Source organism: Cetorhinus maximus, chromosome 21 (genome assembly GCF_964194155.1).
Source record: "Cetorhinus maximus chromosome 21, sCetMax3.hap1.1, whole genome shotgun sequence".
NCBI classification, from domain to species: domain Eukaryota; kingdom Metazoa; phylum Chordata; class Chondrichthyes; order Lamniformes; family Cetorhinidae; genus Cetorhinus; species Cetorhinus maximus.
Window position 1 is genome coordinate 17,277,689 of NC_135899.1, and position 72,089 is coordinate 17,349,777.

The 72,089-nt window shown below is 44.5% G+C and overlaps 1 protein-coding gene across 1 annotated transcript; it reads right to left on the reverse strand.

The window, feature by feature from the left end:
• Positions 1–16,041: 16,041 nt before the first annotated feature.
• LOC144695341 (zinc-binding protein A33-like) lies at positions 16,042–42,329 on the reverse strand. The gene is made up of 6 exons (XM_078566240.1): positions 41,897–42,329; positions 41,710–41,805; positions 41,383–41,616; positions 38,678–38,700; positions 34,680–34,798; positions 16,042–16,951 (listed from the first exon to the last, which is right to left on the reverse strand). The coding sequence occupies exons 1-6, from the start codon at positions 42,305–42,307 to the stop codon at positions 16,401–16,403; spliced, it is 1,434 nt and encodes a 477-aa protein (XP_078422366.1). The 5' UTR covers positions 42,308–42,329; the 3' UTR covers positions 16,042–16,400.
• Between the last annotated feature and the right edge of the window lie 29,760 nt (positions 42,330–72,089).

Consider the following 72,089-nt stretch of genomic DNA (forward strand, 5'->3'; position numbering starts at 1 on the left):
GCCTAACCTCTCCGGCCTTTCCTCATAAGACAGCCCTCCCATTCCTGACATTAGTCTAGTAAATCTTCTCTGAAATGCTTTTACAACATTCGTTAAATAAGGAGACCAGCACCGTGCACAATACTCCAGATATGGTCTAACCAATGCTCTGTAAAACTGAAGCATAACCTCCCTACTTTTGTAATCATTTACCCTCACAATAAATGATAACATTCTATTAGCTTTCCTAATTAACTGCTGTAACTGCATACTAACCTTTTGTGATCCATGCACTAGGACGCCCAGATCCCTCTGAAGCTCAGAGCTCTGCAATCTCTCACCATTTTGATAATAAGCTTTTTTTATTCTTCCTGCCAAAATGAATAATTTCACATTTGCCCACACCATACTCCATTTGCCAGATCTTTGCCCACTTAACCTATCTATGTTACTTTGTAGCCTCATTACATCCTCTTCACAATTTACTTTCCTGCCTATCTTTGTGTCATTAGCAAATTTACCATCCATTCCTTTGGTCCCTTCATCCAAGTCATTTATATAAATTGAGGCCCCAGTACTGATCTCTGTGGCACACCACTCATCACATCCTGCCAAGCAAAAAAAGGCCCATTTATGAAAACTCTCTGATTCCTGTTAGCTGGCCAATCTTCTATTCTTGCCAGTATGTTACACCCTACACCATGAGCTTTTATTTTCTTGCATAACCTTCGATGTGGCACTTTATCAAATGCCTTCTAGAATCTAAGTACAGTACATCCACCGGTTCCCCTTTATCCACGGCACATGTGACTCCTTCAAAAAACTCCAATAAATTGGATAAACATGATTTCCCTTTTGCAAAACCATGTTGACTCTGTCTGATTGCCTTGAATTTTTCAAAGTGCCCTGCTATAACATCTTTAGTGATAGCTTGTAACATTTCCCCCATGACAGATGCTAGGCTAACTGGCCTATGGTTCCCTGCTTTATCCTGAATACAGGAGTTATATTTACTATTTCCCAATCTACTGGAACCTTCCACGAATCTAGAGAATTTTGGAAAATTAAAACCAGTGCATCAACTATCTCACTAGCCACTTCCTTCAAGGTCAGACTGAAGTTCATCTGGACCTGGGGATTTGTCAGCCCGCAGCCCCAACAATTTGCTCAATACCACTTCCCTGGCGATTGTAATTTTCCCAAGTCCCTCCCTCCCTTCCATTTCCTGATTTACAGCTATTTCCAGGATTTTACTTGTCTCCTGTATAGTGAATACTGAAGCAAAATACCTGTTTAATTCAGTGCCATCTCCCTACTTTCCATTATCAATTCCCCAGACTCATTCTCTACAGGACCAGCACTCACTCTGTTAACACTTTTATTTAAATATATATAGAAATTCAAACTATCTGTCTTTATATTACTAGCTAGCTTTCCCACATACTCTAATTTTCCCTCCTTATTAATCTTTTTGTCATTCTTTGCTGTTCTTTATATTCTTTCCTATCTCCCGACCTGCCACACGTCTTTGCGTAAGTATATGTTTCTAAGTGAAGATGTTTCTTTATGTCATAAGTTACAAAACCTGTTTTCACGCAAGTGAAATGCTTTTGAGGATACGGCACTTTTGGATTTTGTACAAGTTTTGACACTGATTCAATGGGAGATAATGAACGAAGAGGTAAGACAACATTATTAATTTGCACGATGTTAGCCTAGTTAATAAGAGCGCATATCCATAAGACCATAAGACCATAAGACATAGGAGCAGAAATTAGGCCATTCGGCCCATCGAGTTGCTCCATCATTCAATCATGGCTGATAAGTTTCCCAACACCATTCTCCCGCCTTCTCCCCGTAACCTTTGATCCCCTTACCAATCAAGAACCTATCTATCTCAGTCTTAAATACACTCAACGACCTGCCTCCACAGCCATCTGTGGCAATGAATTGCATAGATTCACCACTCTCTGGCTAAATAAGTTTCTCCTCATCTCTGTTCTAAAAGGTCTTCCCTTTACTATGAGGCTGTGTCCTCGGATTCTAGTCTCTCCTACTAATGGAAACATCTTCCCCACGTACACTCTATCCACACCTTTCAGTATTCTGTAAGCTTCAATCAGATCCCCCCTCATCCTTCTAAACTCCATCAAATACAGACCCAGACTCCTCAAACGTTCCTCATTTGTTAAGTCTTTCATTCCTGGGATCGTTCTCGTGAACCTCCTCTGGACCCTCTCCAGTGCCAGAACATCCTTCCTGAGATACGGGGCCCAAAATTGCTCACAATATTCTAAATGTGGTCTGACCACATTTAAAGCCTCAGCAGCACATCCCAGCTTTTATATTTTAGTCATCTCGAAACAAATGCCAACATTGCATTTGCCTTCCTAACTACCAACTTAACATGCAAGTTAACCTTAAGAGAATCCTGGGCTAGGACTCCCAAGTCCCTTTGCATTCCAGATTTCTGAATTCTCTCCCCATTTAGAAAATAGTCTATGCCTCTATTCTTCCTACCAAAGTGCATGTCCTCACATTTCCCCACGTTATATTCCATCTGCCACTTCTTAGCCCATTCTCCTAACCTGTCCAAATCCTTCTGCAGCCTCCTCGCCTCCTCAATACTACCTGTACCTCCACCTACCTTTGTATCATATGCAAACGTAGCCAGGATGCCCTCAGTTCCTTCATCTAGATCATTAATGTATTAAGTAAAAGCTGTGGTCCCAACACTGACCACTGCTGAACTCCACTAGTTACCAGCCGCCATCCTGAGAAGGACCCGCTTCTCTCCCCCCTCTGCCTCCTGGCAGGAAGCCAATCTTCTATCCATGCTAGTACCTTTCCTCTAACACCATGGGCTCTTATCTTACTGAGCAGCCTCCTGTGCAGCACCTTGTCAAAGGCCTTCTGGAAGTCCAAGTAGATAACATCCATTGGCTCTCCTTTGTCTAACCTACTCGTTCCCTCCTCAAAGAATTCTAACAGATTTGTCAGGCATGACCTCCCCTTGATGAAACCATGCTGACTTTGCCCTATTTTACCATGCACTTCCAAGTATTCTGAAATCTCATCCTTAATAATGGACTCTAAAATCTTACCAATGACCGAGGTCAGGCTAATCGGCCTGTAATTTTGCCTCACTCCCTTCTTAAACAACCCGGAAATGAACTGCTGAACCCATGATCACAAAAACTCCATTCCTGTAACATTGTCCAGCTTTGCCCAGGCTTCAGCCCGACTGACAAACTCAGCCATCACTCTGACTCCAGTCCTGACTATTCCAATGTTCTCATCGCCAGTAACCCGCCCACCGCCCAACATAAACTTCAGTTCATCTGTAACTCTACCGCTTATATCCCATCTCTTGCCAAGTCCCTGTTACACATCATCCCCGTCCTCACTAGTCTACAGGGGAACAAAGCGAGTGGCCTGTCAGATCCTCATTCAAACGGAATCTCTGTCTCTGCTTCCCGCCACACTTACAGACACTAGTCCTTGTATATGGGAGCTAATGGCAGCGGCCTTCCTTTGCCTATCTTATCTAAACCTGTCATAATCTTGTCCACCTCTATTAGACCCAACTTCGCTCCAGGGAGAACAAGCCTAGCTTCTCCAACCTAACCTCAAAACCAGTGGGGGTTAACCCCAGGGGCCACCCAGCAATTCAAAGAGAAATTTGGGCGGCACAGAGGGGTGGGACCAGAAAGGAAGGGAGAAAAAAACTTTCTCTTTTTGAAAAAAAATATTGAAGGAAACAAACTGAGTGAAGCGTTGACAATGCCTTGGGAACAGGCCGGGACTGTTTTGCCGTGAGGGTGCCTGAATTTTGGAGAGAGCAGATGAGGAGTCAGCCTGAGAGGTGAGGGAGTGGCGCCACCAAATGGAGAATATCCATACTGCAGGCAGTATTCCCTCAGTGAGTTTGAGCGAGTCTGCCTCACACCCCATCACCCCCACAACCACACCGTGACTGCCAATAAACTCCCTGCCGTGTCCCCATTAACATTATCCTGAACCCCAATTATCCCCGGTGCCCTAAATAACATTATCCTGAACCCCAATAACCCCTGCCCCCAATAACATTAATCTCAACCTCAATAACCCCCGTTCCCACTATCGTTACCCTGAACCCCTATAACCCCCCGTCCCAACTAACATTATCCTGAAACCCAATAACACCCCCCACCACGCCGTCCCCACTAACATTATCCTGAACCCCAATAACACCCCCACGCCGTCCGCACTAACATTATTCTGAACCCCAATAACCCCCGTCCCCAATAACATTACCCTGAACCCCAAAAACACCCCTGTCCCCACTAACATATTCCAGAACCCCAACAATCATCCCTGTGTCACCACGAACATTATCCTGAACGCCAATAACCCCCACATAAACCCTAATATTGGACCTTCCTAATAATCTCCTCAGATCCTCCCCATGGCTTTAATAGCCTCTACTGGAGACAACAAACTACATCAAGAACAACAGAAAATGCTGGAAAATCTCAGCAAGCCTGGAAGAATCTGTGGAGAGACAGACAGAGTTAATGTTTCGAGTCCCTGTGATACCTCTTCAGAGCTTTATTTGGCTTTTAAAATAAACAAAATTTTTGCGACTCCAAAAACCTCCTCATCAACCTTACCCCAACCACCAATTTCTGAATGGTGCTCCAAGTGGGAGAGTCTGGAGAAACCGCTAATGCCTGATGAACTGACTAAGGCCCTTGAGTCCTTCGAGAAGAGTAAGACTCCCGGAAGTGACGGATTATCGGCTGAGTTGTATTTGGCTTTATGGGACTGGATCGGCCCAGACCTACTAAAAGTATATGAGAGTATGCTCCTGGCCGGAAGCATGTGAGGATCCACGAGGAAAGGCATCATCACCCTCATCTACAAGCACAAGGGGGAAAGGGAGGACATTATAAGTTGGCGACTCATCTCACTGTTGAATGTGGACTATAAGATTCTATCCAAGGTCATCGCCAATTGGGTCAAGTCTGCTCTGGAGTTGGTGATTCACCCTGACCAGTCCTGTGCTGTGCACGGCAGGAAGACCTCTGACAGCCTTGCGCTGCTCAGTGATACGATTACCTATGTGCAGGACAGGGGTGTGGATACCTGCCTCATCAGCCTGGATCAGGAGACGGCCTTTGACAGAATATCGCACACCTACATGGTGGATATGCTCTCCAAAATGAGGTTTGGGGAGGGAATTTACAACTAGATCCAACTGCTCTACACTAACATCAGTAGCGCAGTCTCAAATCAATGGGTGGGAATCAGAAAGCTTTCCAATTAAATCTGGAGTCAGGCAGGGCTGCCTTCTCTCCCCTGTCCTGTTTGTGTGTTGCATAGCACCCTTTGCTGAGTCCACCTGGAACGGTCTGGGCATAAGAGGAGTGACGATCCCAGGCAGTGGAGGCACTCAGTTCAAAGCTTCCCTGTACATGGACGATGTCACCGTCTTCTGCTCGGGTCCGCTCTACCTGCGCAGACCGATAAACATCTGCGACCAGTTTGAACTGGCCTCGGGAGCCAAGGTAAATCATGGGAAGAGCGAGGCCATTGTCTTTGGGAATTGGGCTGACTGATCCTTTGTCCCCTTCACTATCAGGTCAGATGGCCTGAAGGTGCTGGGGATATGGTTCGGAGGGACCGGGGCATCTGTTAGAAACTGGAAGGAGCGAGTGTCGATGGTGGAAAGAAAACTGGGCATGTGGGAGCGACGCCCCCTCTCCATTGCGGGTAAGAACTTGGTCATCAGGTGTGAGACACACTCGCTGTTGCTGCACGTGGCGCAGGTCTGGCCCATTCCGGACTCCTGCGCGATGGCGATCACCCTAACCATCTTTCGCTTTATCTGCAGGTCGAAAATGGATCGTGTCTGCAGGGATGCGATGTACAAGCCTCTAGATAAGGGGGATAAAACGTGCCCAACCTTGCCCTCATCCTGATCCTGGTGTGCGGCTGCATCAAGCTGTGCGTAGACCCTTGGTACGCAAACACCAAGTATCACTACGTGCTGAGGTTCTACCGGTCCCCAGTGTTGCAAAGGATGGGTCTGGCCACGCTGCCGCGGAATGCTCCAAGTAGTTGGACCGTGCCATACCACCTGTCCCTCGTGGAATTATTTACGCAGCGAAACACCTTTGACCACAAGTCCATCAGGCAGTGGTCGGCACATAATGTTTTAGAGGCCCTGCGGGAAAAGGAGATGGTGGATCCTGTCGGATTGTTCCCTGAGCAAACTGTCAAAGTCATTTGGCAGAATGCCTCATTGCCAGACCTTTCCAACAAGCCCCAAGATGCCTCCCTGTGAGATCCTTCCTACACGCCAGGAGTCTCACCCGCTCTGCACCTTGCCCTCGAGGTGGCTGTTGGGGGGGAAGAGACCGTTGTTCACCTCCTTGTGGATTGTGCCTTTGCAAAGAAGGTCTGGAGAGAGGTGCAGTGGTTGAGGTTCATCCCGAGCAGTGCTGTGACACAGGACTCTGTGCTCTATGGGCTATTCCCAGGGACACAGACCGAGACAAACACCAACTGCAGCTGGAGAATCATCAACTCGGTGAAAGACGCTCTTTGGTCTGCACGAAGCCTGTTGGTCTTCCAGTGCAAAGAGTTGTCCCCGACTGAGTGTTGCAGACTGGCACATTCCAAGGTCCAGGACTATGAGCTGAGAGACACACTAAAGCTTGGAGCAGCCGCCGCAAAGGCCCAATGGGGAAAGGTCACTGTCGAAGACCTTTCTGTCAGAGTGAACCGAGAGACTGGGAATTTTATAGACCCCTCGTGCTGTACGGCTCACATTGAACGTATGCAGTGAATACTAAAGTTATCATAATTGTATTGAAGCAGCTCAGAGTACAACAGGATGTATGTTGATAACTCCAATACCATTGCACTGTCTGACTGTCGGTAATGACCATATTGAAATGACTGTAATCTTAATTGATTGTACTGAAGCAGCTCGTGATCCATGTCTAAAAGTTGAATTTGATTGCACTTTTTGTGATGGCGATTTAGAAATGCTTTGTAACGTTCTTCCAGATATTTTACGATTAAAGTATATTTGTCCAAAAAAGAGGTGGTTCTCCCAGGACGAGGTCAGCCCATTGCACTTGGAGTGTGCTGACACCTTCGATGTCCCCAAATGCAGGATTCTCCACTGTAAAATTTGTGGTAGCGGGGAGACTGCGTTCGCGCTCTCCCCTGATTAACTAATTAGTGTCAGAATTTTCTGTAACATATTTGTTAACCAACAGAGACCGCTATTGAATATACTACAAAGTACTCGAAAAATTAACACACACAGTGGGTAGTAGGCATGTATGTGGAGAAGCAAACAGTGTTAAAGTTTCCTGATCCAAGATCGTCAACACCCGCAGTGTTTTTCTTTTATTTTAATGTTTGCATTTGAGGGCGCTCTGCACTCAATGCATTTATCATGATTTCCTCTCTGCTTGTGTACTAACGTTCATCCGCCAGCAGAGGGGGGCATAAGCAAGAGAAACGGTTTTGAGGAAGAGGCGCTTGTTAAATCCAAAAGCAAAAATCTGCGGACGCTGGAAATCCGAAACAAAAACAAAAATACCTGGAAAAACTCAGCTGGTCTGACTGTATCTGCGGAGAGGAATACAGTTAACCTTTCTAATCCGTATGACTCTTCATCAGAACAGAATTTGAGGAAGAGACGCTTTTTAAATTCATTCACCCAGAAACAAATGATTCCCCCATTGCAGCAGCGAGCTGCTTCTAAAATGACTTTAGGCTTTTAAATCCCAATGCCAAATCGGCTCCTGAAATGACCTTTTTTCATTTTTCTTTTATTATTTATCCAATTCCCTTTTGAGCAGTATGTGGTTCACAGAATATGAGGGGGCAAGATAACGTCATTGTCGGTCTGCACAGGCTGAACACGTCAGGATCAACAGCAGAAGAGCTAAAGGATCCCCGAAAGATATTGGTCGACTGGTGCAGAATCAGGTTCAACTTCTGTCTTCATCAATTAGAGTTCATGTCATTTTGACAACAGCCTACAGAATCCATGCCCACATATCCGTCCTTGGCCTGCTGCAATGTTCTAGTGAAGCTCAACGCAAACTGGTGGAACAGCACCTCATCTTCCGATTAGGCACTTTACAACCTTCCGGGCTTAACATTGAGTTCAACAACTTCAGGGCATGACCTCTCTCCCCCATCCTCAGCCCCTTTCCGATCCCCCTTTTTTCTAATGATTTGTAAATTTTAAAATATATTTTTTTAAATATATTTTTCTTTTACCACCTATTTCCATTAATTTTAAATGCATTCCCATCCATTGTTTTATCCCCACCTTTTAGCCAATTTCGATCCCTTCCCCCACCCCACACCCACTTGGGCCATGTGTCACTTCCACGTCTTGCTTTCTACCCTTAATGTCACCATTAGCACATTCCTTAGCTAACATCACCACCGTCAACACCCTTTTGTCCTTTTGTCTATGACATCTTTGGCAATCTCTTCTTTGCCTCCACCTATCAGTGGCCCTCTATCCAGCTTCACCTGTCCCACCCCCCTCAACCAGCTTATATTTCACCTCATGTCTATTCTTCGTTATGATGAAGAATCATACCGACTTGACACTTCAACTGTATTCCTCTCCGCAGATGCTGTCAGATCTGCTGAATTTTTCCAGCTATTTTTGTTTTTGTTACAGAATCCATAGAGCAATTCATCAGCAGGTGCAGAGAAAAGGGTACGTTCTGTGATTTTTCAAATGCAGAGCCAGCAGGCAGAATTGTTGAGTTGGTGATCACATCCACTCCCATGGAAGGATTCCAGGAAGATCTGTTAGACAAGCCAAAAAGGTGTCGCATTGAAGAGCGACTGAAGAAGTTGGATGTAATTACGAAGCGATCCTCACAGTTTCATGAAACTTACAGGTCCAAAGCACAACCCAGTTGGTCACACACTCACTAGGACTCTCAAACCTAGCAGGACATGTGGAAGGAGTGGCCTTTTGCATACACCAAGGAAATGCCCAGCTTTTCATCGATTCTGTAAGGCATGTGGCAGAAAGGGCCATTGGCAGATGCTGTGCACACGAGCAAAGGCTGATGCAGCTACAAAGAGCCGTGCGCTGATCCAAACAGACCGCACGTAACAGATACTTTTCAGCAATGAGGATGGCCAGCTGGTATCCCACCAGAAACATATATACAAAGCGACTGACAAACCAGAAATGACAGTTTACACGACAATATGGAGAGTGAACAGCACCTATTTCACACCGTCAATCTTGTGGAAAGCATTGATACCATCTCACCATCTGAAGTATTTGCCAAAATTTAAATTATCTGCCCTAAAAAAGTTGGTAACGATTCATTATTGGTCAAGATTTACACAGGGTCAAGTGCCAACATGCTACCCCCGCTAATTCTAAAAGACACATATCCACAGACATGGCAAAACCCACTGCTGTGAAACACTCAGCGTACAAATGCTCACTAATTCCATGTGCAGGATCATAGTCCTGGAGTGTAAGTACAGTCAATCCTCCTGAGTGACACAGATGTTCTACATCATGGGGACTAAAGGTCCAGAACCTCCACGTCTACCATCACACCATGACCTCACCCTAGCAACAATCCATGGAATCAATCATGCCTCACAAGGCATATCAAACTCAGAAACTACGCCTATCACCTCAATTCATGAATTAAAATCGAAATATCCAGGATGTTTAGACATAATTGTCAATTTCAAAGGGGCTGCAACATTACGCTTGCAGGAGAATGCAAGTCTGTCAATTGATCCGGTACATTTTGTGCAAAACAAATGCTTGCAGCTACAAGAAGAAATGGTGAAAGGTGACACTACAGAAACTGTGGAAAACGATGGCCTGATTCAACTCAGTATCTCCACGAGCACATAAGATCATTTTGGCCATATTGGTACAAGTCCGGCACCTCCTGGGGAGTCATTTTTAAAGGCAGGCAGCTCATCAAACTGGAATCTTTATGACCTGATATTAGCTTGATCTAATGGCCTAGCTGAATGAATGATTTTCACAGTGAAATCCCTAATTCTCAAATATAGACAGGCCAAGCAAAATCTGCCCATTGCAATGTTACATCCAAGATTGACACCTTTAAGTGGAATTATTCTATCACCGGCAGAGCTGATGTTTGGCAGACCAGTGCATATCAATTTACGGGAATGGTGTGGGAGAAAAGATCAAAATAGGCTAAAAGGTGGGGATAAAACAATGAATGGAAATACATTTTAAATTAATAATAATGGGCAGGAAAAAATGTATGTTTATACATTAAAATTTAAAATTAGATATTTTGAAAACAGGGGATTAAAAATGAGTAAGGATGAAGGAGAGAGTTCATGATCTGAAGTTATTGAACTAAATGTTAAGTCCAGCAGTCTGTAAAGTGTCTAATCAGAAGATGAGGTGCTATTCCTCAACTTTGCGTTGAGCTTCACTGGAACATTGCAGCAGGCCAATAATGGACATGTGGGCATGAGAGTGGGATGGTGTGTTGAAATGGCAAGGGACAGGAAGGTCTGGGCCATGCCTGCAGACAGACCAAATGTGTTCCTCAAAGCGGTCACCCAGCCTGCTTCACTTGAAAGGAGTATTTGGGCCCTTGGACGGTAAGGAGGGGGGGAAGTAAAGGGGCAGGCATTGCACCTTCTGTGATTGCATGGGAAGGTTGAATGGGAGGGGGTTGAGCTGTTGGGGGTGATGGAGGATTGGACCAAGGTGTCCCAGAGGGAACAGTCCCTACGGAATGCCGACAGGGTGTGGGGGGTGGAGGGAGGATGTGTTTGGTGGTGGCATCATGCTGGAGCTGGTGGAAATGGCAGAATTTTTAAATCCTCTCTGCACCCTCCCTAGTTCCTCTATCCTTTTTAATAATCAATTGACCACAGCCACATGCAGTACTGTGAGTATGATCTAACCAAAGTTTGAAATAAATTTAGCTAACTTCCCTATTTTCAATTTGATTCCTTCATAAAGAAGCCCTCCTGCTTGATTTGTTTCTCTTCAGCCTTTCCCTCCCCAGTATTGACTGACTGACTGACTGTTTATTCTCACAGACACACGCACACAGATGCATATACACGTGCGGACACACACACACATGCACACCCACCCACACATGTATGCACACATGCACATATAAAGACACATGTCATCCATTTATAAATTGTGTTTCTGATTCTGAAGTTCAAACCATTAATGCGAATTATCAGTGCAGTGGGCCCAGTAATGATCCTTGTCAAACACTATTTCTTACTTTTTGCCACTCTGAATAACTAACCTCTGCTTTCTACCTGCTAGCAATCCATTCTTCCCTTCTCCCCTGACTCCATATTTTCTGACTTTATTCGGTAGCCTATTGCAAGAGGCATTGTCAAAGGCATTGTGAAAATCCAGGTAACTTGCATCTACTACATTACCATTGTCTACTGTCTCTGTTAACTCCTCCAAAAAATTCATAACTTTGGTCAAGAAAGATTTTCCCTTTTGAAATCCACGCAATGATTCGTTTTTTTTGTTAGAAGTTCTTCCTCTCTCTAGTAGGGATTACATTATTTCTTCTAGCACCAACATTAAGCTGACCGATCTACTATTCCCTAGGCACATTCTGTCCTGCATTTTTAAGAACAGGATTTACATTCGCTATCCACCAGTCCTCTAGCACTACACCTTTTCCTCAAAAAAATATTTTAAATCTGCAGTCATACCTCTGCTATCTATTCCCTAGATTTATTTTAAATATGTGGGTGTGAAACTTCTAGGGCAGGGTTTTATCCTCTTTGAGTTTGATTCGATCCCTTTTCTCTTATTTTAATTGCACTTACCTGAAAACTTAGATCATCATTCAATATCATATCTATCTGTTCTACCTCCCTGTTAAACACTGAAATTAAGTAATCATTTAACTTATTTAGAAAAATATACTTTATTCATAAAATATCTGAAAGGATATTACAAAACATTTCTAAATCGCCATCACAAAAAGTGCAATCAGATTCAACTTTTACACATGGATCACGAGGTGCTTCAATACAATCAATGAATATTACAATCATTTCAAGCTGATCATGACAGTCAGATGGTATTGGAGTTATCAACCTACATCATGTTGCACTCTCAGGTGCTTCAATACAATAATGATACATTTAGTATTCACTACATACATTCATTGTGAGCCATACAGCCAGAGGGGTCGAGTAATCATTTAATCTTTCTGCCCTGTCTCTATCCTTATCTGTGGCATTATCCTATCTATCCCTTAATGGTCCAATTTCCATTCCAGCCTTCCAATTTTTATTTATGTGCCTGAAAAATATTTTATTTTTTACCTTCCTTTTCAGAGTTTGATGTTTCAGAGTCATATCAAACAGTTGAATTTACATATCAAAGGGAAAATTAAAGGAGAATGAAAGGCTATGTGAGGAGAGGGCCATGTAAGATCTAACAGGAGTGGAAAAGCATAGAAAAATAGAAGCAGGAGTCGCTCATTCGCCCTTTGAGCCTCCTCCACGATTCAATATGATCATGGCTGATCCTCAATCTCAGCTTCATAGTCCAGCTCTCTACCCAGCCCCTTTGATGACTTTAGTGTCTAGATATCTACCTATTTCCTTCTTCAACATATTCAGTGAATTGGCCTTCACAGCCTCCTGTGAGAGAGAATTCACCACCCTCTGAATGAAGAGGATTCTCCTCATTTCAGTACTGGATGGCCTATCCTGTATCCTAAGATTGAGACCCCTTGTTCTAGATCCTGCAGCCAGAGGAAGCATCATTCCTGTATCCAGCCTGTCCAGCCCGGTCAGAATTTTACATGTTTCAATTAGATCCCCTCTCATTCTTCTAAACTCGTGTGAATACAGGCCCACTCGACCCAATGTCTTTTCATACGGTATTCCCAGGAATCAGTCTGGTGAACCTTCGCTGCACTGCCTGTATGGCAAGTTTTCTTTCTCCGCTCAGGAGATCAAATCTGCACACAATACTCCAGGTGTGGTCTCACCAAGGCCCTGTATAGCTGCAGGAATCCATACTTTCCCCTTTACTCAAGTCCTTTCGCAACTGCTTGCTGCACGTGCATGCTTGCTTTCAGTGATTGGTATGCAAGGACACCCAGGTCCCTTTGTACATCAACAATTCCCAATCTGACACCATTTAAATAATAATGTGTCATTCTGTTTTTCCTAGGGAAGTGGATAATTTCACTTATCCACTTTATACTACATCTGACATGTATTTTCCCACTCACTCAATTCCTCTAAATTGCCTGGAAGCCTCTAAGCATCCTACTCACCGCTCACATACCTGCCTTCAAGAAGCCACCAGCCATTTGTGCATTAGTATGCTATGTAAAGTAACTGAAGTTGGGGAGGCCATTTGAAATTCCACTGTCAAGTGGGTACTGTGTTAACTTGCTGTTTTTAAAAAAATTCTAAAATCTATTTTGTTCTGTTGCCTTAAAGGGGGATGTGTAGCTGGGAATCAGGTTAATATTAGGAATGTTAGGAGTTTGTATAGTAGTAAGTAATCTGTAGTCTGATTTATGTGTTTGAAATCTTTTATTTTGTTAATAAATACTCAGATTTAATTTTTAAGTCTTAGTGGAATCATTATTTCCGACCTTAGTGCACACATCTTCTCGTAATAAATACAAATTGTAAAACCATCATGATAGAGCAATCAAATTTCCTGTGTGGATGTGGTCCGCCTGGGACACATCATTTGCCTTGTCATAACACCGACCCCTTGGAAACCACACTGTAAAACTACTCCAGCCTGAAAAATAACCATTCACCATACCTGTTTCTGCTGCTCAGGCAAATTCATATTCATTCTGTCACTGTCCCTTTTATGCCATGGGCTACAAATTTTCGTGTTAGCCTATTATGTGACTTTTGTCAAATGCCTTTTTTGGAAGTCTGGAAATACCACATTAGCCATGTTACCCTATCAATCCTACCTGTTACCACATTAGAAAAATCAATCAAATTGGTTGGACACATTTCTTTTGAAATGGCTTTCCTTAAGTACTCCACACAATTGTCCACTTGTTTTTTAACTGTGCCCAAGGTTATCACTTCTAAAAGCTTTCCCAGCACAGTGGTTAAACTTTCTGACCTGGAGCCGCTGGATTTATTCTTAGACCGTTTCTGAACAAGGATAAAATATTTACATATCTCCAGTCCTCCGGCTCCTCTCCTGTACCTAAGGGGATTGGACAATTATGGCCAGTGCCTCTGCAGGGAAGTTTAATAGAAAATTTAATAGAGAAGTTCAAAATCATGGAAGGTTTTGAGAAAATAGGAAGAAACTGTTTCCAGTGGCAGAGGGTTCAGCAACCAAAGGATACAGATATAAGCTTTTGCTTAAAAATATCCAGAGTGAGATTAATACAGATTTTCCCGCAGCCAGTTATTATCTGGAATGTACTGCCTGCCAGTGTGGTGGAAACAATATTCAAAACTAACTTTCAAAAAGGGATTGGCTGTGGGGGAAAAGGAACTGGACTGGGAACAGTTGAATAGCTCTATCAAAGTGCCTCTCTATACAGAGAGGGCTGACTGACCACAGTCTGTGCATTGTGATTTTATGATTTTGCATTGCTTCCCACCTGAAGCAGACTGGCATTCCCACTGCCCATCTCAGATCCCTATCCACGGTAGCGATGGCCGAAGTACCAGAGTAAACTTCAGGACCATTTACAGGCAACTGTCACTCCATTTACTCCAGCAAGAAGCTCTTCAAATCATCCAGGTGAATTTGGAATGGGGGCTGTAAGGACCCAGACTATGGACCAATTTGTGAATAAAACAAACAGCATGTTTCATTTCTGTTTCTCAGATTTAATGATGAACTGTGTCCTTTTTGAGAAAATTGCTTCCATTCCATTCATTTTCAGGTTCTTTTGGTTGAAGAACTAATTTACCAATGTAATTATGGACTCCCAATGTAAATTATAATTCTATATAAAAATGATAATATGAACAGGTTACATGTACAGAGTTACATGTTTTTAATAAAATAGGTAACTACATACTAGTGATTTAAGGACTATTTCACTGACAGGGAAAGTTGTGAGACAGAGCAGACAAACCACACATAAATGATAACTGTGACTCCACTTTTTTTTTGGCAAAATATACTTTATTCCTAAAATATCTAAAAGAACATTTCAAAATGACCATCACAGAAATTGCAATGCTATTCAAATGATCATGTTGCACTCGGAGGTGCTTCAGTACAAGAGAAAGACCATGACAAACATCCTAATGCAGCAACTGAACTACTTTTCACGTGGTTAACACTGCCTGTTAATGGCATACATACCCGATCAGTTCACACATCACGTTCAATACAGACAGATTATCAAATCAGTATTCACAACAGTGTCACATCATTTACATGCTCAGTCTCAAAGCACGTTCACATTTTAACGTAAAACAAACCGGAAACACCCCTCCAATTTTATTACAGAGTACCCACTTGGATGTGACAGTCTGGGCAATATTTACAGACCTGTACCAACCCAGTCCAGTTACTCAGTGTTATTGAAACAAGGTGAGAGCTTGAAGAAAGTCAAGATGACAGTTTTATCGCTATGACAAGAAACAAACTAATTAGAGATTAATATAAACAGAAAATGATGGAAATACTCAGAAGGCCAGACAGCATGATAACGGCACTTGCTCACTGTCTGAGTCCAAATTGAAGACAGACGAGTATCACAGCAGCAGCTGGTCTTCCACCTCCCCTCCTACCGAAAGGAAATGTCAGACTCACCGCTGAAAACCATGACAGCCGAAATGTTCATCACCGTGAAGAAGGGAGAGAATTCGAGAGGTTTGGGGGTGGAAATCTTGACAGCTGCTCATGCAGGAATAACACTAACTCCTGGGAATTTATACAAAGCAGGGAGCTTGTTATTTCCCCCACTTCACTTCCTCACCCTCTTGTGCTTTTCTGTCTCTCTCCCACCCTCTGGAGAAATTATTTCCTGGACCCCCCGGGAAAGACTCCCCGGACCCCAGTTTGAGAATCACTGAACTGATTCATCTCAAACAAGCTGATGTCCCACCACCTTCCGCCTGTGGAGCAACATTACAGGCAGGAAGGTCACCGGGTTCCTGCAGTTCACAGCTCATTCTACCCAGTAAGTTCCTCTCTACAATTGAGCTTCTATTTGTTTCTTCTCTCCCCCTCCTTCTTTCCCCCAGCCCTACAGAGGTCCTCGCTGATCTTTCAGTTCCCAGTTCCCATACAGGGTTTATACCCGGAATGTTAACCTGGCTTCTCTCTCCACCTGTGACTGAGACCCACACCCATCAGTTTACGGCTGGCAGCAGGCAGGGAGCCGGTGTGAAATTATGGGATGGATCTGTTAGTGACCTTGAATCCCGCAGATTCTCAGCGGTGCCCAGTTTTTCCCGTCGTCATTCGGTCCCGGACTGAAGATGGGAAAGATTCTCCCAGTGAAAGTGTGGGTGAAAGTGTGGAGATGGGACATGTTGTCCGCATTGTAAAATGACACCTGTCCACCCTCATAGTCCAGGAAAACCCCGATCTTCCGGGGATTCACACTCGGGGTGAGGGGGGTTTCAGAGGGGGAGGTGGCGGCTAAATAACCTCTTCCGGGATCCAGCCCCACAACCCACAATCCGGACTCGGGTCTTTGGGAGATTCCCCCTTTCCTGTTCACAGACTCTCGGGCCACTCCGAGCCCCCACCGAGTCTTCTCCCCCACCTCCACCTCCCAGTAATGTCTCCCTGATGTGAATCCCTCTGATCCCAGGACACAGACCCAGGGATCAAACCTCTCCGGGGTGTCAGGGAGCGGCTGCCGTTTGTCTCCGAGTCTCACACTGGTCCGGTCCTCAGACAGGATGAGCCGGGGATTCGCTGTGTTCAGATGCAGAGTCAGAGAGGCTGGAGCTGGGGGAAAGTTAAAATAACACAGTCAGTGATTTAGAGAGAGGGGCTGGGGAGGGGGAGAGAGTGTGAGGAAGGAGCCCGGAGGTGGAGATGGGGGGAGGAAGTGGGAGAGAGAGCAGAGGGGGAGGTGGAGAGAGAGAGAGGGAGAGAGAGAGAGGGAGAGGGAGAGAGAGAGGGAGAGAGGGAGTGCAGGGAGGCAGGGAGAGTGTGATGGTGTGAGAGGGAGAACGAGATGGAGGGGTGGAGAGTGCAGGGCGGCAGGGAGAGTTTAAAGGCGTGAGAGAGAGAACGAGCAAGAACTGGAGGGTGAACGCAAATCGGGCAGAGTGAAAAAGAGAGAAGGGGAGGGCTTACAAAGGTGGGAGAGAGAATGTGAAGGTATCAGAGAGAGTGGGAGACTGCTGAGAATGTGAACGAAAGCAGAACGGGGAGGGGCGAAAGTGCAGAAGAGGAAAGGGAGAGCGTGGGAGGAGGGGAGGGCCTGGGAGAGGTATAGCGGAATGGTGAGGAAAGGGGGAAGGAGTGGAACGAGAGAGAGTGTCTGGGTCGGTGGATGAGAGGGCGAAATGGGCATGACAGGGACAATGGGTGGGGAATGGAGGTAGAGGGCGGGAGGGACTGATATTAGATCGAGCAGGAGCATTGTTGAGAGGGTGAGTGCATGGCAGGAAGAGGGAGAGTGTGTGTGGAAGGGGAGAGAGAAAGATTGTGGGAAGGGCAGAGGTAATAATGAGAGCAGAAGTTAAAGAGGAAAAGAGAAAAGGAGAGTGGGAGGTGAGTGACAGAGTGTGGGGACAAGGGGAGTGAGAAAGTGTGGGCGGAGAGAAGGATGGGGGAGAAGAGGGAGAGCGTAAGGAAGGGAGAGCATGAGTGACAGGGTGTGGAAAGAGATAGTGACGCAGGGAGAGAGAGAGTATGAGAGAGGGAAGAGAGATTGTGAGGAGAGCGGGAAGGGGAAAGATAAGGTTTGGGAGAAAAGGGGGAGGAAACATCCGGCTGGAGAGAAAGAGAGCTGGAGAGAGTAGGTGGGGAGTGATACTTCTGCGAAACAGGTATGAAAATGTCACCACACAGATTGTTTACAATCTGATCCTGTAAGGTACCAAAGAAAATTAAATTACAAGAACGCTATGATTAGGAGCAGGGGTAGGCCATTCGGTCCCTCAAGCCTGCTCGACCATTCGACGAGATAATGGCTGATCTGATTGGATATATTCAATGACCCAGCCTCCGCTGCTTACCGGGGAAGAGAATTCCAAACACTTACCGCCCTCTGACAGAAAACAAATTCTCCTCATCTCAGTCTTAAATGGGAGACTCCTAATTTTAAAACTGCCCCCTAGTTCCAGATGCCTCTCCAAGGTAAATGTCCTCTTGGCATCCACCTTGTCAAATCCCCTCAGCGTCTTACACGTTTCAGTAAGATCACCTCTCATCCTTCTAAACGCCAATGAGTAAAGGCCAAACCTGTTCAACCTTTTATCATAAGATAATCCATTCATCCCAAGAATCAGTCGAGCGAATCTTCTCTGAACTGCGTCTTATGTAACTATCTCATTTCTTAAGTAAGGATATCAAAATGGTACACAGACTTCAGATGCAGTCTCACTAAGACCCTGTACAGCTGTAGCAACAATTGCATAGTTTAATACTCGATTCCTCTTGCAATAAACATGAACATTCCATTTACCTTCCTAATCACTTGCTGTACCTGCAAAGTAATTTTTGTGATTCATGTACCAGATTGTCCAGATCCCTCTCTACTGTAGAGTTTAGCTGTCTCCCTTGGTACATTGCGAGGCCAGACCCCAAAATGTGTTACAGTCCCAGGCAAGACCCTCAAATTTGGTTATCATCTGATTAGTGACCATTAACTTTTTTATGTTAGTCGACCAAATTTGAAATCCCATTTGCTTGCTAAGAGGATAAATCCATAAGATTCCATGTTTTGAAACAAACAGAAGAATTTTACTCACCAAGAGTCAACAATGCAAACAGATAATATTATCTCTTATATTCTAACATAAAGAATTAACATGAGGGAAACATTAATTAACAGGAAAACTGCGGTCGAACACACCACAAACCACATGTTTAATGACAGACACGAGCAAGGCAAATCACATGAAATTGCTCATAATCTGCCCAAATGTCAATTATCACCATTAAACCCACCCCCCCCCCCCCCGGAATAATGGAGGATCAAAGGACAAATATCAACAAGGAACTGCAACAAATATTATTAGTTAAAAAGAAAGTATGAGAGAAATTAATGGGACTTAAAGTAGATAAATCCCCTGGACCTGATGATCTACATCCCAGAATGTTGAATGAGGTGGCTGTAGAGAAAGTCGGTGCATTGGTGGTCATCTTTCAAAATTTGAGACACTTTTGAATTGTTCCTGCAGATTAGAAGGTGGCAAATGTAACCCCACTATTTATGAAACGAGGAAGAGAGAAAACAGGGAATTACAGACCTGTTAGCCTAACATCAGTCATAGGGGCTATGCAAGAGCCTAAAATAAAGGATGTGATAACGGGACGCTTAGAAATAATGGGAAGCTTGGGCAAAACCAACATGGACTTGATGAAAGGGAAATCACGTTTAACAAATCCCTGTTGGAGTTTTTGGAGGATATAACTAGGAGAATAGGGAAGGGGTAACTGGAGGATGTCGTTTATTCAGATTTTCAGAAAGCTTTTGATAAGGTCCCACAACAGAGGTGTGCAAACAAAATCAGAGCAAATGCAATTTGGTGGAATGTACTGGCATGGATTGAGAACTGGTTTATGGGCAGGAAATAAAGATTAGGAATAAATGGGTCATTTCCAGGTGAACAGGCTGTGACTAGTGTGGTAGCGCAAGGATAGGTGCTTGGGCCCCAGATATTCACAATCCACATCAATGATTTGGATGTTGGGATTAAATGTAATATTTCCAAGTTTGCAGATGGAAGTGTCAGTTGTGAGCAGGATGCAGAGATGATTGAAGGAGATTTGGAGAGGCTCAGTGAGTGGACAAAAATGTGGCAGATGGAATTCAAGGTGGAGAAATGTGAGGATATCCACTTCTGTGGGCAAACCGAAATGTAGGGTATTTCTTAAATGGAGAGAGGCAGGGAAATGTTAAGCATAAAAGGGAATTATGTGTCCAAGTTCATGAGTCACTGAAAGCCGGTACAGCAAGGAATTTAGAAGGCAAGTGCTATGTTGGCCTTTATTGCAAGATGATTTGGTTACAGGAATAAAGGTGTCTTACTACAATTATATATAGCCTTGGTGAGACTGCATCTGGACTAATATGTGCAGCTTTGGTCTCCGAACATGAGGAAAGGTATATTTGCCATAGACTGAGTGTAATGACGGTTCACAAATAAATTCCTGGAATGGAGGGATTGTCCTGAAGATGCAGAAAATATGTTTTTTTTTCAGGGGCCAAATCATACACAGACAATCACAGCCTTACATGAAAGCTAAAAACTTGTACAAAGAGCTCAGCTGTAAATTTGCAATTAGGAAATGGGAGACACACATGGGCAGGGACTCAGGATGACTCGATCAAGACATGGGGAAGGCCATTTAACACCGTCTGATAGCCTTGAACCACACCCAGTCAGCCCCCGTAAACCTTTTGTCTAGAACAAACGCACATTCTTTGTTGTCTCCCAAAAGGACAATGCCCAGTCTCTGCACTACAATTACTGTACAAGAACTCAATGATCAGATTATTGTGCTGTGGCCTTTGTCTAACTAGCACCATTAAGTTGTAACTGGTAGTAAAAAATATATTAACTGTGCTCATTTGAACATCGGTGGAGAAGTGCCTGGATTGCCCAGCGTTAGCTGCCCACATGTGTAATAAAGGAACCACTTGAATATTGATTGCATCTGGACTCCGAGTGTTGAAATTTTGTACCAGAGTATTCCTCGGACCTTTCAGTCCTGTGAGGAAAGATTAAATAGACGGGACCTTTGCTCTCTGGAGTTTAGAAAAAGGAATGGTGATCTCATTCAAACATACAAAATTCTGACATGACTTGACAGAATAAATGCAGCAAGGATGTTTCCCTGGTTGCGGTGGTGGTGCGGTCGAGAACTAGGGGACACAGTTTCAGATTAAGGTGCAGGTCATTTAAGACCAAGATAAGGAGGAATTTCTTCACTCAGAGGGTGATGAATCTTTGGAAGTTTCTGTCCCAGACAGTTGTGGAGGCTCAGTTATTGAGTATGCGCAAGACTGAGATGGATAGTTTTCTACATATTAAAAACATCAATGGATACGGGGATAGTGCAGGAAAATGATGTTGAAGTAGATCAGCAGCCATGATTTCATTGAATGCCAGAGTGGGCTGGAAGGGCTGCACGATCTACTCCTGCCAAGACTAAATCTACTCCAGTATCTTGAAAGGGTTAAACAATTTTAGTTAGAATTGCCTGTTAGTAACAATAAAATATAAGCAGAAAAGCAGAACGGGAGAATAGCAGATGTGTTTCAGACAGAAGAAGAAAGGAGATGGGCAAGGCAGTAGAACAAAGAACAAGGCCAGGGAGTGAGTGGCTGTTGAAGTCAGGAGGCACAGACTCCTGCACAGTCAGCAAGAGATGGTGGTCTTGCGAGGATGAGAACAATGTTGAGTATCTGTACACACGGGAAATAAGTGACAAAATCCGAAGGCCTCTTTAAGCATGTGATTGTAAATTGACAAGATTAGATTACGAGTCTGTGACTAATTGTGTATAGAAAATTTCGCTGTAATCTGCACAGCTCGGTCTAGGACTGCCCAACGCTATCTCTCCCTACGTATGCTTGAATCACTAATGAAAGATCGTGGCCTGTACCTGAGTCTCCTGGTAGTTTGTAGGGCAAACTACAACCTGCTGACAGCAGTTCCACTCCAGCATCTCAACACAGGCACGGTCCCAGCACCTCAGCTGAGCTGCTGCGCCAACTGCTGCGCCCAACTTTTTAAACTCAATACAAGTGAACACAAATGGTTGTTCACTGACCTTTGAATTCACCTGTTAACCTGTGATCTCCCAGCAGGGTTCAGCCCCCTTGCCCTGAGACAGGATCTGAATGTATCAACCCTTGGGACATTCTGAACCTTAAATGTTACAATCTCCAGACAACACAAAGGTTATTCCCACAGGTGTGAACTTACAATCGCTCCACACCGAAAATACACAGTCAGAACTCTAACGATATAGTTTTAATCATCCTCTGTATTAAAATAATACATTGCCTTGGTATTCTTCCTGCCAAGTGGACAAGTTCATGAATTTGGACATTATAATCCAACCACTAAGTTAACTATCAATTAATCTATCTAAATCCTTTTGTAGACTCTTCATGAGCTCTTAACAAGTTAAATTCCTAATATCTTTGTGTCCTGAACAAATTTAACTACCAGACATTCGGTCCCTTCATCCAAGTCATTGATATAGATTGTAAATAGTTGAGTTCCCAGCGCTCATCCCTGTGTCACTCCACTAGTTACAGCTCAGCAACCCAAACACAGGAGCGGGATTGGGAGAGAGAGAGAGAAAAAACGTGTGAATATAGAGAGGGGAGAGGGAGGGGGAGGAGAGGGAGGGGGAGGGGAGGGAGAAAGGGTGATGACGGAGTGAGAGATTGAGAGGGGTGGGGGTGTGGTCAGTGAGTGGACAGAGTGGAGCCAGAGTTAGCTGGAGGGAACAGTGACAATGCTGGAAGGGGCGCGCTGAGATGGTGGAAGGGGGAGGGGAGAGAGGTTGGTAGGTGGAGCGGAGAGAGAGCAAGGGAAAGGAAGGGGAGAAAGAAAGCTGGAGGGAAAGGAGGGGGAATTGCGAGGGACAGTGTGCGGGACGGGGAGGACAGGGAGAGTATGGGACCGAGATGAGGGAGGCAGTGAGGAATGGGGAGGGAAGACAAACTGTAGGGAAGTGAGTGAGAGAGGGGTGGACTTGGAGTGGAGCATGTGTAGGAATGGGCGGAGGGAGAGAACAGAGGGCACGGAAAGCGAGGTGGAGGGGAGCAGGGGACCAGGAATTTGAGATGAGAGAGAGAAAGAAGGTGAGGAAGGAGGGTTGTGAGGAAAATGTGCAGTGGGGGGGAGGCAGAGGGTGCATGGGAGCAAGAAAGCGAGGAAGAGAGGACTGGGGGGGAAGAGGGAGTGGGTGGTGAGTATAGAGAGTGGGGGAGGGGAGAGAGCAGAGATGCGGGAGGAGCAAGTGCAGATTTGGGTGGGTGATATTGGGGAGACAGTGGGTGGTGAGCGTAGAGTGTGAAGTGGCCAGGCAGCAGTGGGAGGGGTGTGGGCATTGTGTCATACAGTGTGGCCAGGAGCATTGAGGAGCTGAGAAAAACACTGCTTCCTCCCCCATCTCCATATTGTAAACAGGAAAATAAATGTGCTCAGCTTTTCACTGCCGCACACATCCATGTCCAGGAAACCCAAGGCTCAGGGCTCGAGTCTCAGGACATCCCAATTTTTGGACAGCGTCCTAAAACAGCACCAACATTAGCAGATGGATGTTGCCTAACACCTGTTTTTGGGACTGCCCTAGCCCCTTAAAAACATCCCAGCCCAATTATGAGTTGGACTAGATAACGGAATCTTATAGCGCAGAAGGAGACCATTCAGCCCATCGTACTTGTGCAGGCTGTCCAATTTAATCTTCTAGTCCAGCTTTTTGTCCGGAACCCTGCATATTAGTCCATTTAAGAACATCTTCAATTCATTTTTGAAAGTTCCTGTGGAATCCACATTTTCAGACAATGAATTGCAGATCATGAACATAGTCTGTGAGATTTCATTTTTGCTCATTACCCCTCTAATTCTTTTGGTGATTATTTTAAATCATAGCCTTTAGTTACAGACACACTTACCAGAGTAAACAGATTCTCCTGACCTGCTCAATAAAACCCTCATAATTCAAATTCCTGCATTAAATCTCCCTTTAAACTTCTCTGTTATAGGGAGAGCATTGCCAGCTTATCCAACTACCCTGTAAACTGAAGTCCCTCATCAGTGCTATTGTGCTGTTAAGTCTCCCCTATACCCTCTCCAATGACTTGACATCCTTCCTAAAGTGTGGTGTCCAGAAATGCAGTAATTACTCCTCCAGAGGCCTATTTGAAGTGCTCATTGGTGTAAACACTGCAGCTGAAACTGCTCCTTTCTACACCTGTGCACTTGCACATGAGGGACAAGTTCACTATCCTGATTTCCTAATCCAGAAGGCGATCAAGAGTCACCAACAGATGCTCCAAGGTGACAAGGAGACACAGGGGGAGGGGGTGAAATTTGTTATGGAAGGCTGTGTGACACGGACAACACTGAAGTAGCAGCTCGGAACACATTCCACTCAATATCTGTTTCCATAAACTCAAATGGAGATTGATATTGAGCACGATGTAAACTGAGTTACTGATTTACTGTCTGATTTTCACATATTGCGTTACCATCCAAACAAGGATTACTCTTTCTGAAACTCTTATTGAACTGTTTAAAAATAAAGACAGTTTTAACTAAACAGGGGCACACACAGACATTTCAGGACATGTCATTGAGGTGGTGGCTCACCAACAGACACTCCGTCTACAGCAACTTTCATAGACAATGGCCTCTCTGGATATGTGTGAATAGCTTTCTTCATGCCTTATCAAGATACAGATATTACATCCATAGCTGCCATACACCTGGAGATATCCCCTGCTGAGAGCAGGAAAAGGCCACATGCAGGTGGAGGGGCTGATAAGGCATGAAAAACAATTGGATGACTCGAATCAAGGTATTAACTTATATATCAAGGGACCAGGGTCATAAAGGTATATAAAGCCACAGCCACAAGGACAGTGTTGCTGCAGCCAGGAAAGCGTGACGTGGTCAGTCACAGGAAGTCACTCAGCAGACTGACCACGTGGGAATGGGCTCCGACAAGTGGATCTCACTGAACAACTGGGGTTGGAAGTGTATATTATTGCATGGTGGGTTAATAAAGGTTTTGCGGGGTTGTTTAGGTTGGGGCTGTACTCATCAGATCTCAGGGTTGGGAGGGCATGTGGAGGTGGATCAGAATAATGCCCAGTGGAACGATGGGAGGTTCAAGGGTGACAGAGGGGAGTGGAAGGTTGATATTTGGAGGGTGAATGTGATGGGGTTAGTTGGTGGGTGGCAGGGGGGAGGGTAGAAGTTGGCGGATGAAGTTTGGAAGGTGACGCACACCATTTTTTCAAATCTGACGTTGACCGTGCAGTTAATCAGTAAGTAAGATGCCTCGAAGTGGGAGGAAGGGGGGTGGTGGTGGAGGGTATTAAAGGAACTATCTCGGCGATTGCCGGGCAGGATCCTCAGGGATAAGGGATACCCCCAGCAAAAATGGCTAATGATGCCAGTTCACCATCCGCAGAGTACTGCTGAGGAGTTACAATGATGGCTATACCCACACAGGTCCCTGACTGAGTAGGTGATTGAGCACCTAAAGATGACGTTCAGATGTTTGGATGGCTCAGGCAGTGCTTTCCCATACTGAGAATGTCTCAGATAATCATTGTCTGCTGCACCCTGCACAGCCTCGTGTTACAAAAGGGGTACATGTTGCCTGAGCGAGACACAGGGAAGCAAGATGTCTGCTCCAATGAGAAGGACAATGAAAGGATGGGAGGGCCAGGATGTGGCCGAACCACATGCAGAGGCTATAGCTGGAATATGATGTGGTAGACAGGCTCATACCAATCTGATAGTTACCAGAATCAATTTGTTGAACTTTTTGGTTTACTATCCTTTGCAGAGTGGAAGGCCCCAGCACCTTCTTGTTTACTGACCATAGGTTTCTCAAATGTACCTTTATTTTTGACAGCAGAATTAAATTGCAGTAGTGACATCTTCCCTCCTGTTGGTTTGAGCCTTGCATGTGCCCAACTATAATAAAATGCAGAAGCCTGGCGCCAAATGCGCTTATTAGGATCTGCACCATCTCCTGCAACCTCAGGCACCTGTAAGCAGAATTGCGATTTCAGCAATGCACTGACAAAGTCCTGAACACAACACATTGGAAGGAATGTCAAATCTAAACTTTCCAGAGATGCACTATCCTGATTGGGCATTCTGAATACACTTGTGTGTCACTGACTGAAAGCTGATGCATTGATCCCAAGTGAAGCCTTAGAAGGGTCCATTATTAAAGAAGTTCAAGGCGGGGGTGACTTTCAACCCCATCAGCATTGGATTCCCTCCAAGCCCTTGTGGCCGCAGCTCATTGTGGAGAAGCTGGCAAATAGATCCTGGGATCTACATAGCCGCCTCCGGCATTGCCTTTCACCCATTTGTAGATAAGAGCACCGCCTGTGATACACCTGTGGCCAGGCCAATGGCCGCCATCTTGACTTCCGTGAGGCCGGCTCTTGCTAACCCTGACACTTGCTCTCAAAGGGGAGCCGACCTAGCAGAGAGCTCTTTCAAGCTGAACCAGCTGTGGAGCATCAACATGAGAACATTTGGCCCCTATAAATCGCTGCTCCATGCACATTGATGAGAGATTATCATGTTCCTGCACCCCCTGGTCACCACTCACACATCATAATCGCATATCCCTGGACATCTTTATCACACCAATAAGATTAGAGGTTACTCTGTAGTCCACTCACTGAGTTCCTCACCTGCACTATGCTTTGCTGAGGTGCAAGGCCCCTGACCCTCCAGTCACAGAGAATCCTACAAGTCTCAGTCTCAGATGGGCCTTAGCTTTAGTGGAAGACCGTGATCAGTCATTGTGGCACCCAAAACCAAGGTAAACTTTTTCCTGCATGGACCCTGCATAAGACAGTTAGAGCTGCTGATCCTTCTCATGGATCTCCTCACTGCCCTCAGCACAGGTCCAATCTACACTCCCTCTCCTCATGCTCTAAACAAGCAACGATCCTTCAATGATGTCCATTGCACTTTGGTTAGACACATTGCAGCATGATATCATCGCTATAACAGAAACTTGGCTTATGGAGGGGCAAAAATTGCAGATTACCATCCCTTGATATAGTGTTTTCAGGCCCGGTAGAGAGTGGAATAAAAAAGGTGGGGGTGCAGCATTATCGGTTCAAGAATCAATGACGGCTGAAAGGAGGGATGACATCCAAAATGAAGCATCAAATGAGGCCCGATGGGTGGAGTTCAGAAATAAAAAAGGGGCAGGCACACTACTAGGAGTGTACTCAGGCCCCCAAATAGTGGAAGGGGGCAAATATGTAGGCAAATTTCTGAGTGCAAAAACAATAGGACGGCAATATTTGGAGACTTTAGCTACCCTAATATGAATTGGGATGTGAATAGTGTGAAGGGCACAGAGGGCACAAAATTCTTGACCTGCAGTCAAGAGAACTTTCTTAGCCAGCACATAACTAGCCCAACAAGAGCGGGCACAATTCTAGATTTAGTCTTCGGAAAAGAACCTGGGCAAGTGGATGAAGTAGCAGTGGGTGACCATTTTGGAGATACTGACCATAAGACAGTTAGATTTAACACTATTATGGCAAAGGACAAATAGAAAGCAGGAATTAAAGTTCTAAATTGGGGGAGACAAATTTTACAAAGTTGAGAGGTTAACTGGCGAAAGTGGACCGGATAGAGTTATTAGAGGAGAAAATGTTGTCAAATCAGTGGGAATTATTCATAGGCAAGGTTCTACGGGCACAGTGTAGACATATCCACATAAAAAAAAGGGTAATACTGACAAATCAAAGCCGCCTGGTTTCGCAGAAGCAGAAAGGTCAAGATAAACAAAAAAAGAAGGCTCATGGCAGTCACAAAAAGTCTAATAGTGTAGCAAGTCTAGAGGAGTATAGAAAGTACAGGGGTGAAGTAAATATGTAAATTACGAAAGCAAAGTGAGGATTTGCAAAAATATTGGCAGGTAAAATCATATAAAACCCTAAGGTGTTTTGCCAGTACATTAAGAGCAAAATAATAACTAAAGGAAGGGTAGGGCCTATCAGAGATGTACATGGTAACCTGTGCATTGATACTGAGGATGTGGGCAGGGTTCTCAATGCATATTTTGTCTCAGTCATCACTAAAGATAGGGATGATGCAGACATTCTAGTTCAAGAGGAGGAGTGTGAAATATTAGCTAAAATAAGTATAGTGAGAGAGGAAGCAAGAGGAAGCCAGGGAGGAAATAACGGATACCCTGAGGATTATTCTCCAATCCTCACTAGAGACAGGTGATGTACCAGATGATTGGAGGTCTGCAAACATTGTACCATTATTTAAAAAGGTTGTGAGGGATTGGCCAGAAAATGATAGGCTGGTCAGCCTGACTTCAGTTGTGAGCAACTTATTAGAATCAATTCTGAGAGGCAGGATAAAGTGTCACTTAGAAAGGCATTGATTGATCAGGAATAGCCAGCATGGTTTTGGAGAGGAAGATCATGTCTTACTAACGTAATCGAAATTTTTGAGGAACCAACAAGAAGGATGGATGAGGATAGTGGAGCAAATGTTGTCTACATGGATTTTAGTGAGGCATTTGACAAGGTCCTACATGACAGACTGGTCAGGAAAGTGAGATGACATGGGGCACAGGGAAGGTGGCGAGTTGGATCCAAAATTGGCTCAGCAACAGGAAACAAAATGTCATGGTCTATAGATATTTTTGCAAATGGATAATGGTTTCCAGTGGTGTTTGACAGGGCTCAGTGTTGGAGCCCTTGCTGCTTGTTGCATATATTAATGATTTGGATGTAAATGTGGGAGGTATGATTAAGAAATTTGCCGATGACACGAACATTTTCCATGCAGTTGGAAGTGTAGAGGGTAGCTGTTATCTCCAGAATGATATCAATGGTTTTGTTGAGAGGGAAAATTGAATTCAATCCGGATAAGTGTGAGTAATGCATTTGGGGTGGGGTTGAGGAAGTGAGAGACGTTGGTGTGCATACGCATGTCCTGGAAGGTGGCAGTACAGGTGGGTACAGTGGTCAAGAAAGCATATGGAATGCTTTTCTTTAATGGACGAGGTAATGAAGTCCAAGGCAGGGACGTTGTGATGGAACTGTATCAGATGCTGGTTACCACAGGGCACAGATTTACAGTGATTGGTAAAAGGATTAGAGGGGAAATGAGGAAAATATTTTTCACCCAGAGGGTGATGGGCATCTGGAAGTCTTGGCCTTGTTGGTGATTTAAGCTGAAATGCTCAAATCATTTGAAAGGTACCTGCATCTGCACCTGAACTGTTGTAACCTGCACAGCTACGTATCAGGAGCTGGAAATTGGGATTAAAATGAGCAGCTAGATTCTTTGTTCTTTGGCTGGCGCAGGCATAATGGGCTGAATGGCCTCTTATTGCACTGTAACTTTTCTATCATTCTATGATTGCAAACCTTTTATGTGAGGCCTACTGCCACCCTTCATAATGGAGATAAAGTAGACGAGCAGGCCACCAAAATCTCCATGTGCGATCTGACAAAGGATTTAGGCAAATGCACAAACATCTCTTTAATCTTACACCCAAATCCCTCTTCCAGTGCAGCCTCTGGTTTTCTACTGTTAAGAAGGGAGCATAGAGCTTCAGTCTCTTAGCCTTGAAACGGCATCCGTGCCACACTCGTAGCAGATTTAACTCTGATTGAGTACTTGTGGTAACCACCACATCTCACATCAGGGCAACAGCTGCAGGAGAAACAATGACCTAGATGATCCATCTTGGTCTCCTTCCAATGTCGCCAATGTCACAGAGGCCAGTATTCATCTGATGCAACTGAATCCACATGATCACAAGTAAGGGATGAACTCACTGGAAACAGCAAAGGCAATGGGCACTAACAACATCCCAGCTGTAGAACTGAAGATTTTAACTCCAAAATTAGAGACACCCATAGCCAAGTTGTTCCAGTCGAATTACAACACAGGCATCTGACCGACAATGTGCGAAATTGCCCAAGTACATGCTGTCCACAAAAAGCAGGACAAATACAATGCGGACAATCACAGATCCAACAGTCTACTCTCAATCTTCAGGCAAGTGGTAGAATGTGATGTTGACAATGACATCAAATGGCACTTACACAGCAATAAAATGCTTATACTCCTCTGTTTGTGTTCTACCAGAGCCAGTTGAAATCGAATCAGTTCGATAAAAATGAAATAAAGATGGGCAGGTGATGTGTTGCAGTTGCAGCAGGTGGGGACCAGACGCTACCCGTCTGATTCACGGCAACCACATCTGCAGTAAGTGTCTGCAGCTTGAGGAACCTCAGCTCTGAGCTGATCCACTGGAATCCGTGATTTGGACAGTGCAATGCATTGGAGAGGAGTAAAGTTACCAACACATTTTGTTCCAGGAGGCAGTGACACCCTTAGGTATTTCCAATTTGTTTAGTGGTCAGGGAAAGGGAAGAAAGTCAGGTAAGAAAGCCCAGCTCTTACAATTGTCCAACAGATTCAAATGTGTTTCAATTCATGGGGCCCTGGCAGCAACGTTGGTGAAAAAGGGAGTGAAAATATTAGAATGGCCTTCACTTGAACCACGCTGGAACCAGTATCCTGGCAAATTGTAAAATACGGCTGTGGAGAGGACTTTAACCTAAAGAGTGGGGGAGGGGGAGGAAGTGTTCATGTGCGGTGAGATTTTGAACATTGAAGAAAAAGGACAAGTCAACGGTGCACCTTATGTGGACGAGAGCATGAATGCAGGGAGGATGAGCAAACTGACTATGGCACAGTGGTGCAGGAAGCTATCCAAATGCAAAAATGAATGTCATTGTAGAAGGGGACAGGTTAGTTAGGGGGATAGAAACTCTTCACTTCAGGCAAGTGCAAGCATTCCAAGGGCTGTGTTGCCTGTCCTGTGCCAGAGTCAAAGTAATCCTCTCAGGGCTGGCAAGGATCTTGGAGTGGGAGGAAAAGCATCCAGTTCTTATAGTCCCCGTGGATACCCATATTGATAGGACTAAGAAAGAGGTTCTACTGAGAGAGTATGTGCAGTTAGGCACTAAATTCAAAGGTAATAATCTCTGCCTGAGGCATCCGCTGATTGGCATGGAGTGAATACGATCAGAGAATTGAATGTGTGGCTCAAAGATTGGTGTTGGAAAAATGTGTTTCAATTCATGGGGCCCTGGCAGCAACGCTGGGGAAAAACGGAGCGAAACTATTAGAATGGCCTTCACTTGAACCACGCTGGAACCAGTGTCCTGGCAAATTGTAAAATACGGCTGTGGAGAGGACTTTAACCTAAAGAGTGGGGGAGGGGGAGGAAGTGTTCATGTGCGGTGAGATTTTGAACATTGAAGAAAAAGGACAAGTCAATAGTGTAGGATAGCATTGCAGGTGATGATAAACAGAGTGTAACAGGAAGTGATAGAGCTTACAAACATAAGAGTATACCAGCCAACAAGGCCAGGGGAGGGAAAAATTGCCCAAAGACCAAAATAACAGCTCCTTATCAGAATGCACACAGAATTTGTATCAAGATGGATGAATTGATAGCACAAATGGAAATAAATTATTTTATGATGGCCTTTACAGAGATATGGTTGCAGAGTGTCCACAGCTGGGACCTGAATATTCAAGGGTATGTGGCATTTTGGAAGGACAGGGGGAAAGGAAAAGGAGATCGGGTAGCTCTGTTAATAAGGAACGTGATCAGTACAGTTGTGAGAAAGTATTTTGTTTTCGAGGATCAAAAGGTTGTAACAATTTGGGTGGAGATAAGAAACACCAAGGGAAAGAAATCATTAATGGGAGTGGTTTACATGCCTCCTGAAAGTAGCTAAGCTGTTGGACAGAGTGTAAATATAAAAATAATGGGAGCTTGTAAGAAGGATACTGCAATAACTGTAGGCGGTTGTAATCTTCATACCGTTTGGCTGAATCAAATTGGAAAAGGTGACTGAGGATGAGTTCGTAGATTGTATTTGGGACAGATTCTTTGAACAATATGCTCCTGAACCATCCAGGGAACAGGCTGTTTTACACCTGGTAATATCTACCAAGAAAGGATTAATAAATGACCTCATGGTGAAACATCCTCTAGTTAAGAGAGATCACAATAAGATAGAATTTCACATTCAGTTTTAGGATTGGCAATTTATGTCTGAAACTCATGCCTTAAACTTAAATGCAGGCAATTACAAGGGTTTGAAGACCGTGTTGGCTAAAATGGGCAGGGCAAATAGATTAAAGGCAAGTTGGTAGAGAAGCAGTGGCAGACATTTAAGGGGATATTTCATAACTCTCAACAAAAATACATTTGATTGAGAAAGAAAGGCTCAACGAACAGAGTTCGCCATCTGTGGCTGACTTAGGAAGGTAATGGTGGCATCAAATTGTGATAAAAGATGTACAATGCCGCAATGATTAGTGGTAGGCCAGAAAATTTGGAAAATTTTAGAAACCAGCAAAGATTGACTAAAAAATCGAGGGAGAAATTGGAGTATGAGAGGAAACTCGCAAGAAACCTAAAGACAGACAGTAAAAGCTTCTACACATACATAAAAAAAGAGTTGCGATAGTAAGTGTGGGCCCCTTAGAGGGTGAGACTGGGGAATCGATAGTGGAAAAACAGGAAATGGCAGAGACATTGAACAAGTATTCTTCATAGTAGAAGGCACAAGAAGCATACCAAGAATAATAGAGGAACAAAGGCAAAAAGGAGAGAGGAATTTAAAACAATCAAGATCACCAGAGAAAAAGTAGGAGGAAAATAATGGGACTAAAGGCTGACAAGAAATTTTGACCTGATGACTTGCATAGTTGGGTTTGTGAGGCAGTGACTGCAGAGATAATTGATTCACTGTTTGCAAACTTCCAAAATTCTCTCGTCTCTGGGAAGGTCACAATGGACTGGCAAGCCATGAATGTAACACCACTGTTCAAGAAAGGAGGGAGACAGAAATCAGTGAACTATAGGCTAGTTAATCTAATATCTGTCATTGGGAAAATGCAGGAAACCATTATTTCAAAGGTAGTAGCAGGACATTTAGAAATCATTACATAATCAGGCAGAGTCAACATAGTTTTGTTAAAGGGAAATCATGTTTGACAAATTTATTAGAGCTCTTTGATGATGTAACAAGCAGGATGGATAATGGGGAACCAGCAGATGTAGTGTATTTTGATTTCCAAATGGCATTAGATAAAGTATCAATAAAGGTTTACTGCAGAAGATAAGTGTTAGGGGTGATACAATGGCATTGATAGAGGATTGGATAATGAGCAGGTACAGAGATTCAGGATAAATGGGTCATTTTCAGTTTGGCAAACTGTAACTGGTGGAGTGCACCTAGGATCAGTGCTTGGGCCTCAACTAATTACAGTTTATAGACAGGACATATTAAAAAGACTGACTATATTGCAGCCAAATTTGCTGATGATGCAATAGGATGCTAGTTGTGAGGAGGGATTAAAATTGTCTGCAAAGGAATATGGAAAGGTGAAGTAAGTGGGAAAAATTGGCAGCTGGAGTATAATGTGGGAAATTATTAGGTAGTCCACTTTGTCAGTAAGAATTAAAAAATAGAATAATATTTAAATGGAGAGAAGTTGCAGAATGCTGGAGTATAGGGGTATCTTATATATTAATTACAAAGGTGAGCACAAGAACAGAAGTATTAGGAGCAGGAGTAGGCCATTCGGGGCCCGCGAGCCTGCTCCACCATTCAATAAGATTGTGGTTGATCTGATTGCGGCATCAGCTTCGCTTCCTTCTACCTCCCCATGCAGGTACAGAAAGTAATTAGGAAGCCAATGGAATGTTGGCCTTAATTGAAAGGGAGATGGAGTATAATAGTGGGGAACTCTTGATATAGCTGTACAGGTCATTGCTGAGAGTAACAGTACAGTTTGGGTGTCGGATAACTCAGCTGGCTGGACGGCTGGTTTGTGATGCAGAGTGATGCAACAGTACAATCCCTGTACTGGCTGAGGTCATCCATGAAGGCCCTGCCTTCTCAACGTCACCCCACACCTGAGGTGTGGTGACCCTCAGGTTAAACTCACCACCAGTCATCTCTCACTAATGAGAGTGCAACCGATGATCCTCTGGGACTATGGCAGCTTTAACTTCACAGTTTTCGTTTCCTTACTAAAGGGAGTTCTTTTATGTCTGAGAAGCAGCTCAGGGAATGTTCGCTAGGCTGATTCCTGGGATGAAGGAGTTGTCTGATGAGGAAAGGTTGAACAGTTTAGGCATTTACTCTTGAATTTAGAAAAATTAGAGGTGATCTTATTGAAACATAGATGATTCTGAGGGAGCTTGATAGTGTAACTAGTGGGAAGATGATTCCTCTTGTGGGGATATCTAAAAGCAGTGGATATAGTTTATAAATTAGGGCTCTGTCTCCCTTTTAAGACAGAGATGAGAAGGAATTTCTTCGCTTTGAGGGATTTTAGCCTTTGGAATTCTGTTCCACAGACAGCAATGGAGAAGAGGCTGTTGTTTATACTCAGGGCAGAATTAGGCAGATATTTGATCAACAATGGAGTTAAGGGCTATAGGGAACAGGAAAAAAGGGCAGTTAAAGCCACAGTTAGATGAGCCATGATCTTCTCGAATGGCAGAACAGGTCTAATGGGCCAAATGGCCTCCTGCTGCTCCTATTTCTTATGATCTTATGATGATCATACTACCACAACCCCTCACTGGAGGAACGTTGAATTTCCTGTTTTCCCCACACCCTTGGAACTTTGGAGCCCATTTATTTCCTTCACAACTGGAATTATAGTTAGGAAAATTAATTTAAATTTTTTACCAGGGTTAATGGAATTGATCATTTCCCTCCAAGCTGTGTACTGTAAAGGTCCTTTGAACTTTCCGATAGACAGGGCCGCAGCGTCTGCAACTGAGAGTTTCTTAATGTCATCACTAATCCTGTAAATATTAAAGAATTGATGGTGTAAATTCATCCCAATTGAACATTTTCAACATGATTTAAATGGTGAAGCTACCCCAACATTCATATATTTCAGCATTTTTCATATTAGAACAAATGTGATTGAAAGTGAAATTTCTCTCTATAACTGAGCAAAAGGTAACTTGGAAATGCAAGGGCAGAGTATGGAAACACTGATGTCCTGCAAAAGGCCAACAGCATGATAACAAATTAGTTACCAGTATATCACAGATCACAGGAGAAGATAAACATTTAGCCTGTTCACTTGCTGTATTCCAAACAAAGCTTGTAGAATAAAAGCAAAGACTGAAAACATCAACCCCACTCTCCGAGACACCAGCCCTCCTCTACTTCTGGCCAATTGAATATCCCTGATTTTAATCGCTCCACCATTGGCAGCAGGACCGTCAGCTGCCGAGGTCCTGAGCTCTGAAATTCAATCCCTAAACTTTCCTGCCTCTCTAATTCTCTTTCTTCCTTTAAAACGTTTTAAAATGTACCTCATCTTTGGTATTAATACCTCCTTGTGGTTTGGTGCCAATATTGCTTTATATCTTAAAACACGTTTCTGCTGTTGTGTTGATTTTTTTTCAATCATTCATGAGGTGTGTGCTTCACTGGCTAGCCCAGCATTTATTGCCCATCCCTAACTGCCCCTGCAGAAGGTCGTCGTGAATTGCCTTCTTGAACCCCTGCAGTCCAATTGGTCCAGATACACCCACAGTGCTGTAAGGGAGGGCGATCCAGGAATTTGACCCAGCGACAGTGAAGGAACGATGATAGAGTTCCAAGTCAGGATGGTGAGTGGCTTGCAGGGGAGCTTCCAAGTAGTGGTGCTTCCACACATCTTCTGCCCGTGTCCTTCTAGGGGGTAGCAGTCATGGATTCGGAAGGTGTTGTTTAAGGAGGAATGGTGAGTTCCTGCACTGCATCGTGTAGATGGTACACACTGCTGCCACTGTTCGTTGGTGGTGGAGAGAGTTAATGATTGTGGATGGGGTGTCAGTCAAGTGGGCTGCATTGTCCTGGATGATGTCAAACTTTTTGAATGTTATCAGAGCCGCACTCATCCAGGCAAGTGGAAAGTATTCATCATGCTCCTGACATGTGGATTGTAGGTGATGGGCAGGCTGAGTTACTCATCGCAGGATTCCTAGCCCCTGACTTGTGCTTGTAGCCATTGCATTTATATAGCTAGTCCAGTTCAGTTTGTGCTTAATGGTTCAATGGTAACCCTCAGGATGTTGACAGTGGGGGATTCAGTAATGGTAATAGCAAGGGATGGAATATTAAGGGGCGATGGCTAGATTCTCTTATGCTGGTGATGGCCATTGCCTGGCACTTGTGTGGGGAAAATGTTACTTGCCAGTTGTCAGCCCAAGCCTGGATATTGTTCAGGACTTGCTGCATTTGGACATGGAGTGCTTCAGTATCTGCGGAGTCAAAAATGGCGCTGAACATCGTTCAATCATCAGAGAACATCCCCACTTCTGACTTTATGATGGAAGGAAGGTCAATAATGAAGCTGTTGAAGATGGTTGGGCATAAGACAATGCCCTGAGGAACTCCTGCAGTGATGTCCTGGAACTGAGATAATTGACCTCCAACAACCACAACCATCTTCTTTTGTAACAGTTATGACTCCAACCAGTGGAGAGTTTTCCTCCGATTACTATTGACTCCAGTTTTGCTAGGGTTCCTTGATGCCAAACTCCGTCAAATGATGTAATGTTCAGTCACTCTCACCTCACCTCTGGAGTTCAGCTCTACTGTCCATGCTTGAACCAAGATTGTAATGAGGTCAGGAGCTGAGTAACCCTGGCAGAACCCAAACTGAGCGTCAGTGAGAAGGTTATTGCTAAGTTAGTGCTTCTTGTTAGCACTTTTGAAGACCCTTCGTCACTTCACTGATGATCGAGAGTAGACTGACAGGGCAGTACTTGGCCAGGTTAGATTTGTCCCTCTTTTTGTTTACATGATATAAGTGGGAAAATTTCCACATTGCCAGGTAGATGCCAGTGTTGTAGTTGTACTGGAACAGCTTGGCTAGGGGTGCGATAAGTCCTGGAGCACAAGTCTTTAGTACTATTGCCAGAATATTGTCAAGCCCCATAGCCTTTGCAGTATCCAGTGCCTTCAGCCATTTCTTGATATCACGTGGAGTGAATCAAATTGGCTGAAGGCAGGCATCTGTGATGCTGCGGACTTCTGGAGAAGGGCGAGATGGGTCATCCACTGGGTACATCTGGCTGAAATACTTCAGCCTTAATCTTTTGCACTGATGTGCTGGGCTCCCCATCAATGAGGGTGGGGGTATTTGTGGACCCTTCTCCTTACATTTGTTGATTAATTGGCCACCACCATGCAACGCTGGATGCGGCAGTACTGCACAGCTTTGATTTGATCCGTTGGTTGTGGGATCGCTTATCTCTGTCTATTCATTGCTGCTTACGCTGTTTGACATGCAAGGAGCTCTGAGTTGTAGCTTCACCAGGTTGACACCTCCTTTTTAGGCATGCTTGGTGCTGCTCCTGGCATGCCCTCCTGCACTCTTCATTGAACCAGGGTTAATTTCCTGGCTTGGTGATAATAGTCGAGTGCAGGATATGCCAAACCATGAGGTCACAGAGTGTGGCTGAGTACAAATCTGCTGCTGCTAATGGCCAACAGGGCCTCATGGACGCTCAGTTTTGAATGAGGGTATCCTCAATGTGAAGGCAGGAGTTCATCTCCACAAGGACTGTGCAGTGGTTACTCATACTGCTGCAGTCATAAACAGATGCATGTGCGGTAGGCAGATTGATGAGGAAGAGATCAAGTATGTTTTTACCCTCTTGCTGGTTCCCTCACCACCTGCCACATACCCAGTCTAGCAGCTATGTCCTTTGGGACAGAACCAGCTCGGCCAGTAGTGGCGATTTTTAAAAATTCATTCATGAGATGTGGGCATTGCTGGCTAGGCCAGCATTTACTGCCCATCCCTAACTGCCCTTAGAACCTTAGAATGTTGGTGGTGAGTTGCCTTCTTGTACTGCTGCAGCACATATGGTGTAGGTACACGCACAGTGCTGTTATGGAGGGAGTTGCATTAACGAGTCACTCTTGGTGATGGTCATTGAAGTGCCCCATCCAATCTATATTCTGCACCCTTGCAACTCTCAGTGCTTCCTCCAAGTGGCGTTCAACATGGAGGAGTACTGATTCATCAGCTGATGAGTGGGTGAGAGCGGTGGGGGGGGTGTGTGGTTGGCAAATGGTGTGGGAACGTAGTCATCATCAGTATGTTTCCTTGCCCATATTTTACCCGAAGCCATGAAACTCCAATGGGTCCTGAGTCGATGTTAAGTATTCCCAGGGCAACTCCCTCCAAACTTTACACCACAGTGCCGCCACCTCTGCTGGGTCTGTCTTGTCGGTGTTAAGGATGCAGGTCAAGGTTCTATACTGGAATCAAAACAAAACCCATTCCCACTTTAACATGTGACTGTTTCGGTTTGGTCAGGAGCCTTGCAGGGACATGGATGGTCGACACCATGGAAACATGGACGGTGTGGCTCTCTCAGGGTCAGTCGGAAGGTCACAGCCGCACGAACAGCAGTCTGCAGCCTGCAAGTGAGTACTTCAGGACTGCATGGCATCTTGTAATTTAATACAATCATGTAGACCAGTTATATGAAATCTAATTTAATATCTGCAATAAAGCATGTCATCACAATAAAAGACTAGTACTTAAACCATAAGCAGAGTTATTGTCGCCCTTTAATGTTGCGATGGTAACTAGAAAAGAAATTCATAACAAAGCCTTTCTGAGTTATTTTATCAACTTGTGCAGAGTTTCAGCAGAAAACATGTCCTACCTTCTCTCCCGACAAGCTTCATCCTGAAATAAATGAATAACGAACAGTGAGGACCACAGTAACAGATTTAGAAACATAGAAAGTTTACGGCACAGAAAGAGGCCACTCGGCCCATCGTGTCTGCGCCAGATGAAAAACAAGTCACCCAGCCTCATCGCACTTTGCATCATTTGGTCCACAGGCCTGCAGGTTACAGCACTTGATGTTACTATCCAGACAGCTTTTAAATGAGTTGAGGGTTTCTGCCTCTACTACCCTTACAGGCAGCGAGTTCCAGATCCCACAACCATCTGGGTGTAAACGTTTTTTTCCATAAGACCATTAGACCATAAGACATAGGAGCAGAAATTAGGCCATTCGGCCCATCGGGTCTGCTCCGCCATTCAATTATGGCTGATAAGTTTCTCAACACCATTCTCCCGCCTTCTCCCCGTAACCTTTGATCCCCTTACCAATCGAGAACCTATCTATCTACGTCTTAAATACACTCAATGACCTGGACTCCACAGCCTTCTGTGAATGAATTCCATAGATTCACCACTCTCTGGCTAAAGAAGTTTCTCCTCATCTCTGTTCTAAAAGGTCTTCCCTTTACTCTGAGGCTGTGCCCTCGGGTGCTAGTCTCTCCTACTAATGGAAACATCTTCCCCACGTCCACTCCATCCAGGCCTTTCAGTATTCTGTAAGTTTCAATTAAATCCCCCCTCATACTTCTAAACTCCATCGAGTATAGACCCAGAGTCATCAAACGTTCCTCATATGTTAAGCCTTCCATTCCTGGGATCGTTCTCGTGAACCTCCTCTGGATCCTCTCCAGGGCAAGAACATCCTTCCTGAGGTACGGGGCCCAAAATTGCCCACAATATTCTAAATGTGTTCTGACCAGAGCCTTATAAAGCCTCAGCAGCACATCCCAGCTTTTATATTTAGTTCTCTCGAAATAAATGCCAACATTGCATTTGCCTTCCTAAATACCGACTCAACCTGCACGTTAACCTTAAGAGAATCCTGGACTCGGACTCCCAAGTCCCTTGCACTCCAGATTTCTGAATTCTCTCCCCATTTGGAAAATAGTCTATGCCTCTATTTTTCCTACCAAAGTGCATGACCTCACACTTGCCCACATTGTATTCCATCTGCCACTTCTTTGCCCATTCCCCTAACCTGTCCAAATCCTTCTGCAGCCTACCCGCCTCCTCAATACTACCTGTCCCTCCACCTATCTTTGTATCATCTGCAAACTGAGCCAGAATGCCCTCAGTTCCTTCATCTAGATCATTAATGTATAAAGTGAAAAGTTGTGACCCCAACACTGACACCTGCGGAACTCCACTCGTCACCGGCTGCCATCCTGAGAATGACCTCCTTATCCACACTCTCTGCCTCCTGCCAGACAGCCAATCTTCAATCCATGCTAGTGCCTTGCCTCTAACACCATGCACTCTTATCTTACTGAGCAGCCTCCTGCATGGCACCTTGTCAAAGGCCTTCTGGAAGTCCAAGTAGATAACATCCATTGGCTCTCCTTTGACTATCCTACTTGTTACCTCCTCAAAGAATTCTAACAGATTTGTCAGGCATGACCTCCCTTGATGAAACCATGCTGACTTTGCCCTATTTTACCATGCACTTCCAAGTATTCTGAAATCTCATCCTTAATAATGGACTCTAAAATCTTACCAACGACCGAGTTCAGGTTAATCGGCCTGTAATTTCCTGTCTTTTGCCTCACTCCCTTCTTAAACAGGGGGGTTCCATTAGCGATTTTCCTGTCCTCTGGGACCCTCCCTGACTCGAGAGATTCCTGAAAGACCACCACTAAATCCTCCACTATCTCTTCAGCTATCTCCTTCAGAACTCTGGAGTGTAATCCATCTGGTCCAGGTGATTTATCCACCTTCAGATCTTTCACCTTTTCCTCATCTTCCCTCTCATTTTTCTATGCACTTTAAATCTGTGCCCCCTCGTCACTGACCTCTCTGGTAAGTAAATAGGCCCTTCCCCACCCACTCTATCAGGCCCCTCACAATTCTGTATGTCTCAGATCTCCCCTCAGCCTCCTCTGTCCCAGGGTGAACAGCCCCAGCCTTTCCAATCTTTCCTCATAGCTGCAATTTTCTAGTCCTGGTAACATCCTTGTAAATCTCCTCTGCACTCTCTCTAATTCAATCACACCGTTTCTGTCATGAGGTAATCAGATCTGCACACATTTCAGGAGTACATAAGCAGGGCGGCTGGTGAAATGAGCAGACTCAGAGCATATTAGATTTAAGACGGAAGTGTAAAGTGATGCATTTTGGTAGGAAGGTTGTGGAGAGTAAAGTAAACTGGAACTCAACATCAGTCCCGCTCACAGACACAGTGACTGTCACACACCGTTCCAGACACACTCACAACATGAACTGGAACTGGGTTACAATGGGCGGTCCAGGAGAAAATTAAACTCGGCAACACGGAAATAATCACAAAGCAAGTGTGGGGATCAAGAAAAATCATTCTCTGGAGGTTACAGGTATTCCCGGGAATCTGCAGACAATGTGGAAGTCGATTATTTCGGGGAGACCGCAAAACTGCCACGAAACAGACAGAAATTTGTTTAACTCAGTTTTTATTTATTCGGTAAATTCAATATTTATTCCACAGTTATCAGTTATTTTGTGACTCTGTGAAGTTTCACGAAACTGACCCGCAATATATTCCCTCACCTTTAAAAATATCAACTCGTCCTTTTGCTCCATCTGTTTCTGCAACTTTGAGAGCTTCTCCTCAATAGAATTTAAATTCTCCTCAATCGCTCGAAGGTTTTTCTCCATTCTTTCGAGAATCCTCTCCTCTTCTTCCCTGAGATCTCTGAGTAGTCGCTGCTCTTTCTCAGTGAGAATCTGATGCATTTTAGTGAACTCGGATGTGATGTGGGTCTGCAGACTGCTCGACTGTTCCTACCAAATGAAATGTGAAACATAATTAATGTCCCGCGATAAAGGGAGCAAAACTGACCGAGATCCCAGAAAACCAGAACAGGGAGACCTTACCCTGACTTCGGAAATCTTCCGCTTCTGTTTCTGTTCCGTTTCTCGAACCGCCGATTTCTTCTGTGTGAGAGAATCTAAGGAAGATTTCAGCTGACCCTGGGATTGGGAGAGAAAATCACAGAATTGAAGTGTTAGACCATGAAAATGTGATAAAACTATCAACTTAGAAAATATTTTCCCCTTTTACCTTGTAGATTTCAACAGCTTCTTTAATCGGCAGGAAGTTGTGAGATTTGTGTTCCCGCGAATCTCTACAAATCACACAGATCAATTTCTTGTCAGTTTCACAAAACAGCTTCAGTTCCTCCTGATGTTCCTCACAGTGAAGTTTACTTTCCTTCTCTTTCGGATCCAGCTTTAATTTTCGAGTTTTCTCGGCCAGATTCGCTAAGGCCCGATTTACCCTGAGGTTTCTTTCCGGAAACTGCTCTCTACATTCCGGGCAGGAGTTTTTCTCCTTCTTTTCCCAACACTGGGTGATACAGGAGCGGCAGAAGTTGTGTCCACAACCCAGTATTACGGGATCAGTGAAGAATTCAAGACAAATGGGACAAATTGCCTCCTCGGTCAAACTCTGGACCTGTTCTCTGAAAGCCATGTTCAGATTCAGCACTTCCTGATTCAAACCACTTTCAGTTTCGATGTTGCTGCCGCACACCCTCAGTTCAGCATTTTCCCTATAAAGTTCACTGCGATCCTCAGGGAATTATTATTCCATCGTGGTCTATGTCCTTGCGACTTTCACACAGGACAGTAAAAATAACACGCGCAGTCTAAAGGGGGAAAAGGAGAATTGAAGCACGGAGGGAAATAATTGAAACCTGTCGAGGACGGGTTGGGCTCCAATGGATAGTTGACAGTGGAGAGAGAAAGAGAGAGGGGAGTGGGGGGGGGGGGGGGGGGGGAGAGAGGAGGAGGAGATCGGCGGGAACGAGATTCCAATGCACTTTTCTCCAGTGTGAACTCGCTGCCGATAACAATCCCTCTGGTGAAACAAGGTGTGAGATCCTGATCCTTAAAATGCGTTCCTGATTGCAGTCGCTCACACTAAGGCAAAAAGTACCATGACTTCAAGAAAGCATTTCGAGTGATAGATACAGAGAATTTAGAGGGTTCGACCTGTCAAGTTACTTTATATTTAATAAAAGAAAATCTTGCGTTTTAAAAGCGCCTTTCTCAGCCGCGGGACGTGCCAACGCGCTTTGAAGCAGAGCAAGTACTTTAGAAGGGGAGTCACTGGTGTCACGTTGGAAAATACATCAGTCAACATGAGAACAAGTCTGAGTTCTGTACCGAAGCATCTGGAGTGAGACTCGATCCCACCACTTTCTGATTCAGAGGTAAATAAGCTACCAACGAGCCACAGCTGACAGATGGCACTAAAATTATATATTTTTCACTTGTTTCCGGAATGTTCCTTTGCAGGAGTGTGGAGAGATGAAGCAGCGGATTTACTGGCGAGGGCGTCTCCTCCCAGGTAACTCTGTAGCACAGGCCTCTGTGCTTCATGGATCCTTCCCAGGGACACCTCAACTGATGCAGGAAAGCTTTGGGGTGAATTATTTCCCCCAATATTAGGAAGAATTTGTCCATCTGGCAATTGGTCACAATGTGTAACTCGCTGCCACATGATGTGGCTGAGGTCCAGAGCATTAATGCATTGAAAAGGAGGCTTGACATATGTTTTTATGCAGAATGTACTTGGAGATTCTTTGTAAGTGCTTGAGAAAATAAGATTTAGTTTCGGAAATGTAAAAAAAATCCAGAGATATTCAAACTCCGCCTCGGGGATTTTGAGCTCTGTGCATTCATGTCTCAGGCAGTGCTGCCCTCCCAGTCCCTGATAAAGAGGAAGAACATCACTGGGTGTGGGGGCAGGGCTGTGGGACAGGCCAATTGAAAATGGGAGGAGGTCAAACGGCATCCTACTGGGGTTAAACTTGAAGAGCTTCCCACGACACTCGTGTTACGGCAGCAAGGAAAACCACAGGCTATTGAATTTTTGAGATATATCAGGATTATAAACAGATAATTCAGTAAAGTTGGAAAAATATAGGGCAGAATTTAGCCCTCGATGGGCGAGCGGGACCCGCCCCCAACTCGCCGACGGAAAAATTCTGGCCAAAGAGTTAAGGCGGCAGGGGGGGAAGTGGAGAGATCAATGTCGATTGGAAAAAAAATGTCTTGTTTTATTGCAGAGATATTGTTTGATATTCTCGTGCAAAATGCTCCATATATTTGACAGTATTGAACATTGGATTTTAATGTCACTGTCTGGGTGTTAAACAGCTCCTGTGTGGGGCACAGAAAGGACAATCTGACCTGGGGGACATGAACACCCCTTACACAGCCCAGCGGAATTTACTGACATTCATTTCAACGGAGGGAAAACCTGGGAAGTTCCTGTCATTGGAGACATTCCTCCCCACCGGTCGGAATTCTACTCGATTTTGGAAAATACTGTCACCCGTCATCAACATGAGGAGAGTTCTGTCATCATCTTTAAAATTTGACCGAGGCCATTGAGGAGTGAAATCTCGAAGCAACTTTTCACCTCCAAGTTTCGGAGAAATGTGGAATTGTCTCTCCTTTAAGGGGGAATACTAGGAATAATGTAATTTTCCAGGGTATCAAAACATACGGAGCTGAGGCGGATAAATGGAGTTGAGGTACATGTCAGTCATATCTAATCGAAAGCTGGAAGGGATTCAGGCGGCTGAACATTCCAATCCGCTTCCTGTCCCCCTCCGACAGTCTGAGTCCTTCCAATGAGATATTCAACCAAGGCCTCAAGTGGGAATTTCAGATACCACGGTAAAGTGGAGTAGGGGAATTCTCCCGGTGTCCTGGACAACATTCCTCCCTCAACCAACACCACCAAGGACAGATTAACCAGTAATTCATCTAATTTCCTTTCTGTAGGGTCGTGCTGGGTGTAATATGACTCATTCATTTCCCTGAAAAACGGCGGTTACTGCACTTGCGAGTAATGAATTTCGGGTGCAGTCAGTTTCTGGGATGGGTTCAGACTCTGTGTGATCGTCTCTTTTATTCATACAAAGTGCAGCACTGCCACCTGCTAACAGAATATCAGTTCCGAAGAAGAGCCTAGTAAACAAAGAAACATAGAAAGTAGGAGCAGAAGTAGGCCATTCGACCCTTCGAGCCTGCTCCGCCATTCATTATGATCATGGCTGATCATCCAACTCAATAGCCTGCTCCCGCTTTCTCCCCATATCCTTGGATCCCTGTCGGGTATTGAGCTATATCTTACTCCTTCTAGAAAACATACAATGTTTTGGCCTCAACTGCTTTCTGTGGTAGCGAATTCCACAGGCTGACCACCCCTGAGTGAAGAAATTCATCCTCATCTCAGTCCTAAATGGTCTACCCGGTATCCTCAGACTGTGACCCCTGATCCTGGACTCCCCCACCATCGAGAACATCCTTCTTGCATCTAGTCTGACTCGACCTCCATTATTTTTAAATGTATTTCCATCCATTATTTTACCTCTACCTTTTAGCCTATTTCGATCCCTTACCCCCACCCCACCCCCACTCGGGTTTTCTGTCACTTAATCGCCCTGCTTTCTACCCTTAATTTAACCATTCGCAAATTTCTTAGCAAATATCACCACCGTCAACACCCCTTTGTTCTTTTGTCTATGACATCTTTTGGTTATCTCCACCTATCACTGGCCCTCTATCCAGCTCTACCTGTCCCCCCGCCCCCCACCCCGCCACCCCTGCCCCCCAACCCCACCCCCAAACCAGCTTATATTTCACCTCTTTTCTATTTTTCCTTAGTTCTGATGAAGAGCCATGTGGACTTGAAGCGTTAACTGTGTTCCTCTCCACAGATGCTGTCAGACCTGCTGAGTTTTTGCAGGTATTTTTGTTTTTGTTTAGGAATAAAAAAATTCTTGCAGTTCACCCATGCGCTCTTTGAATATTTGTCATTACCTATCCACCATCATCCCTTTAAGTAAGTTTTCCTAATCCATCAGAGCCAACTTACGTCTCATACCATCGTAGTTTCCTTTATTGAGATTCAGGACCCTAGTCTCAGACTCAACTACATCACTCTCCACCTTGATGAGGACTTCTATCATATTATGGTCACGCATCCCCAAGGGGCATCGCACAACTAGATTGCCAGTAATTCCTTTCTCATTACAGAATACCATGCCTAGGATGGCCTGTTCTCTAGTTGGTTCCTCAACGTATTGATCTAGAAAACCATCCCATATACATGCCAAGAATTCCTCCTCTATGGAATTGTTACTAATTTGGTTTGCCCAATCTAAATGCAGATTAAAGTCATCCATAATTACAGACGTTCCTTTATTGCATGCCTCTCTAATTTCCTGTTTAATGCTATTCCCAACATCACCGCTACAATTTGGGGATCTATATAAAAACCCTACCAACGTTCTTTGCCCCTTAGTGTTTCTCAGCTCTACACATACAGGTTCCACATCGTTGGAGCTAATATCTCCCCTCACTATTGCATTAATTTCCTCTTTAACCAGCAATGCAACTCCACCATCTTTTTATTTTTGTCTGTCTTTCCTAAATACTGAATATCCCTGGATGTTCAGGTCCCATCCCTGTCCACCATGCAGCCATGTCTCCGAAATCACGACTATATCATACCTGTTTACATCTATTAATTAATTGATCCACTTTATTGCGAATGCTTCTTGTGTTAAGGCACAAAACCTTAAGGCTTATCTTTTTAACATTACTTGTCCCATTCCCATTATTTTTCACTGAGGCCCTGCTTGATTCTTGCCATTGATTTCTCTGCCTATCTCTTTTCTTATTCCCCTTTCTGTCTTTTGTTCTTGTCCATAATCCCCCCTCCTCTGACTCCTTGCATAGGTTCCCATCCCCTTGATATTTTAGTTTAAACACTACCCAACCACTCTTGCTAATATTCCCCCCAGGACATCAGTCCTGGTCCTGCCCAGGTGCTACCTGTCCAGTTTGTACTGGTCCCACGTGCCCCAGAACCGGACCCAATGTCCCAAGAATGTGAAACACTCCTCCTCACACCATCACCTCAGCCACGTATTCATTCGAAATATCCTGCTATTTCTACTCTGGCTAGCACGTGGCACTGGTAGTAATCCTAAGATCACAACCTTTGAGGTCCGACTTTTCAACTTACTTCCGAACTCTCCTATATTCTACTTTTAGGACCTCAACCTTTTTTTTTACCTATGTCATTTGTACCAATATTTATCATGACCACTGGCTGTTCACCCTTTCCCTTCAGAATGTCCTGTAGCCATTCTGAGACATCCTTCACCCTAGCACCAGGGAGGCAACAAACCATCCTGGAGTCTCGTTTGTTGTCCATTCCCCTCACTATTGAATCGCCTAAAATTATTGCACTCCCACACTTTTTTCTCCTCCCCTGTGCAGCAGAGCCAAGTGTGGTGCAACGAATTTGGCTGTTGCTGCTTTCCCGTGAGAGGCCATTCCCCCAACAGTATCCAAAGTTGTATATATGTTTTGCAGAGGTATAGCCACAGGACATTCCTGCACTGCCTGCCTAATCCTCTTGCTCTGCCTGGTGGTCAACCAGTCCCTTCCAGCCTGTGGACTCTTAGCCTGCGGTGTGACCACCTCTCTATATATGCGATCCACAATACTCGCCACCTTGTGGATGCTCCAAAGTGTCCCCAGCCGCCGCTCAAGCTCCGAAACCCGGGCTTCCAGGAGCTGCAGCTGGAGACACTTCCCGCACACATGCTGGCCCCGGGCACAGGAAATGTTCCCAGCTTCCCACATGGAGCAGGAGGAGCAACCACGGCTTTGAGCTCTCCTGCCATGACTTACCACTTTAAATTAAATTGTACCTTATACTTAATACCAGATATATCAATTACTCTCGATTACTTATTCTCTGCTCCTCGTTGTTACAGAATCTCGCCCTTACAAACGATGAACCACAAAATAAGACCTTGAAAACTATAAGTGTTAAAAGTAGTAAATACTTACCTGAATGTACACACAGTCCTCAAAGGATCACCTAATTCCCTTGCTCACCGCTCTCCCTCAGTCACCAAACTCCAACTGAAGCACTCTACTGCAGCCCAAAGCAGCACCAAAGTGCAATTTCGACATGTTAACTCTCCTCTCTCCACAAATGCTGCCAGACCTGCTGAGTTTTTCCAGGAACTTTCTGCTTTTATTTTCTGACAGAAGTTCAGTGCTGAATGAAAGAATTGAGAATTCAAAGCGGCCCAAGAATTGCTGAGTATGGTTTTTGAAGGTTCATATGTTCGAAAGGCTGAGTGGTCTCCTTATGTGTTGTATGAGGCTGCAACCTTCAAGCATTCTTAGACTTGGATCCGATCAAATTCAGATTCACAAAGTCGATTCAATCAATCCCGTTGTTTCGTGATTTGTTCCCAGGGGTGTTAGTGGGAAAGATTAGCTGGAGAATGTCACATTAATATCCACAATTATCCGGGAAATATTTACGAATTAAGATTCTGCATTAATGTGATATATGCTGCAGTATTTAGCTGGTTTTGAAATCCACTATATAAACCAACATGATTGTCATCCTGGCATTGCTGTGCTAACAGCGGGATTTAAAAACAGCAATGGTGGGAAACAAGTGATTGGAGATCTCTGGAACTGAACAGCATCGGAGTCAGTCTTGATATCAAGACTCTGGTTTGTGCAGATCAACCCCAATCTACTGAACTCCTGGTTTGTCGGTTCATCTGGTGAATATCACAATGGGATCCATTCTGCGGGATGAAATGTTGGACATTAAACTCTCTCTACGGAACTTGTTAGACTCCACAGAGGACCATAGGGTCACTTAACCCAGTAAAATCGTCCATGAACCTCGTATTTTCCATCTAAAGTGTGTTCTTATGTAATTATTACTCCTCTTTTACTGACTCCACTGTTAACTGTTGTCTTTGTTTCTGAAATGACACCTACACGTCTCCCTTTCAAACAGCCGCAGGGAATGTAGTGTTAAAAACAAAAAGCTAAAAGCTACTGCGGATGCTGGAAATCCAAAACAAAACAAAAACTGAATTACCTGGAAAAACTCAGCAAGTCTGGCAGCATCGGCGGAAAAGAAATCAGTCAACGTTTCGAGCCTTCATGGCTCTTCGGCAGAACTGCAGCATAGTTTCAACAAGGGAGAAATATAAATTGGTTTAAGGTGGGTGGGGGGTGGGGGGGTGGGAAGGGACACATTGAGGGTGTGGTGTGAGCAGATAATAATCAAAAGATGTCACAGACAAAAGGGTCAAAGAGGTGTTGAAGGTGGTGGTCTTTGTCTGAGAAAAGTGCTAATTAAGAATGGAAAACAGGATATTCAAAGTACAGCTCTAGTGGGGGTGGGGTGGAAAGACTAAAGGTTTTAGTTTTAGATTTAAAAATAATGGAAATAGGTGGGGAAAGAAGAATCTATATAAATTATTGAAAAAAAAAGCGGGTGGGGGGGGGAAAAGAAACGGGGTGGGGATGGGGGGAGGGGGAGTTTAAGATCTAAAGTTGTTGAATTCAATATTCAGCCCAGAGGGCTGTAAAGTGCCTAGTCGGAAGATGAGGTGCTGTTCCTCCAGTTTGCGTTGGGCTTCACTGGAACAATGCAGCAAGCCAAGGACAGACATGTTGGCAAGAGAACAGGGTGGAGTGTTAAAATGGCAAGCGACAGGGAGGTTTGGGTCTTTCTTGCGGACAGACCGCAGGTGTTCCGCAAAACGGTCGCCCAGTTTGCGTTTGGTCTCTCCAATGTAGAGGAGACTGCATTGGGAGCAACAAATGCAGTAGACTAAGTTAGGGGAAATGCAAGTGAAATGCTGCTTCACTTGAAAGGAGTGTTTGGGCCCTTGGACGGTGAGGAGAGAGGAAGTGAAGGGGCAGGTGTTGCATCTTCTGCGTGGGCATGGGGAGGTGCCATAAGTGGGGGTTGAGGAGTAGGGGGTGATGGAGGAGTGGACCAGGGTGTCCCGGAGGGAACGATCCCTACGGAATGCCGTCAAGGGGGGTGAAGGGAAGCTGTGTTTGGTGGTGGCATCATGCTGGAGTTGGCGGAAATGGTGGAGGATGATCCTTTGAATGCGGAGGCTGGTGGGGTGATAAGTGAGGACAAGGGGGACCCTATCATGTTTCTGGGAAGGAGGAGAAGGCGTGAGGGAGGATGCGCGGGATATGGGCCGGACACAGTTGAGGGCCCTGTCAACGACCGTGGATGGAAAACCTCGGTTAAGGAAGAATGAGGACATGTCAGAGGAGCTGTTTTTGAAGGTAGCGTCATCAGAACAGATGCGACGGAGGCGAAGGAACTGAGAGAATGGGATGGAGTCTTTACAGGAAGCGGGGTGTGAGGAGCTGTAGTCGAGGTAGCTGTGGGAGTCGGTAGGCTTGTAATGGATATTGGTGGACAGTCTATCATCAGAAATTGAGACAGAGAGGTCAAGGAAGGGAAGAGAAGTGTCAGAGATGGACCATGTGAAGATGATGGAGGGGTGGAGATTGGAAGCAAAATTAATGAATTTTTCCAGGTCCCGACGAGAGCATGAAGCAGCACCGAAGTAATCATCGATGTAGCGGAGAAAGAGTTGTGGGAGGGGGCCGGAGTAGGACTGGAACAAGGAATGTTCCACATACCCCATGAAGAGACAGGCATAGCTGGGGCCCATGCGGGTACCCATAGCCACACCTTTTATTTGGAGGAAGTGAGAGGAGTTAAAGGAGAAATTGTTCAGTGTGAGAACAAGTTCAGCCAGACGGAGGAGAGTAGTGGTGGATGGGGATTGTTGGGGCCTCTGTTCAAGGAAGAAGCTAAGGGCCCTCAGACCATCCTGGTGGGGGATGGAGGTGTAGAGGGATTGGACATCCATGGTGAAGAGGAAGCGGTTGGGGCCAGGGAATTGGAAATTATTGATGTGACGTAAGGTGTCAGAGGAATCACGGATGTAGGTGGGAAGGGACTGGACAAGGGGAGAGAGAAGGGAGTCAAGATAACGAGAAATGAGTTCCGTGGGGCAGGAACAGGCTGACACGATCGGTCTGCCAGGACAGTTCTGTTTGTGGATTTTGGGTAGGAGGTAGAAGCGGGCCGTCCGAGGTTGGGCGACTATCAAGTTGGAAGCTGTGGGAGGAAGATCTCCAGAGGAGATGAGGTCAGTGACAGTCCTGGAAACAATGGCCTGATGTTCTGTGGTGGGGTCATGGTCCAGGGAGAGGTAGGAGGAAACGTCTGCGAGTTGACGCTCAGCCTCCGCGAGGTAGAGGTCAATGCACCAGACAACAACAGTACCACCCTTGTCAGCGGGTTTGATGACAATGTTGGGGTTGGACCTGAGAGAACGGAGTGCAGTGAGTTCAGAGAGAGACAGATTAGAATGGGTGAGAGGAGCAGAGAAATTGAGACGGCTAATGTCACGCCGACAGTTCTCAATGAAAAGATCAAGAGAAGGTAAGAATCCAGAGGGAGGGGTCCAAGTGGAGGGAGAATATTGGAGGTGGGTAAAAGGATCCGTTGAACGGGGAGAGGACTCCTGCCCAAAGAAGTGATCACGGAGACGAAGACGGCAGAAGAAGAGTTCAGCATCATGCCGAGCCCGAAATTCTTTGAGATGAGGGCGTAAGGGTATGAAACTAAGTCCTTTGCTGAGCACTGAACGTTCAGCATCGGAGAGGGGAAGGTCAGGGGGTATAGTGAATACGCGGCTGGGGCTGGGATTGGAAGATGGGGTGGGGACGGAGGGACAAGCAGGGGTGGAGGGTCCCAGATGGGTGTTGGAGTCGATGAGTTGTTGGAGCTTGCGTTCCTTAGCACTTGAGAGAAAGAGAAAAAGTTTCTTGTTGAGGCGACGGATGAGGCGAAGAATAAAATGAAACTGGGGGCACGCGCAGCTTTGAAAAAGGGTGCGGCGGTGCTGCTGGAGGGAGAGGTCGAGTGTGTTCATATGGCAGCGCATGGCACTGAGTGTGGATCTCAGAATGCGACGGGAACAGCAGTCCGAGAAATGTAGTGTTAGTTGTTCCTGACAGGAATTAGGAATGTTGCCATCCTGCCCTTCACAGCCTTTCAGCCTCAGCATTGAATTCAGGAACTTCAGATTCTAACCACCGTTCAAATTCTGCTGTAACCATTAACACCTGCTCTGGAACCAGCTTATGAGCCTAAGAACACAGGAACAGGAGGAGGCCATTTGGCTTGTCGAGCCTGCTCTGCAATTCAATTAGATCATGGCTGATCATCTATTTCAATGCCACTCCCCCGCAATAACTCCATATTCTTTGATGACATCGGTCTCAAGAAATCTGTCGATCTCTGTCTTGCACATGCTTGTTGATTGAGTTTCCACAGCCCTCTGGGGTAGAGAATTCCAAAGATTTACCACCCTCTGAATGAAGAAATTCCTCCTCATCTCAACCTTAAATGGTCTAGCTCTTATCTTGAGATTATCTCCCCTGGATCTAGACTCACCAGTCAGGGGGAGCATTTTATCTACATCCACCCTATCACACCTTGTAAGAATTTTGTAAGTTTCAATGAGGTCACCCCTTATTCTTTGAATCTCTAGAGAATAAAGACCGTCTCCTCAATCTCTCCTCATAAAACAATCCCTCCAGGATTAATCTCATGAAGCTCCGCTGCACTACTTCTGTAACGAGTATATTCCTCTTTAGATGAGAGGACCAAAACTGTGCACATTACTACAGGTGAAGTCTCAGCAAGGCTCTGCACGACTGCAGCAAGACATCCTTACTCCTGTATTCCTCGCGATGAAGGCCAGCATGCATTTACCTTCCCAGTTTCTTGCTGCATCTGCATGCTAGCTTTTTGTCAAGAGTGTGAAGGAATACTCTCCCCGTGCCTGGTAAAGCGCAGCTCAAACAACACTCACGAAACTCGGCATCATCCAGAACAACGCAGCCCGCCTTATCGGCTGCCCATCCACTATCTTAAACATTCACCCCCCTTCACCACCAGTGTTCGGTGGCAGCAGTATTTGCCATATGCACTTTGCACCTTGCTACGAGCCATTTAAGGGCTCGTTGTGAATTTATGGTGTCAGATTTTTTTATTTGCAGGATTACTGAAGATTATCATTGAGTATCGTTATCAGAGGGCATTTTGTGGGATTTTACTGTGACGGGTGAATGTGCGCTTGTGAGTAATTCACTGTGGACCGCATTAGTTTGTGGGATGGGTTGAGACGCTGAATGGACGCAAGTTTTTCATTGATACAAAGTGCACCGCTGCCACCTGCTGACTGAAGCTCGGTGCTGCAGGAAAGAAAAAGGACCCGAGAAGTGGGGGCTGTCTTTGAAGGTTCACAGGCACCACGGATCATAGAAACATAGAAAATGGGAGCAGGAGTAGGCCATTCGGCCCTTCGAGCTTTCTTCGCCATTCATTATGATCATGGCTGATCATCCAAATATAAAGAACAGGAGTGCATTGTAATTTTGCTTTCTTCTTTTGTAGGAAGTCTGATAATGTGACTTTGCAAAGAAAGGCTACAAGTGGAGTAAAGTAAGCAAAAGCTTCAATAAAATAAAATATCCAAATTACAAGGTTAAAATACAGAAGTTAGGTCTCAGAAGGTGTAGCAGCTTTATTACTTCTAGCTTCTAGACTGTTGCTGGTATGTAATTGCAGTACAGCAGGGTTAATCCAGCCACAGTATTTTAAATTATAACAGCTCCAATTAATACAAATTGAAACTCTCTCCCAGCCAAATCGCACATATTTTTTCAGTATTATACATCAAAGTATCAGTAGAAAACTGTACAAAAATTCCCTGGACAAGAAAGATGCTTTATAGGCATTTAGAATTATTTAAGGATGGGGACCTTGGTCAGAAGGCCTCAAGCTTACAAGTTTAAAAAGTTGGCAAATGGAAGTGCTCGAAATTTTAATGGCAACATAGCAATAACATAAAATTATATTAGTACCAATTTATTGGTTTGTGTGTGCGTGGAAATTATGTGCCATATCGATCGATTGGGCTCCTTCTGTGCTGGATCATACAATGATTATCATGTATTCTGCTACTCAAATCTAATCGATACCACCTTCTCAAATTGAATTCATCCAATCCCCTTGTTTGGTTGTATGTTCCATGGCCATCATTGTTTCCAAGTTTAACTGGGCAGACCCACACTAAAATCCACAATTATGTGGGATAGATATAATCAGCATGATTTTCCATTAATGTCTAACCTTTGATATATACTGTCGTATTTAACTGGCTTCAACTTCAGCCTCAAGAACATGGTTGACGTCAAGACGGTGTAGTTCTAACAGAACGATTTAAGTTCAGTAATGGTGGGGCCAAGTGATTGGAGAACTCACGAAATAGACACAATCACTGTCAGTATGGTGTCAAACCTCTGGTTTAGACGTCAGTTTCTTTAATTCAATCATGCGATGTGCGGTTCCCTGGCTAGGCCAGCATTTATTGCCCACCCCTAATTACCCTTGAGAAGATGGTGGTGGTGAACTCCCAATCTTCTACACTTCTGGTTTCTCTGGTACTCAAGTGAATATCGCAATGGGGTTCACTCTACGGAGCAAATTATGTGACGGTCAGCTCTCTGTACAGACATCCTTAGACTCTACAGACAAGCACAGAGACACGTGTGCCAATAAAAGTCATTACGAGCCTCGTGTTTTCCACCTAAAGCTTTTCCTTATATTTTTTAATTCCCGAATCAGGTCACTGTTAACTCATGCCTTTCGCTCTATTCCAAAGGGATCAGAGTATAAGAATAAAGCAATCTTACAGTAATTATACAGGGGCTTGGCGAGTCATCAACTGGTACAGTGTACAGTCTTGGTCTCCTTAACTATCGTAGGATATGCTTATTATAGAGGGAGTGGAAAGAAGTTTCATGAAACTAATTGATGGGGGATTTCTATGCGGAGAGTTTGTGTAAATCTAGCATGTAATCCGTAGAGATGAGGAGAATGAAAGGTTGTCTCATTGCAGCATTTAAAATTGTTAAGAGCTTTGTCATGGTAGATGCTGGAAGGATGTTTCATCTGATTTAAGAGTTTAGAACTGGGCACCATGGTGATTCAGCTGAAAAAATCTGGAAAATTCAATCTGGACGCGACAAGGAAATTAAACATGAGGATCATCGGGAAGAAGTGAAGCTGTTTTGTGAAACTGACAAGACATGTCCTGCTGGGAGAGACCAACAGAACCACGAGTCGCACCATCTCCTGCTGATCAATGAAGCTGTTGAGATCTACAAGGTACAATCAACAAGAGATTCACTCACATGTTTTCAGAAACACTTTCATTCTGTGATTGTCTTTCTCAATCTGAGGATCGGTTGAAGTCTTCATTAGAATCTCACACAAAAAAATACATTGTAAACTGCAAAAAAACAGAAAGAGAAGATTTCCGAAGTTAAGTTGAGTTCTCCTTGTAATAAAAAGAGAAAGTGCTGGAAAAACCCAGCAGCTCTCGCAGCAGTGAAAGTGAGTAGGAGGTATTTAAAGTGTGAGTGTAGGGTGGGAGTGGGGTTGGTTGGGAAGGTGGTGAATGCAGTGTGTCGGGGTTGTGGAAAGGTGAGGAGCAGCCAGCAGCAGGCAGGATAATTCATGCAGCCTCCCGGGCACAAATTGTCAATAAAGAGAACAAAAAGAAATAACTTTACATTTCTATAGCGCCTTTCGCGACCACATGACATACCAGAGCACTTTGCAGCCAGTGAGTTGTTTACAAAGCCTGTTAACTGTTGCAATATAGGAAAAACAACAGGCAATCTATAATCTACAGATGTGATAATGACCAGATAATCTGTTTCTGTGATGTTGTTTGAGAGATAAATATTGATTGAACAGGACACTCAGCGTCATTCACTTCAACCTAGACTGTCACCCACTTTCACTGATCTGGTATCAGTTATTTACAGTTCTTAGTTCACCAATTAAATACATATCTATCTCTGTTCTGACATTTTAAACCAATATCCCTATTGGAAAAAAGCGGCATAATTCGGATCAATCTTTTGATATTTTTATTTTATTCTCACTCCACTATTCTCTTTGCAAAGCATATTGTCACAAGTTGATATCCAATCAGAATCCGGGCTGCACAATGGAGCCCCAGTCTCCACTCCTGCACTAGTTAAGATTCATGCCCCTAATGGTTGTTAGCGTTTACCTCCGGCTACAAAGCCTAAGCTACAAGGTAAATCTAGGTACAGAACACATTGTCCATCCTCTCCTCTGTCTGTTCTGTGTTTGAACCTCTGCTCTTTTCAATGGCTGGAAAGCTGCTCCCATTAGATTTCCTGAACTCTGGAATCCCTGAGCCATTTGGACTGTGCCGCCCTGCTGAGAAATGCTTCAGCCAGATAAATGGACTTTGGTTGGTGGTCAATACCCAATTGGTTAGCTGTTCTGCTCGCCGCCCCATATTCACTTTCATTGACTTGAACAAAACATAATATCCACCCTGTCAGTGGAAGGAGGAGGGGAGGGGGGTGGAGACGGCAGTTAGGAAGGCAGTGAAAGGAGGCATTGTGGTGCTGTAACTGGACTAGTATTCCAGAGACCCAGGGTTATGCTCTGGGGAGTCAGTTTCGATTCCCACCACGTCAGCTGGTGAAATTTAAATTCAATAAAAATCTGGAATTAAAAGTCTGATGATGACTATTACATTGCCCCATTGCCGATTGTTTTAAAAACTCATCTGATTCACTAATGCCCCTTTAGGGAAGGAAATCTGCCGTCCTTACCTGGTCTGGCCTACATGTGACTCCAGACCCACATCCCATGAACAATTGAAAAAATGTGATTCCACTGTTTTGCGTCCTCACCAATTTCCAATATCACCCCCAGTGTTCACTGTCTACCGTGACTCTGCTCTTCCACTCAATCGCTTCAAGTTTAATGTCATTTGTTATAAATTCCTGGTCAGAACAATACTTCACTGCACAGCTGGTCTCTGAGCTTCACTCTGCTACTTTGCTGGGTTCTGGTCAGGAATTGGCTTTCGTCTGAGCTGAATTCCAGTTGTACTGTGATCTCTGTATTTGCTGCAGCTTTTTACTGAGATTGTATCCTCTTCTGGACCCTCCTCCGAGCTCCATTAAGCACATTCCCACTGAACTGCTGCTATCCAACTTCCCGTCCTGTTCCCATGTTAGCTCACATTGTAAATGGGGGCATCTCCTCACTTCCTGTCCAGCTAATTTTCAAATTCCCCCACTTTCATAAGGCCCATTTCAAAAATACCGACCATCAATCGCTGTTCATGCACTTGATCTCCAACCTTACCTTAACAAAATCCTTGAATGTGTGCTCAATTCTGAAATCCATGTCCATTTTCCAGCAGTTACATGTTTAAACCAACAACAGGATTTTCATCCATCAGAGCGTCAGTGGTCTAATAATTGTCACAAATAACATGTACTATGACAGCGAGTATAGCGCATTACCCCTCATCATCCTTTTGGACCATCCTGTAACCACTGACATGGTCATCATCACCATTCTCCTCCAATGTCTCTCCTCAATTGTCAGTGTGTCTGTATTGATTTGGTTCCGCATTTGCCAATTTGATCAACAGAAGAGTTTCTGCAGCAATAGTTTCTCTTCCCCCCTCAGCACTGTATCTGGAATCTCCCCAGGATTTATTCTTTTCTTCTCTCTATTACTCATCCACATGTTGCCCAGGTCAACCTAATCCACAGAAACAGGGTCAGTTTTCAATGACAACCAACTCTACCTCTCCACGACCTGTCTTGGACCTTCCACCACCAGTTTGTTTTCAAGCAGCTTATTTGGAATCCAGTTATGTAGGAACCGGAATTTCTTTCAAATGAGCATTGAGAAGATTTAAGTTATTACCTTACAAAGTTATTACCGATTCTCCATCCCCTCCATGTCCACGGTGTCTGACTCTGACTGTCACTGACTGAACCAAACCCTTGCTGTCCTATTCAATCTGGAATCGCACTGCTGGTTGTGATCAAACTAAGAGTGTCTGGGACATTCTCTGGAGTACATGGTGTATCCCGTCTTTCCAATCTCCTCTGCTGAGTGTTTTTTTTTAAAATTTAGTTTCTTAGGGTGATTTTGGATTTCTTCATTTCTGCATTCGTTCACCACCTCCCTTTTTCCTTTTTTCCTTCCTTTCGCTCTGATGTTGTGAATTTCTCCCTCTCCTCACCTCAAAAGCATTAATGAGTGACACGCTAGTCAAGCCTCCAGAGATTGCAGGTTAAATTCGCCGAAGTGGTAAAGCAACATTTGCGGTCGCAAATCAGTAGCTCATTTTCACACTGCACACTCCTGGGCTCATACTTTCTTTTGCCCTTCTCTATCTCAGCCGTTCCCTCTCCTCTCCACCGTTGCACTCTCCCACTCCCTGTGCACTGCCAAACATCGACCCCCGCACTCAACCATTCTCAACTCTGCTCCCCCTGCAAACTCTCCACCACCACTTTGCACCAACTCCAAATGTGCAATCTCTCCCACCTCCCGCGCCCTGGGCACTCTACACCCCCACCTTACATATTCTACCCTGCCCCCCATGGACTTTTCCCTGCACCATCCTCCTTACTCCTGCTCACTCTCCCCTTGCCGCAATGTACTTACCCCTTACCCAATCATCATGCAGTTTGCCTTCCCCACTGAGCACTCTCGCCCTCCAACCACACTCTCCCACACTCCGCAGCCCGCCCGTCCACCCAATGTTTCCAGTGAATTTCAGGTCTTTATCTCCAGACACCTAGGGTGTAAAATCTCAGGTTACAGCAAATTCCAAGAATTTAAACTACAACCTGAGTGAGATCTTTAAAAGGAAAGCATTCAAATAAAACACAGCAGGAAATTAAATCACTGACTGTGTTATTTTAACTTTCCCCCAGCTCCAGCCTCTCCGACTCTGGATGTGAACACAGCGAATCCCCAGCTCATCCTGTCTGAGAACCGGACCAGTGTGAGGCTCGGAGACAAACGGCAGCACGGACAGGTTTGACATCTGGGGCTGCGTCCTGCGATTGGGTCAATTTACATAAAGGAGACATTGCTGGGAGGTGAAGGTGGGAAATAAGACTTGGTGGGGTCTGACAATGGTCCAAGAGTCTGCCAGCAGTAAAAAAGGTGATCAACCAGAGACTTCAAACTGGATGCTGGATTGTGTGGCTCCAACCAGGAGCTGGTTATTTTGGCGCAACCATCCACTCATCGACCCCCTTCACCCCGAGTGTGAATCCCCGGAAAATCGGGGTTTTCCTGGACTATGAGGATGGACAATGTAGTTTTACAATGTGGACAACGTGTCCCATCTGCACACTTTCACCCACACTTTCACTGTGAGAACCTTTCCCTTCTTCAGTCCGGGATGGAATAACAACAGGAAAATTCAGCACCGCTGGCATTCCGTGGTATTTATGGTCACTAACAAGACGACCCCATAATGTCACACCGTCTCCCAGCCTCCTGCCTGCTGTATACTGATGGGTGTCGGTCTCAGTCACAGGTGGAGAGAGAAGCCAGGTTAACATTCCGGGTGTAAACCCGGAACAATGAACTGGAAGAACAGCGAGGACCTCTGTTGGGCTCGGGGCGAGAAGGAGGGGTAGAGGAGAACTAAATAAAAGCTCAATTGTAGAGAGGAACTTACTGGGTAGAATGAGCTGTGAACTGTAGGAACCCGGTGACCTTTCTGCCTGTAATGTTGCGCCACAGGCGGAAGGTGGTGGGACATCAGCGTGTTTGAGATGAATCAGTGCAATACCTTTGCTGCCAAGCACTGTTATTAAAATATACAGTAAAAGCAGCACTTGCTCGAGAAAGATGGCTTGATGTTTAATTACATTCCAGAAGCCTCTCCAAGGCCTCACAGTAATAAAGGACAGGCGTTGGGAAACTCCACCGTTGAGCACTTGAACGTAATCCTTCCTTTCGGTGAAAATGTATCAGTCAACCTCTTACATCACATTGATGGGAAAATTATAATTTAACATCTCTAATCTCTCACTCCTATAGGTTTTAAAAACACATTCCACACATGAACCATTACTTTCTGATTTTCCTCATTTCGTTGTCAAATGCTTTCAACTTTCCTCAAATTCCACACCCTTCATATCCGTTTCTTACTCTTTAATAATACAAGTGCAAATATTTCATGTTATAAGTTTTTTTTCTCTACTATCACTCAAACGTCATTTGACAAATCAGTTGTGAACATCGGTCTGTGTTAAATTTCCTGTCTTAAGCCATTTAAGAAACCACTGTGACAAGCTTAATGATTGAGATCAGTGTTTCTTATTAATGAATTGATTTGATTAGACCAGAAGAACACAAGAACCATGAGCAGGGGTAGACGATAGGGCCCAAACACTGCTCCATCATTCAATATGATCATCGCTGATATTCTGCATCATCTCCACTTTCCTGCCCACTCCCCATATGCCGTGATTCCTGGAGAGATCAAAAATCTGTCCTTAGTATTAAATACATTCACTGATTCCACAACCTTCTGGTGTAGAGAATTGCAAATCATCACAATCCTATGAGTGAAGAAATTTCTCATGGTGTCGGGCGTAACATATTAGCAAGGGTAGAAGATTAGATAGCTAACAGGAAGCGGAGAGCAGGCATAGTGGGTCATTTTCGAGTTGGCAAGATGTGGCGAGTGGAGTGCCATAGGGATCAGTGCTGGGGCATCCACTGTTTACAATTTATATCAATGACTTGGTTGAAAGGACAGAATGTGTGATTGCTAAATTTGCTGATAACACAAAGATGGGAAAGTGAGTTGTGAAGATGACATAAGAAGCCAGCAAAGACACTTAGATGGGTTAAGTGTGTTGACAAAAAATTGGAGTGACAAAATGTGAACTTATTCACTTTTTCAGAAGAATAGGAAAGCAGTATATTATTTAAATGCTGAGAGATTGCAGAACTCTGAGACGCAAAGGGTGTCCTGTGAGTATGTGGGTGCAGCAGTGATTAGGGAGGCAAATGGAATGCTAGCATTTATTACAAGGGAGATGGAATATAATAGTGAAGATGGTTTACTCCAGTTGTGCAGGGTACTGGTCAGACTACATCCGATGTATTGTGTACAGTTTCGGTCCCCTTTCATAAGAAAGAATATAAATGCAGGTGCAGGACAGAGAAGGTTCACTCAACTGCTACCTTGGGCTGGGGAGGTGGAATGGGAGTAATCTTGGCAGGAAAGGTTGAGCAGGTTGGGCCTGTATCAATTTGAGTTTAGAAGAATGAGAGGTGATGCTATTGAAGAACATAAGATCCTGAGGGGACTTGACAAGGTGGATGTTGAAAAGATGTTTCCCCTTATGTGCGCGATTTGAACCAAGGGCTACAATTTTAAAATAAAGGGTCTGCCATTTAAGACTGAGACAAGGAGAAACTTTTTCTCAGAGGGTTGCTCTTCTTTGGAATTAACTTCTGCAGAGAGCAGTGGAGGCAGGGTCATTGAATATTTTTTAAGGCAGAGATAAATAGAGTCTGGACCAACAAGGGAGTAAAAGGATATCGGGGTGTGGAGTTGAGCCACAATCAGATCAGCCATAATCTCATTGAGTGACAGAGCAGGCTTGAGGGTCTGACTGGCCTACTCCTGCTCCTGAATTATATGTTGGACGTTTCTCATCTCAGTCCTAAATGATTTACCCTTTACGCTGAGACTGTGTCCCATGATCTAGATTCCCAGCCCAGAATCTTGTTTGTTTCAGTGAGATCATCTCTCATTCTTCTAAACTCCAGACAATATAGGTCTAATTTAATGAGCCTTTTATCATCGGACAACCCTTTCTCATAACATGAACTAATCGAATGATCCTTCACTGTAACTGGCTGATCAATTGCTGAGACCAAAATATTTATTTCCTGTCTTTCTTCTAAAATATTTTTCATTATTATTTGCATTCAAAGCCATGAAGCAGACAAATAAAAGCCACCATTTTTTTTTTTCATTTAAGGTCAGTATGAATAATATTTACTTTTTTCATTCATTCAGGTGATGTGGGCTTTGCTGTCTGGGGCAGCATTTATTACCCATCCCTAGCTGCCCTTGCGAAGTTGGTGTGTGAGCTGTTTTATTGAACCGCTGTTGTCCATGTGGTGCAGGTACAGCCACAGTGCTTCTAGGATTTTGACCCACCGACAGTTAAGGAATGGCGATATATTTCCAAGTCATGATGGTGAGTGAACTGGAGGGGAACATCCAGGTGGTTGTGTTCCAAAATATCTGCTGCCCTTGCCCTTCTAGATGGTAGTGTTCATGGGATTAGATGGTGCAGTCTAAGGAGCCTTGGTAGTACATCTTGAAGTTGGTACACACTGCTGCTAATGTGCATCGGTGTTGGAAGGACTGAATATTTATGGATGCGGGGTCAATCAATCAGGCCACTTTGTCCTGGATGATGTCAAGCTTCTTGAGTGTTGTGGGAGCTGCACTCATGCAGGCTAGTGGGTCGCACTCCATCAAACTCCTGACTTGTGCCTTGAAGATGGTGGACAGGCTTTGGGGAGTCAGGAGATGAGTTACTCATCGCAGGATTCCTAGTCTCTTAACTGCCCTTCTAGCCACATTATTTATATGGCTGGTCCAATTAAGTTTCTGGTTAATGTTAACCCCCAGGGTGTTAATAGTGGGTAATTCAGTGATGGTAATGCCATTGAACGTCAAGGGATGTTGCTTCGATTCTCTCTTGTTGGAGATGGTCATTGCCTGCCATTTGTGTGGTGCAAATGTTACTTGCCAGTTGTCAGCACAAGCCTGGATATTGTCCAGGCCATGCTGCATTTGGACATGGACTTCTCCAGTGTCTGAGAAGTCATGAATGGTGCTGAACATTGTGCAATCATCAGCGGACATCCCCACATCTGACCTTATGATGGAAGGAAGTAGATTGATGGAGCAGCTGAAGATGGTTTGGCCTAGGACGCTATCCTAAGGAACTCCTGCAATCATGCCCTGGAGCTGAGATGACTGGCCTCCCAACAACCACAAATATCTTCCTTTGTGCTGGGTATGACTCCAACCAGTGGAGCGTTTTCCCCCTGACTCCCATTGACTCCAGTTTTTCTAGGGATCCTTGATGCCACACTCGGTCAAATGCCGCCTCGATGTCAAGGGCAGTCACTCCCACATCACCTATATATGGCATTTGGTAGATGTGCACACTTGAGGAGTTTGTGGGTTAATTAAGCAAACAGCAAAATATCTCCGCACCAGTTTTGAGAAGGTCTAATACATCACTCCATTCTCCATCCTGGGTGCATCCATTAAATGCTCCCAGAGACAGATGGCCTTTTGCTTTGATTGGCTGACAGACTTTTTCACTTATTATGTAACTGAGATATATTTCATCACAGAACCTGAAACAAACACTTCATAATGTTGCTCAGTAATTTTTCGAGAGCATGTCATCAGATGTACTGTCCTGGAATTTACAAAATTCAAATGTTAACACATTGTAGACTGATGAAAGTCCAAAAATAGACTAAAAAAGCTTTGATTTTCCAGCAGGAAAGAGCACAAGAGTTAATAGTAAAATGATGAGCAAATTGCTGATCTCAGCTGCAAAGAGCCTGAAGGGAGAGCTTTGTGTCTTAGACAGGAGTGGACGTGAACTAATAGAAGGAAGTGATTGAAAAGCTAATTAGAAAAGGAGAGTGAATAATACAGGACTAATTGTGTAAAAGTTCAGTGGACAGGCTGGTATTCAATACTGATTTTTACTAACGGACAGAGTCAGCGGAAACACAAATAAGTGCAGCGGGAAACCAAACACATAAAATAATAGAGGATGCACTGACAACAGGGAGAACACTTGTAAAGACCCTGATAAAGCCAAAACAATGGGAAGCTAAAGAAACAGGAGTCGGCCTTTAAGCCTCTTGAATCTCCTCACCATTTCATTAAATCACACACTAATGCCTAATACAAAAGATCCAGTCACGGAAGAGGTAGCATTTCAGAAGCTAGAGAACGTGTTGAGGACAAACATGCTGTTGGGAAGGTGCAGGTAGATTCTGGCTGTGAGTAGTGATGAGTGTGGGAATGATGATGAGTATCTAGAGATAGATATGTGTTCATTGAGGATGAATGAGAAAGGTTATTAGAGGAGCGGGAAGGACTAAATAATAAAGTAAGAAATTCTGGAAGTTATTCAGGAAAATAGAGCCAGGCCTTACAGGATTGAAATTAGGAAATATTTCAAGATAAAAAGACTGGTAGAAGTCTGCAACTCTCTTCCCCAAACGGCAATCGATGCTAGATCAATTTTCAATTTCAAGTCAGAGATAGATATTTGTCAGCAAAGGGATAAGGGAAAAGGCAGGTACATGGAGTTAGATCGAAGCTCAGCTATGATCTCACTGAATGACAGAACAGCTTCAAGGGGCTAAATAACCCCTCTGCTGTTCCTATTTTCCTTTAGGAAAATGATGGCCTGGACAAATATGTATTTTGATGCCCTTTGAGTTGTATGTAGTAGTGTTTGGTGATAGTTTCAGAAAGAAAACTGCAATCTCGGAAGTTTCTCTACGATTGTTTATTATTTGAATTATAAGAATAACATTGCACTTAAGTGGCAAATAATCTACACATTACACACTGAACTAATAAATAATAACACCCATTTCAAAAAAACCTTGTTCACCAAGATATTTTGAATCACATCATTTTCGATAGACAGGGTCACAAGTGAAGATAGTCTGTCCTCACCCATATTCAATCACTAATGTGATTTTCTAAGCTACAACTGTTGACTGCTCACCACTGATGTGAGTTAACAGGGTCTTGAGTGTTATCCATGTGTTCAGAAACCTGAAGTTTGTTTTGTTTAACTGGCACTAGTGTGAGTTGGAAGCAGATTTTGGAGTTAGCCAAATTCTTTGCAGAGGTTGTTTTCAGTGTTATCAGGCTCTCCCCAGGCAGTCAACCAACATTAAGACCGGCCATGTCCAAATAAGTCCATTGAGGTTATGATGTCTCTACATCTTTCCACTATGGAAATGCATCACTTCACACTTATCCACATTAAATCTCATTTGCCTTGAGCCTGTCCATTTCACCAGTCCATATGCTTCTGAAGTCAACTACTCTTCTCCTCACTATTTAGCCTGCAGCCAAGTTTAATATCATCTGCAAATTTTAAAAGTGTAATTTTTATAACCAAGTCCAATTTATTATATACCAAATAGTTTCTTGTCAATTGCTTTGTATTTCTCGCTAATTTTCCTGGATTTGTCTCCGCAACACCCCAACTCACCTCCTCCTCAACCCCTTACCCCTCCTCCTAAGCGACCATTCACCCCTCCTCCTTTCCCCTTCCCCCTCCTCCCTCCACCTCACCCCATCTCCCTTTATACCATCCCCCTCCTCCCTCTTCCTCACCCCATCCCCCTTTTCTCAATCTCCCCCTCGTCAGCCCCCAGAATCCCCCTCCTCCTCAGCTCCCCATCGCACCCTCCTCCTTACCCTCACCATGCCCCTTCCTCTTGATCTCCCATTCCCTTCCTTCTTACCCCATCCCCCTCCTCCTCACCCACCCATTCCCCCTCCTCCTCACCCACCCATTCCCCCTCCTTATCACCCACCCATTCCCCCTCCTTATCACCCACCCATTCCCCCTCCTCCTCACCCACCCATTCCCCTTCCTCACCCACCCATTCCCCTATCCCTCATTCAACCTCCTCCACATCCCCATCCCCCACCTCCTCAACCTCATCCCACTCCTTCTCACCCCCAATCCCCCATCTCCCCACCCTCATACCTCCTCCTCCTCACGCCATTCCCCTCCTAACCCAGATCTCCCCTGCTCCTTACCCCGCATGCCCTCTTCTTCCTTACCCTGTCCCCCCTCCTCCTTACCGTCATTCCCCCTCCTGCTCAACCCATCTCCCCTCCTCACTCCCATCCCCCCTCCTCCTCACCCCCATCCCCTGACCTCTTTACCCCCCATTCCCCGACCTCCTTATCCACCCCACCCCATTCCCCGACATTAAAAATAGAAAAAAAATCCTGATGTGTCCCCGCATGTGACAATGTCACATGAATTGGGGCATGTCCATAATTTTTTAAAAAAACTTTAATAGCATTTTTTAAAACCTACATGCAACCGTATCCCGCCCGTGGATGAGGTTTCATGTTTTTTCTATTTCCCGCCGGGCCTTCTGGCCTGCTCGCCAGCCTTAATGTTGGATGGGCAGGTCCATTAATTAGTTTAATTACTCTGTCAATGGCCTCAATTTGCCATTGACAGGTCGGCGGGTGTGCAGCTGATTGTGCTGAGCCCCCGGCTACCTGAAAATTTAAATGGGGCGCGGTGACATCGGGAGCTCCGCCCGCTCGCCAACGGGAAAATCCTGCCCAAGGTCGACTGTGCTTCTTGCATCACAACAGTGACTACATTTCAAAAGTATTTCAATGGCTGTCAAGCACTTTGGAAGCACTGAAGCTGCGCAATACATTTTATAAATGAGCCATTTTTATTTCTTCCATCGCTAAATTAATGGAAGATGGAGGCTGATAGGTCAGTAAATGCCTCTTCCCTGAATTAAGATTTCAGAACTAAACAATTAGCACAACATTGCACTCAATGAACTGATATATGATAAATGAAAATAAACTTACATATTCACAGATTTAACAAACAAATACAAAACTTAAACTTAAACTAAGATGTCAAACTCACTTTCTTTGGTGGGCCTGATCCAATATCTTGGCAAAAGTTATTAAAATAGAAATTTAAACTAGATTGGTATTTATTTACATTTAGATTTGAATTACTACTGTTGCTCTGCAATAATTGACATCTTGAATATTACTGAAACCCTTCATCTTACACTCCTCAGGAGAAACTCAAGGATGCCAAATTTCAAACAATCACAACAATTATACCACAGGGGAAGAGGCTGCAGGGTGAGACCTGTACTGGGGAAGTGGGGGGTATGCCAGGGTTTGTGTGGGACCACCAGTTGAACTGTGCAAGTGACTCAAGATGGTGAGGGCTGAGGAAGCAGTCTCCAGAGAAGATGAGGCCAGATAGAGATGTGAGGGTGTGTGTGAAAGGGCGAGTGGTGGTGTCCCTTCAGCTGGCAGTGAGTGAGATGCCAGTGCATGAATGATGGAGTTGAGTTTGTGAGTTTAGAGCAATGAGATGGTTGCCATACCCTGGCGGTACGGGTGAGAGCATTTATCCTTTATCTGCATTGGATGGCCAAGCTCTTCTGTGCAGCACTGACTCTGATCACCAGGGCCATTGTCCACCAAGCCAATGGGCAGGATTGTCCCAGATTTTCACTAAGTACAGTGGCAGGAGGGAAAAACAGTGTGTCAGCTGCCGCCGCAATGGTGGCTTTTTATCCCATATCATCCCAAACTTTCCGCGTTTAACTATGCATTCCCAGGAAACACGCTGTTTCGATGATTTAAACAAACAATTACAAAACTTAAATCTTAAACTAGGATGTCAAACTCACTTTCTTTGGTGGGCCTGATCCAATATCTTGGCAAAAGTTATTAAAATAGAAATGAAATTTAAACTATATTGGTATTTATTTAGATTTGAATTACTACTGTTACTGCTCTGCAATAATTGGCATCTTGAATATTACTGAAGCCTTTTGTCTTACACTCCTCAGGACATACTCAAGAATGCCAAATTTCAAACAGCCAAAACAATTATACCACAGGGAAAGAGGTGGTAATGTTGCTGCCCTTCCTGTGGCCGGAGTGGAGGTAGAGTACATCACAGCGGGCCCCCACGGCGTCCAAAAGACGCTCAAGAGACACATCACTAAACCTGGGGGCTGCAGTCTTCTTGCCTTTCAGGGCCAGGTCTTACTTGCAGCTGTCCTGGGCTGGAAGCACTGAGAGATATGCGTGTGGCTGTACTTTGAATGTGGCAACTGGCGTGATGAAGCGGCGAGGTGATGGCGTGGCGGGCGAATCAAAACCCACCCACAATCGAAATGGCATGTTTCCCGGGAATGCATAGTTAAAAGTGGCAAGTTTGGGATGATATGTGATAAGAAGCCACCATTGCCGCTGGCAGGTAAAACATTGTTTTTTCCTCCTGCTACCGCACTTGGTGCAAATCTGGGACAATTCTGCCCATTGCCTTTGAGAAAGCAACAGGGAACTATCAGCTCCCCAAGCTGCCGGGTAATTCAGAAAAGAGCAAAGCTTGAACTTATTCCTTTTGTTTGCAGAGAACAGATCTCTATATATGAAAATGTGTTGCTTTTAACAAACATAAATGAGCCACAATATGAGCTCGATTGTTCTCGTAAACTGGTTGTTAGTGTAGCTATTAGCACACTCAGGATTGTTCGGTAAGTGCTGCCCAACCACGGAATCACATCGGACAGTTTTGCAAGTGTGGGCTGGTTGCGTACGGTCCATACTCTGCCTATTGTGAACAACCAAAGGAACAGGCTGTTTGATTCCAACAGCTAATCGCTGAGCCATATGGCATTTATAACTAGCTCACACCAGCACTGAAATTCATCTCTGACATCTCTTAGCTTGAATCAATGCATCAAATCTTGGCGAAAAATGATTGGGCTGAGGCCTGACCTGGGTAAACCCCTTGTCACGATGGAACGTTTTGTTCCAACCACTAACCCCAGAAGTGAATTCCACAGCCTCACCATTCTGCATAGAGAAGTTTCTCTTGATTGCTGTCCAAATCTCATACATTTTATTTTGTACCTATGGCCCTTTGTGTTTACCGTTCACTGGAAATAACCTGCTGCTGTCTATCCCATTACATTTTTGCATAATTTAATCATTCGTATGCTATCGACCTGGAACATCTGTTGATTGGAGATGGTTCAATCCTAACAGAAAGGGTACAAAGTCAGAATAGACCTAGGACTGAGCCACCTAACTTTCGGGTGAACTATACACCCGTCTTGTTGAATTCCTCCATTCCTGCTCTGTTTTACAACCACAACTGGCCGCCTTCACGACTATTACCTGTGACTCATAAAGACCTAATGCTCTCTGCTTCAGGGGTGTAGTGCCAAATTCTGAGGTGCAGAGCTCCAATAAAATATGTTGACCATATCATTTCTAAATCTATTATTACGTCATTTTCCTGCATATTAATTTTTGAGTGCCCAAAAATCACTAAAGCTATGATTTTTAAGTGAAAAATATTTCTGCCGGTGGGCAGTGGGCATTTTATTTTCAACTGTGTGGTATTTCAAATTATTCGTCTCTAGCGTAGCTAGAATTTCATTATGCAATATTCTACAGGTTGAGTATCTGTTATCCGAAATCCTCGGGGCCAATCGCATTTCGGATTTCAGATAATTTTGATTTTCGGCATACCACATATGGGACTGGGCTGACTTACATTACAATAGTCCAAGCCTAAATTGAATAAAATGGCCAGAAAAGTAAGATGTATCACTGAATAATAAATGCAGGGTACCTGTAATAATACCCACCCATGGCAATTCTGCTTGTAGGAGAGGGTTCAGAGTGTCAATGTTCTCTCCTGGGAGGCATTCTTGAATAGTTCCCCCAACTTCATTTGCGTCATCAACATTGGCTTTCCTTTCATAAGTTTGTCATTTGATTGACGTTATTTCTTGCTCACTTATAATTGCACGTTCTTCGAGTGCATCTATCAACATGTCACACATCTTAATAATATCATCCATGGGCACTTTCTCTACTGGGTTCACTCATCAACACTGTATTTATCCTGACCTGCGGTCTGTCCTCAAGAAAGACCCAAACCTCCCTGTCGCTTGCCTTTTTAACACTCCACGCTGTTCTCTTGCCCACGTGTATGTCCTTGGCTTGCTGCATTGTTTCAGTGAAGTCCAACGCAAACTGGAGGAACAGCACCTCATCTTCCAACTAGGCACTTTACAGCCTTCCGGGCTGAATATTGAATTCAACAACTTTAGATCTTAAACACCCACTCCCTCCATCCCCACCCCGTTTCTTCCCCCTCCCTTTTTTTTTCTCAATAATTTATATAGATTCTTCTTTTCCCACCTATTTCCATTATTTTTAAATCTACAACTAATACTTTGTTAGTCTTTCCACCCCACCCCCACTAGAGCTGTACCTTGAGTATCCTGCCATCCATTCTTAATTAGCACTTTTCTCAGATAATATCACCACCTTCAACACCTCTTTGATCCTTTTGTCTGTGATATCTTTTGATTATCTGCTCCTATCACTGCTTGCTTATCCCCACAACCACCCCACCCTCAACGTCTCTCTCCCCCCGCCCCCCACCTTAGACCAGCTTATATTTCACCTCTCTCCTAACTATACTTCAGTTCTGCCGAAGGGTCAGGAGGACTCGAAACGTCAACTGTTTTCTTCTCCACCGATGCTGCCAGACCTGCTGAGTTTTTCCAGGTAATTCTGTTTTTGTACTGTATTTATCAAGTTGATCTTGATGTAACATCATTCCTGCAATCTCCCTGTCAGTCAAAGAATGCACATTGGGAGCATTGTTAACGGTGTTAAACACTTCCTCAATATCCTCAGCCTCCAGTGTATTCACACATTCCATTCATATGCATCTTGAATACTCAAGGAGCTAGTTTACCAGAATTTTTTCCCTTGTTCACATGAAAATCTTCAAATTTCTTTGTCAATATTATCATTTCGATGAACACCGTTGCAGGCCAAAGGTTGTCCCACCGTTGATCGGTGTCTTTATCAACAAGGCACCACACATTAGCCGATACATAGATGGTGTCAGGGGGAGCTGGTGGTTTAGTGGTATTGTCACTGGAGTAATACTGTAGTGACCCAAGGCAATGCTCTGGGGACCCAGGTTGAAATCCCACCAAGACAGATGGTGAAATTTAAATTCAATCAAAATGTGGAATTTAAAGTCTGATAATAGTCATGGAACCATTGCTGATTGTTGTAACAACCCATCTCATTCACTAATATCCTTTAGGGGAGCAAATCTGCTGTCCTTACCAGGCCTCCATGTGACTCTGAACAAGGACAATAAATGCTGGTCTAATCAGTGATGCCTACATCACATGAATGAATTTTTAAAAAACTGTAAACTCCTTTTGGATGCCTTCCACCCCCCAGGCCTCTGTCATAGCGCCAAATATACTATTCAAGAAGGAGTCTTTATATTTACATTTCATGATCCGAAAATTACCTTGGTCCATTGACTGAGTTAATGATGTCACTTTGGGGGAAAAGTAAACAGCGAAAACATTGTTCTTCACCAAGAGTTCCGCAGGAGAATGTGCTTAACCATTGTCCAGGAGAAACATCATTTCACAGCTACCCAACGTGCCTCTGGTACAAAGTGGTTGTGAAATCAATCAGAAAACATGCCCCTGGTTACCCTCATTGGCAGAATAGTGAACAGGTAATGTCCGAATCCTTTGAAGCATCTGGGACGTTTGCTCTTCCCAATTACAGACAATTTACATTTGCGTGTGCCGGCTGCATTGGCACAACCAAGGACAGTCAGCCTGTCCTTAGCACCATTAACACCTGTTGGTGCACTCTCCTCAGCCGCTTTTAGCATTTTCCTCGGGATGTATCACCAGACCAGAGTTGCGTGTTGATCACTGAAACAATTGGTGAGGGTGCGGTTAAATGGGGCCAGAGATAGCAGTCACAGATGAGGCTGTGATGGAAGGAGCAGTGGATGGGTGCAGAGCCCGGGAGGGGGCAACATTCCGACACAAGCATTCAGCGTTTCGAGAGGCACTGGCGGAAATTTCCCCACAGTCAGTCCGCCTCTGAGGGACAGCCAGTGGCCCTGAACAAAACTACTCCACGGGAACACGGGCCTAGCTTTTGACATCCTTTCCCTTTGCCCAGGAAGCTTCATTTTTGTCACATCATTGTCCCACTGTACATTCTGAAACTGAGACGCATGTCTTCCAATTAGCAGACTCCGATTTTAACGAAAGCCTGGCTGTATAGATAATTCCACCTCCTCCACCACCATCACCCCACCCCAATTACCCAAGTAATTCAAACCCAAAACATTGAACACTGATCTGGTTGAATTAATGGGTAAAAATGGTCAAGTAATGACATGTAATATTTGATATTTGTTGAGCAAGGTGACTTGTGATCCTCAGCAAGTAAACATTGCAGAATCATTGGCGGCATTTTAAATTGCAGAAAAAATGTAAGGAGCATTTGGTGAGCACCCTGGCCAGGAGCCTCTTAGACCTGAGTACCATTTCTACCCAGTCTCCTCTCTCTGAGGACCCATGTGAAGCTGGTTTGCCAGTCAAAACGCAGCTCCCAGCTTCACACCGCAATGCTGGTTATAATCCAGCATCATTTTGGTAATTGTCCTGGTTTACTAGCTCAAAATGACCTGACGTGGTTCCTCTTAATGTGGACCTG

Excerpts from the sequence above, each read along its gene's own strand:
- LOC144695341 (XM_078566240.1), bottom strand. The coding sequence starts at position 42,307 with ATGGCTTTCAGAGAACAGGTCCAGAGTTTGACCGAGGAGGCAATTTGT. Across the intron at positions 41,617-41,709 it reads GGAAGATTTCCGAAGTCAGG|GAACAGTCGAGCAGTCTGCA; the intron begins GTAAGGTCTCCC and ends TTCATTTGGTAG. Across the intron at positions 16,952-34,679 it reads GATCAATTCCATTAACCCTG|CTCCAGCCTCTCTGACTCTG; the intron begins GTAAAAAATTTA and ends ACTTTCCCCCAG.